At 40.1% G+C, this 63,458-nt stretch overlaps 1 protein-coding gene and 1 long non-coding RNA gene across 2 annotated transcripts; both read right to left on the bottom strand.

The window, feature by feature from the left end:
• Positions 1-8,328: 8,328 nt before the first annotated feature.
• On the bottom strand, positions 8,329-16,624 carry LOC104088597 (phospholipase SGR2-like). The gene is made up of 2 exons (XM_018768272.3): positions 9,580-16,624; positions 8,329-8,880 (listed from the first exon to the last, which is right to left on the bottom strand). The coding sequence occupies exons 1-2, from the start codon at positions 9,640-9,642 to the stop codon at positions 8,596-8,598; spliced, it is 348 nt and encodes a 115-aa protein (XP_018623788.3). The 5' UTR covers positions 9,643-16,624; the 3' UTR covers positions 8,329-8,595.
• Positions 16,625-23,127: 6,503 nt separating this feature from the next.
• Positions 23,128-32,265, bottom strand: LOC138893421 (uncharacterized). The gene is made up of 2 exons (XR_011408895.1): positions 32,112-32,265; positions 23,128-23,376 (listed from the first exon to the last, which is right to left on the bottom strand). It is a non-coding gene; the product is annotated as an uncharacterized lncRNA (long non-coding RNA).
• Between the last annotated feature and the right edge of the window lie 31,193 nt (positions 32,266-63,458).

Raw genomic sequence — 63,458 nt, 5'->3', positions numbered from 1 at the left:
CTGACATAACAATAATTCAATTAGGTATAACGCCCATATTTAAGGCACTATACCTCAAATAAGTTTACCCTCCGGACTGGTTTTTGCCTTATTTAAAGAGGTTAAGGATTTTGTAAAAATCCATCCATAAATATTCTCAAGTCTTCTAAAATATTTCTTCGTTAAGTTATTTTGCATTTGTCATAATGTCTGAAGAGCGAAAAATTAAGGTTTCATTATATTGGGAGGGTGAGGTTGTGGTGGCGAATAACTCAGTAAGCTATAGTTTATCTCCACAGTGTCATGTTAAGTTTTCACTTACAATGGAGTACGATACATTGGTATTGTTGTTATGTAAAAAAATGGGTGTGAGCAAACGTTCGGTGAATATTAAAGTAACCAGAAGATATCCGTATTCTGTCACTTCGCAAGGGGTTGCTTGTTATGTTGAGTTTAACATTGAAGACGATAAAACTCTGAGAGATTTTTTAAGGACTCCGGATGAATACCGGAAATTTCTTGTGATAAAAATGTTGGAAATGTACGTTAATGCTGAAGACGTTCGCAATAATGAGGTTGCGCAAAGTAGGGATATCCCTCAGTCATCGGGTGGTTATTTTGGAGCAGATTTAGTCGAACAGGTTCCGGGTGAAAGAGTTTGGCCTGATCTAAACTTATCTCCACGGGCGAATGAGGAGCGAGAAAATAATTTCTCCCTTAGTTTACATAATCCACAAGCCGAGTGGTAAACTTCAATTTTTCTTTGTGTTACGATGTTTATTTTTGATGTATTAAATTTGTATTAACACTCATATATTCCATAGGGGATACCGGTCAGATATGAATTTTACAAGTTATGAACCAACGACCAGCTGGAATATGCCTAGTTTTGATGTGTTGGATCATGGTGGTCATCCGGGAGTCATCACCAACAAGATAATGTCCATCATGGGATATCAACATATTATGATTTGTAAGTGAAGTGATAAAGCTATATGTAAAGTTTGGATCAATTTGAGTAACTCATTATTTTGTTGGTTGTGTAGTGAAAACGAGCAACTTGAAGGTCCTGTCCTTACTCAATTGCCCGAAGATGACATATTTAATCGGGATCTGGCAGATGCGTAGAGTTAGGAAGAGAATAGTGATTATGACAACAATGCCGATGAGTCTGGAGATGACACACCTTTTCCTGATGAGGAGGAGGAAGAGAATGCTGAACTTGATTTGACGAGGGAGCATACTCCACCTCCCGTTAGACCAAGAGTGTACAAGTCCCATGTGCCATTTCATTCAAGGGAGATTCCCTACCTTGATCATTTTCCAAGTATGTCGGATGTGGATGCCCTCACAATGGATATTTATGAAATTCGGACAGCAATGTGGGATGAATCTAGAACAACGGTGCTGTCAAAGGGCATGCTTTTTCCTGATAAAGCGCGCCTAAGCAGGGCGGTGCAAATGTACAACATAAAAGAGTGTCGTGAGATCACGGTAGCAGAGTCATCTTCGGATATATACAAGGTTATTTTCCGTAGATGGTTTACGGGTTGTAATTAGATGCTGCGTGCAAGGAAGAAGAAAATAAATATGTGGGTTATGGATAAATACATTGGCACCCACTATTGTGAAATGGACATATTTAGTGGGAATCATTTTAACTTGAATGTTGACTTGATTTCTCTTGTCTTGATTTTACACATTGAAACGTCCATAAGGTACAAGATCAAAAAGTGTATAACATCTGTCCACCAGGAATATGGGTATTCCATTACCAAAAGAAAGGCATTTCTCGGGCGCAAACGTGCGTTTGAAATTGTTTATGGTAGATGGGATAAGTCCTTTGCATCTCTACCCAGGTACATGGCCGCATTGCAACACTTTAACCCCGGGACTGTTGTTGAATGGAAGCTTGAGCGGAGTTCGGGAATACCAGAACATATATTTAGATATGTGTTCTGGGCATTTAAACCAGCAATTGATGGTTTTGCGCATTGCCAGCCGGTAATATCCATAAACGACACTCATGTCTATGGAAAGTATGATATTAAGTTGTTGATCGCCGTTGCAGTAGATGCTAATGGAAGTATATTTCCCCTAGCTTTTGCTATTTGTGCCAATAAAAGCCAAGAGATGTGGACACTATTTTTGAACCACTTAAAGGGGCATGTTTTCAGACAACGTTCAGGTATTTGTCTAATATCTGATCGGCATGGAGTATTTTAAGTTCTGTACAGAATTTGCCTGCACGACAGGAACCGTATGCCTACCACCGTTACTGTGTGAGGCACCTGAAGGCCAATTTTTAGAAGGCACATCCCAACAAAGATTTGCATGATTTAATGTGAATGGCTGCAACGGATCACTAAGAGTGTAAATTCAGGAGGCGCATAGAATCGATCAGTCAGGAAGACCAATGAGCCTATCATTGGTTGATGCGACATGAGCTTGACAAGTGGACTTTGCATGCGGATGGTGGCAGAAGATTGGGAATTCTGACTACACATGTGTCAGAGTCTTTTAACGAGTTATTGAAATCTGCACGTGGATTGCCTGTCACTGCCATGATGCGGATGTCATTCAAGCAGATGGCAGAGAGGTTTGTTGAAAGGGCTAGAGGTGCATCGTCATTGATGGAAAGGGGTGTTGAATTTATGCCAATACCAATGAAAAGATTTGAGAAATACAGGAGGCGAGCACATTGGCATTCATATTTACAGTATTGCAACGAACAGAATATTTTTGAAGTTCGCATCGCTATCCATCAAAATCGGGGGAATAATACACACACCGTAAATGAAGCCAGAAGGTTATGCTCTTGTGAAAAATGGTCCATCTACCACATGCCGTACTCACATGCCATGAAGTGCTTTTAACATACAGGTTTTGCGACAACCAGCTATGTTGATAAAGAATATAGTATTACTGCATACTTAAACACCTATAGTGGACAGTTGCAGCCAGTGGGTGCTGAGCATTATTGGCTGCCGGAACCATTTAAAATGGTGTGTAACAAGGAGCATTTGCGTCAACGATAAGTGCAAAAAAGAACGCGTATACGGAACCAAATGGATATTGGTGATACCGTTTATGCACATAAATGTGGCATATGCTCGCAAACAGGACACGACCGTCGTAAATGTCCTTTAGCTGGTTTGGGTAGCGGTAGTAATTCAGCTCCCGGTAGAAGTTCATGCAATGTGCCCAATTATCAAGGATACCCGTAGTGTTGTATTTCAATAATTTATTGTAATAAGTGTATGTACATGTTCATCTTGCAGAATGTATGAAATAAAATTATGTTTCCATTGGTGTTAAGTCTTATTGATATTTAGCATTAATACTTCAGTACAACAATTTAACATACACCCCAAGAAAAAAAATTATCATTCGTCATTATCGTCGCTGTCTGGCACTATTTTATTGTCACTGTCTTCGTCTTCTCCATCAATATCGTGTACGTACCCTTCGACACCGAGGGCATCGTAATCTAGATCCCAGTTGACACACATTTCTCGCATTTCATCGCTATCATCAAGAAGTCCACTTGCTTGATTTCTACAACAATATGGGACTCCTACGTCCAACGTCTGTGGTAGAAACTTAGGTAGTCCCTCCTACTCGACAACTGTTGGGAAAACAGGATAATCATTATCTCTATACATTTTATCATTTTCTAATGAATCCCAGTACTGAGCCTCCATTCCTCTCAGTAAGTTAAGATCATCCATTGCATGATGAACAACTAGTGCCTTTTCCATCTCTAGAATCTCTTTCATTAAATGTCGAATCACTTCTGGTTCATCTTTGTGTGTGTTTGTTTGGAAGGTTGCAGACAGTGCTTGTGGCACAACAAGCCCATGCCAGCGACATAGTACTTCGTAATCACACCGTTTTGAGTAAAGGAAAACCCATTGTAGTTTTTTGCCCCAAATTCGCATACCTTCAGGCTTTGTAGAATGCGCTTCGCCCTCAATAATGTGCCCTGCAACTTTGAGATCAATATGTATATTGATAGGCTTATTTTTCAAGGTACGTAGAACACCATACCACTTGTTATCAACCAAGTCAGTGTAGCAACCTAGCATATATTTTTCAAGGTAGGGATCGATAATGTTAAGACGTGTTCCATGGGGATCTGTTGAACTACCTTCATCCTTTTACCTCTTTTTGAACCACTTGTTAAAAGGTCTTTGAAATACAGATGACTTGGTTCAGTTTAAGAAGCTTTTTTATACCCGAAAGAATCATTATCACGCAAAATATAGCGCGGTAAAATACCACATTATGTGTATTATCTTGTCGACTTGAAAAAGCTGAAGGGGAAGGGACAATTATTTATGTAAGTATAGCGCCTTAGGTAAGGGCGTTATACTATAGCGCCTTAAGTGAGGACGCTATACCTTCTCGCCCGTTTGAGTAAAACATATAACGCCTTAAAAAAGGGCGCTCTACTTAATTGGGCAAATGGTCGTTAAGGTATAACGCCTTATAAAAGGGTGTTATATATGTTATGGTCACTAATTATTTTTTCACACATTTTAGTTTTTTGAATCCAAAAGAATCACATTTTGATTCTTTGAATCCAAAAAAATCACATCTTGGTTCCTCACTCTTGTTTAGTCTGCGTAGTACCTTTGACACATCAACCATTCAGCGCCATGTCACTATCCATTTAATTGCTCTTAAAAGGACACTTATATTACTTACTTTAGGTCTATAACACACCCACTCACTTACATCTGACCCTATTCTTTCTATTGAGCCAAGCAGCTCGTAATGTTTTATCAATGAGGACAAATAAGAACTGAATTCAGAACCTCTATTTTGTTGGTACCATATTGGATTATGTGACCAACTCATCTAAAAACTTAAGTTATTAGAGAGAATATCAACCATAAACAGAAAATGAAAATATTCTCACGTGCTTGACCGAATAAAAAGAATCACTCACCATACGATGGGGGTAGTATAGACATAAAATAAATCAATTAAAATTCTCTCTAATAGCTATAACTTTCAAATGCACGGATCACACAATTCAACAATGGCCACGCAACTATCCAATTAGTTGTCATATCATTGTCTAATCACAAGTGCCACATCTTCAAACAGTAGCTCCTCTTGTCATACTCGACTCCACTTTTTAGTTTTGATTCGCAAACTCAAGTTGTTTAATTATCTCAAATTTTAGAGGGAGTATTAGAAGTCAAGAAATCAAATCAATTACTCCCTCCGTTCCTGTTTATGTAACGCTATTTCCTCTTCAGTCTGTTACTCTCTTCCAAAAAGAATGACCACTCTAAATTTAAAAATAATTTAACTTACTCTTTCCCTTCTGCCCTTAATGACAAGTATTATAGCCAAACAAATGTAATGTTATATTTAAAATCACAAGGTTCAAAATGTTATGGCATGTTTAAGTTCTTTTCTTTCTTAAACTCAAAACCCAACCAAACAAGGATCACGGAAAACGAAATGGTGATGTATATGTTAAAATATTCTAAATTCGTTTCATGTGTTCAGGTTAATAATATCTAACATTCTTGTCAATCCTATCATAAGTAGAACTTTCAGTATTCAAATATTCTTTATTTAATTATCTTCTCTTTTACATAATTACAATATTATAATTTTCGTATTCCTATCATAAGTAGAAATCTCAAATTAAGTATGCCTTATTTAATTACTTACTCTATTACATAATTTGCCACATTATAAACTTTTCTTAGTCCTAAAGTGTTAACTCCTATGCAAGGAGCCCTTCTGTATGGCTTTCATAATTAATTCAATACAAGCTCTCTTTTATCATTTTCTCACAATCGACCGATAACAACAAGAAGACCCACAAAGGAGGATATTAGCATGACTTGCCTCCTCCTGCTAACTTAGCTTCTGCAATTTCCAAGCCAGTAGCTTTTTGCAATTTGAAAGCTGGTACAAGCTTCACGACACTTATTTGACTTTTCCAGCATAGTTGGAATATAACATTTTATGAACCAAGTGATCAAGTCTACATGCATGCAGTCCCAATCCAAATTTTCCCAAATACTAGCTATTTTTCTTGAACGTTTTTATTTTTTACTTTCTTACCATAGGATAAAGTGGGGAGCATTGACGGAAGCTAAAGCGTAGGAGTTGGGGGTCAAGCTGGTGACTATGGGGGCTTGGAGGAGTAGTGGGGACCCAAGCGCTATGTGAACCACGACTGCGCAGTGCATTAGGAAAGCCGCGAGAGATGTATTAGGGGTCTCAAAGGGTTACTCTAGCGGTTACAAGGGAGACTGGTGGTAGATTGGAGAGGTGCAAGAAAAAGTGAAAACCAAGAAAACAGCGTATTTGAAGCTAGTGGAAAGTGTATACGAGGAGGAGAAGATGGCGAATAGGGAGCATTATAAGTTGGCTAAGAAAGAGGCAAAGCTAGCAATTACGGCGGTCAAGACTACAACTTTTAGTCGTTTGTATGAGGAACTCAAGGGACGAGGTGAGGATAAGAGGTTGTTCAGGTTAACCAAGGCGCGAGAAAGGAAGGCGTGTGACTTGGACCAAGTGAAGTGCATCAAGGACGAAGAAGGTAGAGTTTTGTTTGATGAGGGGCTTATCCGTCGGAGATGACAGACCTACTTCCATAGTCTCTTGAACGAGGATGGGGACAAGAGCATTGTACTGGGTGATTTGAAACTCTCCAGGAGTCATTGTGACTTTGGGTATTGTAGGCAGATTAAAGTTGATGAAGTTGAGGGGGCTATGCGTAAGATGAGCAGGGGCAAAGCGACCAGGCCGGATGAAATTCCGGTAGAGTTTTGGAAGAGTGCGGGCAAGGCAGGCTTGGAGTGGCTCACTAGGCTATTCAATGTCATTTTTAGAACGAAAAAGATGCCCGAAGAGTGGAGGTGGAGCACGATGGTTCCTATATACAAGAACAAGGGTGATATCCAAAATTGCAATAACTATCGGGGTATCAAGCTGCTTAGCCATACTATGAAAGTCTGGGAGAGAGTGATAGAGTTGGGTGAAGAGGAGTGTGTCTATTTTCGATAACCAGTTTGGGTTTATGCCGTGGGCGTTCGACTACAGAAGCCATCAACCTCGTTAGGAGATTGATGGAGCAGTATAGGGAGAGAAAGAAGGACTTGCATATAGTGTTCATTGACTTAGAAAAGGCATACGATAAAGTTCCGAGGAAGATTTTGTGGAGATGTTTGGAGGCTAGAGGTACCTGTTGCCTACGTTAGGTAGATTAAGGACATGTATGATGGAGTAAAGACCCAAGTGAGGACGGTGGGTGGGGACTCAAAACCATTTTTCGGTTATGATGGGGTTGCATCAGGGGTCGACACTCAGCCATTTTTTGTTTGCTCTGGTGATGGACGTACTGATGCTCCACATCCAAGGGGAGGTGTATGGTGCATGCTATTTGCAGATGATAGTATTGATTGACGAGATGCGAGATGGTGTGAACGCGCAATTAGAGGTATGGAGGCAGACCCTGGAATCTAAAGGTTTCAAATTGAGCAGGACCAAGACAGAATACTTGGGGTGTAAATTCAGTGGCAAGACTCAAGGAGGGGAAGGGGAGGTGAGACTGGACTCGCAAGTCATCCCTATGAGAGGGAGTTTTAAGTACCTTGGGTCTATTATTCAGGGGGATGGGGAGATTGATGAAAATGTCACACATCATATTGGGGTGGGATAGATAAATAGAGACTCGCTTCCGGTATTTTGTGTGACAAGAAGGTGCCATCGAAACTTAAGGGTAAGTTTTACAGAGTGGTGGTCAGACCAACGATGTTGTATGAGGCTGAGTGTTGGCCAGTCAAGATCGCTCATGTACAGAAGATGAATGTAGCAGAGATGAGGATGTTGAGATGGATGTGCGAGCATACCAGGTTAGATAGGATCAGAAATGAGGTTATATGCGACAAGATGGGTGTGGCCCCTATTGAGGACAAGATGCGGGAAGCGCTGCTTAGGTGGTTTGGTCATGTGAGGAGGAGGAACACATATGCCCCGGTGAGGAGGTGTGAGAGGTTGACATTGGAGGGCATGCAGATAGGTAGAGTTAGGCCAAAGAAGAGGTGAGGAGAGGTGATTAGGCAAGACATGACGCAACTTCAGCTGACCGAGGACATGACCCTTGATAGGAAGGTATGAAGGTCGAGGATTAGAGTAGTAGAGTAGGTAGTCTAGAGTAGGTAGTCTAGAGTGTTCATAACAGTAGTATTGACACACAGTCTCGCTTTCTGTTGGTAGTAGGTTTTTATGACTAACCGTTGTTTTCTTTTATTGTTGATCACCTTACTGTCTTGTTATTTTTATTCTACTTTTATATGGCTTTTTGGTATTGTCCCTTCGTCTATATTTTCATTAATGTTGTGCTTATATTTTCTTGAGCCGAGAGTCTATTGGAAACAACCTCTCTATCCTCACAAGGTAAAGGTAAGGTATGCGTACACACTATCCTCCGCAGACCACATGGTATGGGATAAGACTGGGTATGTTGTTGTTGTTGTTGTAACGAGAGGGGGAAGCAAAGATATTTTCTCTCTTCCTTTTATAGCATTTGTATCAAACAATTTTAAGCCTTTCACGCTACTCCTCCCCCACCGTGGCCACTTAAAAAAGACAAGATGCAATGAGACTGAGCACTAGAAGATCATAAGTAACAAAGGAAACCAACATCGGTAAACTTGATATCAGAACAAAGAGAACCAACAGTAGTAAACTTGATAGTGTGTAAATGAGTGCCTGTGTTGGTTTTGATGATTGAGGAGGAGCATATCCACGCCTTAACTTAACGCCATTCACCCCAAATCCCATAGCACTAGAGAAACCAGACACATCAGCATTTAGCCAGGCTTCCCAAGTATCATCTTCTCCAGTGAAAATAGCATGCAGTCCCTGCATTGTGGTAAGCAAGTGCATCACTAACAGTACGACTCAAAAAACATACTCCCTTCGTTCTGGTTTATATGAACCTATTTCCTTTTTGGTCCGTTAAAAAAAGAATGACCTCTTTCTAAATTTGAAAGCAATTTTGTTTAAACTTTCAATTTTACCCTTAATGAGAAGCTTTTACAACCATACAAATACTCTGGACTCCTTTTTGACTTGTAGGACCACAAATTTCAAATTTTTTTATTTTTTCTTAAATTTCGTGCCCAGTCAAACATGTTCACAGAAATTAGAACGGAGGGAGTATACAAAAGCTCCATAAATTCAGCAAACTCATATTGGGGTGAAGCTCTGCATATCGATACGAGCTGCATAGAGCCCTGATTGCTGAAAGCTTTTTCTATGCCAAACCTGTGGCAGCCAGCTAAAACTCATCAACTTGTATTGAGGGAAAATTTTGGATAATCAACAAAAAATGAAAAGCAGCATTAAAGATTTAATAAAAAAGAAAATGAACATCTTGGATTAGTAAACGAACAGATAACAAGGTACAATTATCACATGCATTTTATTTTTGACAGTAAGTAGTAGAAGTGCAACATCTGCCATATGCTGCCAGATATTCTCTAATGGAACATGTAGAAACAACGCACGATTATTAGATAAGCATAAATCAGATGTGCCACTCTTAGTGATGCCGAATACCTTACTGCGATATGCAAACTCCAACTGTTCAGCAACATCTTCACGCAGCGGAAGCCAATCCATACCCCCTTTACGAGCAAACCAGTGACCTCTTAAGACACGACGATTTTCTCCGGTCCAGTAAACAGGAAAACAATGTCTCTTTACCAAATCTACCTGCAATGATAAGGATATCCATTATTCAGGAATTTATTGTCTTTTAAAGCACGAAGAGGATCTGGGAGAGGAGCAGCCTGCAAGACATCTTAGAGAACCATAAGAACAAGATTTTTATTTTGTTATTATTGATAAAGTAATAATTTTTTTTTGATGAAGTAAGTGTGGCGGAAGCCGAATGTACAGAGAGTGATTAAATCACAACTACTATATCTAAAGGTAGCTAATAAATAATAAATGAGACAATAATAAAAAGAACACCAGAAATTAACGAGGTTCGGCAAAATTTGATTTTTGCCTAGTCCTCAGACACAATCAACTCAAACTTTTATTTCACTCCAAAAAATACAAGTAAAATACTACAAGAGAGAAAGAAGATTCAAACGCCTTATGAGATAAGAAGGCAAGTGAAAGATGATTTCAAATGAACAAAACCCTTGCTATTTATAAAAGGGAAATGACCTTAATAATGTCATGCATGACATCATATTAAGTGTGAACATGCAATGTAAATGCATGAAAAATGCATCTACCAATTTCTTCCTAAAAGGAGGCTTCAAATGTTCACACTAGTTCGCATTAATCTTGTCAAAATTTAACAAATCTCCACCTTGGCAAGATTCCACTTTTGCAATTTTCTCTTACTGATAAATTTTGATTGTGTCTTCAACTTCAATCTTCAAAGTTCAACAATGTTGATCAAGTTCAAACAATGTTGAAACTCGATCGCAGTCACTACTTTTGTTAGCATATCGGCATGTTTGTCTGTAGTCCAAATTTTCTGCACCATGACTCCACCTTCTTCTATAATATCTCGTACAAAGTGATATCGAACATCAATGTGCTTCGTCCTTGCATGATAAACTTGGTTCTTTGCTAATTGGATAGCACTTTGACTATCACAAAATAGTGTGATGCTTTCTTGACCAATACCAAGCTCTCTAAGCAACCCTTGAAGCCAAATTGCCTCCTTGACAGCTAGCTTCCGTAATTGCCATGTACTCTGCCTCAGTAGTAGACAAAGAAACTGTTGACTGCAAAGTAGACTTCTAACTAACTGGTGCATTTGCAAAAGTGAAAACATAACCAGTAGTTGATCTACGCTTGTCCAAATCACCCGCATAATCCGAGTCACAATATCCAACCAGATACTGACTATTTTCCTACTCAAAAATCAATCCAACATCTACAGTATTACAAATATACCGTAGAATCCATTTCACAGCTTGCCAATGCTCCTTCCCTGGATCATGCATATACCTGCTTATAACTCCGATAGTATGTGAAATATCAGGTCTTGTATAAACCATTGCATACATCAAACTACCAACGGCATTCGCATATTGTAGTCTTGACATATACTCTCGTTCAACTTCATTCTTCGGCGACATAGCAACACTAAGCTTAAAGTGAGGATCAAGAGGAGTGCTAACCGACTTCGTGTTCTCATTCATGCCAAATCGATCTATTACTTTCTTCAAGTATTCTTTCTGAGATAGATAGAGTTTCTTTGAATGTCTATCTTTTTTATCTCCATGCCAAGAATTTTCTTCACCTCACCCAAATCCTTCATCTCAAACTCCTTTCTTAGTTGAATCTTCAACTTCTCAATTTTCTCTTGACTTTTGGAAGCTATCAACATATCATCAACGTATAGGAGAAGATATATGAAGGATCCATCTTCAAGCTTGCACAAATACACATAAGGGTCGTATTTGCTTCTTCTGTACTTCTGCCGCAACATAAACTTGTCAAATTGTTTGTACCATTGTCTAAAAGATTGTTTCAATCCGTACACAACAATTTTTCAAGTTTGCACACTATATTTTTCTTTTAGCAACTTTGAATCCTTCTGGCTGAGTCATATAGATTTCCTCTTCCTAATCTCCATGTAAAAATATAGTTTTTATATCTAACTGAACTAGTTTCAAATTCAACTGTGCTACCAAAGCCAACAAAACTCTAATGGAGGAGTGTTTCACGACCGGAGAAAACATCTCATTGTAATCAATTCCCTCATTTTGAGCGTACCTTTTGGCCACCAATCTTGCTTTGTAGTAAACATCTTCTTGGTTAGAAAATCCTTCTTTCTTTGCGAATACCCATTTGCACCCAATTGCTTTCTTGCCATTCGGGAGATTGGCCAATTTTCATGTGCAATTCTGATGAAGGGACTGCATTTCTTCATTCATGGCAATCCTTCACTTATCTTCTTCTGAACTTTGGGCTGCGTCTTTATAAGTGGTAGGAACACCATCAGCTACAATTGAGGCTGCACAAGCCACCGTCTCTATGAGATGAACAAGTTTCTTTATTGTTCTTTTTGGCTTGCTGGTTGCTATTGATTCAAGTTGTTGTTGGGGTTCCTGAGTTGGAATCTCCCCTTCCACTGACTCTTCTTCCAGGGAAAAATCTTCTATCGTTTTCTCGTTTTCTCCCTGTTTTGGGAAAATTAATTTTTCCTCAAATTTCACCTGCTTTGAAGCACCATCGGTTTGTTTGACATATTCAACTGTCACCTTATCTGTTATGGCAGATTCATCAAAGGTAACATCTCTGCTAAATATAATTTTTCTTGTCTTTGGACACCATAATCGGTATCCTTTGACTCTAGAAGTAATCCCCATAAATATAGCTTTCTTTGCTCTCGGATCCAATTTTGACTCTTTCACATGATAGTATGCAATTGAGCCAAATACATGTAAAAAAATTATAATCTTCAGGAGGTTTTCCATATCATTTTTCAAATGGTGTCTTGCCTCCAATAGCGGCAGATGGTAGACGATTAATGAGGTGGCATGCACATGTTATTGCCTCAGCCCAAAATTCTTTGCCCAAGCCAGCATTGGACAACATATACCGAACCTTCTCCAGCAAAGTCCGGTTCATGCGTTCTGCCACTCCATTCTGTTGTGGTGTATTTTTGACGGTGAAATGTCTCAAAATGCCATCATCTTCACAAATCTTATTGTAAAAATCATTTTTGTATTCTCCACCGTTATCTGTGCGGAGACACTTTATCTTTCTGCCTGTTTGAGTCTCTATCATCGCCTTCCATTTGAGAAAAATTTCCAGTACCTCATCTTTGATTTTCATAGTATACACCCACAATCTTCGGGAAAAGTCATCAATAAAGGTTACAAAATAGTGTTTCCCATATAATGAAGGTGTTTTGGAAGCACCCCAAATATCAGAGTGAACATAATCCAAAATACCTTTAGTATTATCGATTGTTGTTCCAAATTTAACCCTTGTCTATTTCACCTTGACACAATGCTTACAAAACTCCGAATTGCAAGTCTTTACTCCTTTTAACAATCCCTGATCTGATAAAATCTTCAAGGATTTTCCTCCAGCATGTCCCAAGCGCATGTGCCATAGCTTGGTTGCTTCTGCCTCCTTGTCATCACTGGATGTCACTGTTGCTGTCCCAATAACTGTACTACCGTGATAGTGGTACATGTTATTATTTCGCCGAATTCCCTTCATTACCACTAGTGCACCGGAGCATATTCTCATTATCCTATTTTCTGCAACGACTTTGAGCCCCTTTGACTCTAGGGCTCCTACAGAAATGAGATTTTTCTTCAATTCTGGTACGTATCAAACATCTGTTAATGTTCTGATCAATCCATCATGGTTCCTTAATCGGATTAAACCAATACCATATGCAGTAAGAGGATTGTTATTCACGATGTGAATAACTCCACATTCCCCTTCTTGAAAATCAATGAACCAGTCCATGTTGGGACACATATGATAGCTACAAGCTGAATCCATCAGCCATATGTTAGATGGTTTGAATGGCTGAGTTGTAACTAGTGAGAAATCAGATTCGTCACAATCAGCTACATTTGAATCCATGACAGCCTTCACATTGTTAGGTTTGGCCTTATTTTTCAACTTTGGACAGTCTTTCTTCCAGTGCCCTTTTTCTCGGCAAAAGATGCATTCATCTTTGCTAGGTCTGGATCTTGACTTGGATCTTCCTTTCTTCGTTCTTATATGATTTTAAGAACGACCTCTCACAACTAGTGCTTCTCCTTTTCCACTCTTTTGCTTTTCTCTCTTTCTTTGTTCATAGCTGTATAAGGCAGAACAAACTTCTTTGAGAGATACATCATCATTCCCATGAAGTAGAGTTGTTTCGAGGTGCTCGTACTCATCCGGAAGTGAACTTAATAATATTAAGGCCATATCTCCATCACTAAAGTTCACGTCCATATTCTGCAAATATGTCGCCAACTTATTAAAGCTGGTGATATGATCATTCATTGTAGTACCTACCAGGAACATATGTGAAGCGTAACAGTCTTTTTTCATGTAAAGTTTATTTTGACTGTTTTTCTTCAAGAATTTATCCTCCAACGCATTCCATAATTTACTTGCAGAAGTTTATTTTGTGTATGGATACTTCTGTTCTCTTGCGAGGTAAGATCGAATGGTACCACAAGCAACACGGTTGATAATCTTCCAATCTCCTTCTCCGATATTGTCTGGTTTATTTTCTTCTATGGAAATATCTAGCCCTTATTGAAAAAGGACATCAAGAACCTCAACTTGCCACCTTCTGAAATATCCTGACCCATCAAAAATTTCAACTGCAAATTTCACATTTGATATAATTCTTGTCATAAGCGAAGATGCTAACGACGTATTACTAACACCCAATGTGAATTCTTCATTTTTATTATCTCCAATTTTGCTACAGATACTATTTATTTGCTGACAGTACAGAACACCAAAGTAATTCTTTTCTGATGTGAAAGTTCAGACTATGCTGCAACCACAGAGCATACTAAGATAGAACCTTGGATATGATACCAATTGTGGCGGAAGCCGAATATATAGAGAGTGATTAAATCACAACTACTATATCTAAAGGTAGCTAATAAATAGTAAATGAGACAATAATAAAAAGAATACTAGAAATTAACGAGGTTCGGCAAAATTTGATTTTTGCCTAGTCCTCGAACACAATCAACTCAAACATTTATTTCACTCCAAAAAATACAAGTGAAATACTACAAGAGAGAAAGAAGATTTAAATGCCTTAGGAGATAAGAAGGCAAGTGAGAGATGATTTCAAATTAACAAAACTCTTGCTATTTATAGAAGAAAAATGGCCTTAATCATGTCATGCATGACATTATATTAAGTGTGAACATGCAATGTAAATGCATGAAAAATGCATCTACCAATTTATTCCTAAAAGGAGGCTTCAAATGTGCACACTAGTTCACATTAATCTTGTCAAAATTCAACAGTAAGTTGTTTCATTAACAAAAGGCATCTAGAAGATGCAACGTTACAAGGAAATTGAAAGGCATAAATACTACTAAATGTTAGTCCCTCTATATCTTGTCATTCTAAGACAAAGGATCTAACAAAATCCATTAATTGGTCAGTACTGATTACAGTAGCTAACTTAGTCCAGCAAAAAAGATTGAGTAAGTATTTAGCTTTGAGAGAGTGATTTGGAGTTGAGATTCCATCAAAACATTTGTTATTCCTCTCATTCCATAAACACCAAAAAATAGCACCAGGGATCATCAACCAGATCTTTTTGATGGTCTTATCAACTCTCCATAAACTCCAGCTCATGTGTGCATCTCTCAAATTCTGTGGCATAACCCACTTCAAACTAGAAAGACAGTAGAACATGTTCCAGAGGTCGGTGGACACTGGGCAGTGCAAAAATAGGTGGTTGACAGTTTCTTCATTCTCCATACAGAGGTAGCATCTGTTGACCAACTGAAAACCTCTTCTGTTTAGGTTGTTTTGTGTTAAACATGCCTCATTGAGCGCAAATCCAGTTATGACAAATGACTTTAATAGGTAGCTTAGTCTTCCATATTAACTTCTAGGCCATGCATCTAGCACTTGATTATGAGTACCAAACTGTCTATAACATTCTTTCACTGTGAAGGTGCCCATTCTCCCCCAACATTTGGTGTCGGGTTGGCTCACATCCATATTGAACCCCTCCACTTTTGCTAGCATATCCATGAGGCTATCCACTTCCCAGTCCTGCAATGGCCTACTGATATGAACATCCCAATTACTGCCATTTCTGTTCTATGCTATGGAGGAATTTTTGTCTAGAGCAATCTGGTATAAGATAAGATACTCATCCATGAGTGTTGTATAGTTTAGCCATTTGTCTTTCCAAAATCTGATGTGAGCCCCATTACCTGATTTGAAAGAGATATTTTGAAAAAATTCATCCCTCAATTTACTAATGTACTTCCAAGGACCTACTCCATATGGTGCATTAGAACTATTAAAACTCTAGTTGTCTCTTTTCCCATGCTTGGCATTGATCACCTGTTTCCGAAGGCTTGACTCTCCTGTCCCATACCTCCAAAGCTATTTCATTAGCAGACATTTGTTGTGGACATCTAGATCTCTGACTCCCAGACCTCCATTTAGTTTTGGCTATGTGACTTTGCCCCACTTTATTAGGTGGTACTTATGAGTGTTTCTATTGCCCTCCCAGAGAAAGTCTCTCCTGATTTTGTCCAATTGCTTTAGCACCTTCTTGGGAATAGAAAACAATGACATGTAGTATATTGGTATGCTATCTAGTACACTATTGATGAGAGTTAATGTGCCCCCCATAGAAAGATATTGAAGCTGCCATGAAATTAATTTCCTCTCGAATATTTCAATAACACCATTCCATACCTCACAATTTTTGAATTTGGCTCCCAATGGAAGACCCAAGTATGTGGTAGGTAGTGACCCAATACTACAGCCCATGATACCTAAGAGCTTCTCTATGTTGGGCACATGGTTGACAGGATAAATTGTACTCTTCAACACATTGACATGTAACCCTGATAGAGCTTCAAAGAGTAGAAGTGTTAGATTCAGGTGCATAACTTGAGATTTCTCGGCCACACAGAAGATCAAAGTGTCATCAGCATACAACAAGTGAGAGATAGTGATTGAGTTCCCAATATCTGAGCCTATTCTGAACCCCTGAATCCACTGTAATTCTCTGGCCTTCTCCAAAATCTTGCTTAGCCCCTCCATGGCTAGAATTAACAAGAATGGGGAGAGTGGATCTCCTTGCCTAATCCTTTTTTGGGGTGATAAGAATCCTGTTGGTTCTCTGTTGACAAGCACTGAGTACTTGACTGTTGAAATGTTGAATTTGATCTACCTTATCCATTTATCTCCAAATCCCATCTTTCACAGTATAGAGATTAGATAATCCCAGTTCAACTGGTCAAAAGCCTTCTCTATATCAAGCTTGTACATAATGCTCGGGTGTCTAGTTTTAATCCTCTAATCTATAGCCTCATTGGCTACGAGAGTTGCATTAGTTATTTGTCTGTGTTTGATAAAGGCATTCTGGTGACTAGAGACTAGCTTGCCAATGACCTTCTTCAACCTTTCTGCTAACAACTTGGCCAAAATCTTATAAACACTGCCAATAAGACTTATTAGCTTATAATCTTTAAGCTTTATTGCCCCTTTCTTTTTAGGGATCAAGGCAATGAAAGAAGCATTGCATGATCTCACCATGTAGCATTGCTGATTGAAGTGATTGAGTACCCCCATTAGCTCTGACTTGATGAACTCCCAAGTGTTTTGAAAAAAGCGATAGTGAAGCCATCTGAGCCTGGAGCTTTGTCTGATGCACAAGATAAAATGATAGTATGTACTTACTCTTCCTCAAAGGTTTTCTCCAGCATTTCCCTGTATACCCTTGAGAGCCTCGCCACTTCAACAAAATTGGCAGTTGGTCTCCACTCCTCCTTCTCTGTATATAAATTCTGATAAAAACTCAGAATCTCCTGTTTGATCTGATTTTTTTTTATATTTATTTCATTACCTACTTTGAGCTTATCGATATTATTGGATCTTTGTGATAGTTGGCTATTGTTTGGAAGTATTTTGTATTCCTTTCCCCATCTTTCAACCATTGGCATCTTGATTTTTGTGTCGAGGATGTTTCTTCAGCTTTGGCAAGTTCTTCCAGTTCCAATTTCAAACTCCCGATCTTTTCTTTCTCTGACTGTAATGTTATTCTACCTTCTGTAGCCTGCTCTAAAGCAGCAAGTTCCTGTAGGGCTCTGTTTCTCCTAACTTCTAGCTTACCATAGACTTCCTTATTCCAATTGGAGATGTCCTTTTTAAGATTCCTTAATTTCTAAATGAGTATAAAATCAGGAGTTCCATCTATCGTATAATTCTACCACCACCCTTTTACTATGTCAACAAAACCTTCTTGTTGCAGCCACATATTTTCAAACTTGAAGTAGGAATGTGTTGTTTCCCATTCACCGCATTCCAGCATTAAGGGTTTGTGATCTGAAATAGGTCTTGGGAGGGCCAGTTTCTTGATTGCTTTGAAGCTTTCATCCCATTCTACAGAAACGAGAAACCTGTCAATCTGAGATGCTTGTATAGTGTCTTCCCCCCGTGTCCATGTGTATTGTCCCCATGAAGGGGTAGATCAATCAGCTGGAGGTCCATGATAGTTTCTGAGAAGCTCCTCATAGCTCTAGACCTTCTAGTGCAATTGAGTCTCCCATTTTCATATCTACATACGTTGAAATCTCCTCCAATCATCCATTGATTATTCCGGATACCCCTTATTGTACCCAGCTCTAGCCATAAGTCTTCCCTCTCTGTGTTTGTATGTGGTCCATAGACTCCGGTGAAAGACCACCTGAAGTCTTCATGTAAGCTTTCAAATATACAAGTAATTGTATAGTTACCTTGATGTGAATCGATGCATTTCCACATTCTTTTATCCCACAGGATGATAATGCCACCTCTGGTACCACAAACCTTTAATTCTGCCCATTCAGCCCACCTGTTCCCCCAAATATGATGTTTCATGCTTGTCGGAATATTTTTCATTTTGGTTTCCTGGAGACATACTATGTCTGCCCTCCATTTTTGAGCTAGTGAGGTAAGAGCCCTCCGTTTATTCCGATCATTAAGTCCCTAAATGTTCCAACTTATGATTTTGACTTTCATCTGGATAAAATCTTGCAGTGCCTACCCCTGTCTCCTCTATTGCCCCCATCATAGTTAATGCCACAAATTAAGTTCTGTATCTCAACTTCCCTTTCTTCTTTCCCTTTTTCTTTGCTGACCCCTTCTTTCGCATCTGATCTTGTCGTTTCTGGTCCATCCTCAAGATTAATCCCAGAAGTTCATGCTCGAACCCCACTGCATTAATCCTAAAAGCTTTGCATGCTTTTTCCATAACCAATTTTGTCCATTTGGAAGTTTCGATAAAATTTGGATGTTGTATGCTTTGCGATTCCAGCCGCTCTTCTTCATGCCAGGGAAGGCAAAGTGTCTCACAACAAGAATCGGTGTCTGAACATACAAGTACAGTCGAAGCATTATCTGACCAATTCAGATGGTATGAGAGTCCCCTCAGATTATTGATTAAGGTTTCTGCTTCGTCATCTGCCTCTTCATTAGCTTCAGAGTGGGCATCGTTGGTACTTTCATGTCTAGATGACTGAGTAATGGTGCCTTCATTGTGGGTCTTCTGCAGATTACCTGTTGAAGATGACTCGTTGGTGTTTGTGAGAATTTGGGGACTAGAGTGAGGTAGTAATTGTATTGATCTCCATTCAGCTTGGGGCTTCTTATATTTACCCTTTGTTTGGGCCTTCTTCCTTGGGCCTTTACAATAATAGGGTACAGTTTCACTTGGGTCCAATTGAGTTGGCTTTTTGGATCCTGAACAACTTGCTGCTACATTGGGCCGGGTCACTGGTTGCTTTTCATAAGCCCTTTTGACTATGATAAAGTAATAGTTATATTGACATCACGGGAAAGTCCCCCTGTACAAGTTGTACACAAAAGAGCAGTGGACTACCAAAAAGATATGATTCACTTCAAATGATACTCAATCATCAAGACTAACAGGGGCCTCATTATTGAACCAAAAATTCACTGACTCCAATCTCAGCATCAAACAATCCAAGAATTCCTAATTCAAGTAATCATAGGCCTTTCCCAAGTTCCGACACAATGCAGTGCCAATCTTGATCACCGTCACAAAGAGTTTCAAGACTTCATTCTGGAAAGTAGTCTACTTAGCGGGAGCAAAGAAACAGAAGTGGATTTAACTCAATAGAAGCAATAAGCTATTCGTGCGTGCACCCACAAACTGTTTTCTTTCCTCTCCTTTTTCTAATAAGACACCCACAAAGTTTTGGAAGGATATTGCTTTTCGTGACAAGTTTTTAAAAATAAAAATAGAACTGTTGTCGAAATTTGTTGATTAACAATGTTAGATAATGTCAACTATTAATGTGTTAGAATGTTAAAGTTAGCATAGTGTTACTGTTAAGCTAACTTAAAAAGAAAGTGTTGCTGTTAAGCTAGTACTCGTAAGTAATATGAGATGTGGTTTGTATCCTTTACCTATAAATAGGTGTCTTGCACACTTCACTATCATCACATTTTCTATTTATTCTTTCGATTCTCCCAGTTTTATAATATGGTATGAAAGCTTCGTCAATGCCCTGTCCAGTCAAAGCTGCTCTGCACTTTTATGATATTATTATTCTCACCTTTTCTGGGTGACTGTTCTAGCTGAGCCACTCTTATTTCTACTAACCATTCCAACACCTTGCGCATCTTCTTGGTAATCAATTGGCGATATTGCCTCTTAAATCGCCGCTTTCGGCCACTATCCTATTCACTATTTATGGCAACTTCTTTAACAAAACTTTGATGGCTTAAAATTTCCTCAGAAAGATTTCCGCAACCAAAACTTTTATCAATAAGATTCCGACGATCGGAATTCAGAACTTTGCAAGCGATTATTACTTGTCTATGCTTCATTCTATGCTTCAAAATAAGCAAACCTAAACTGATTCTAACCTTAAGTTTGAGAGGGCGCGTAAGCGGTCACGTGCTAGTGTTAAGTAATATGTTAAGTTAGTCCCTTATAGGTTAAACATAATTTGTTGTAAGAATTTCAAACCAATAAATAAATCTTTTATATTCCATTAGCACCGAGTTTTATGTTCATTTTCATGTCTTTCCTTATTGTAGATTCATAAGTCTTTAAACCACGTAAAATAAGAAAAGTTTCAATGCTCTTGATTCCCATTTATATTGACATGAATATTCTACCTTGACATAATTATTCATATTATTCTACACATTTTAATGATTCTCTTAACTTTGAAACACTCTTTCAAAATCAAGATGCTGAAACAATTTGAGTTTGCAAATCAAAACTCAAAAATAAAATCAGGACAATGGTTTGTTGGTATCGTCAAAACAGCCTTACATGGAAATAAAACTAAATTGATAATGTCATGTAGCAAAAACTAACCACATCGTGGTATTACAAACAATCCATGAGACATGATCGAACTTGAGGAAAACATGCTACCAGCTTGACTATTTAGCTAAGAAAAAGAAGCATGCTCCTATATTGACCCGATCACTAGCAACCCATGGTGTCGACTAGGCAATAATTTGAAGATGAAATGACGCCAACTGGGCAAAGACTGGTATCGTATGTGTGTTATCATGATGTTGAATGGCAAAAAGTGCATTGTTGACTTGGAGCTCAACTAGATAGCCCGCTAATTCGACCCATGTGAAGTATTGTCTTGATAGGTTTGACAGCAGAGACCGATGACATCGGCCCTAGAGGAATAATGTTGGGTGAGGCATGTAAACATATGGAAACAAGCTGCAGTATCGCTGGAACGGTCACTAAGAAATTGACAAGAACAGTAAACTACAAAGGAGTAAAGCTTTGGCTAGCATGCATTACGTCATTCATTAGTAGGCAGAAACTACTTTTGTCACTACCAAAGTGCAGAGGTTTTGAAAGCATGTAAAAAAGAGAGAAAAATACAGAGTACTCTTAACAAAATTGGTTGATTAAAAACATCGAAGACCAATTCTTGTAGAAGAATTTCGACCTATATGAAATAAGAAAGTTCTGTAATTTTCAGGGTTCCTAATTATTGTAACATAATCATTAAGAACGTTACGCAATATTCTCAATGATACATCTGACATTCTATTTTTGATCAAGTAAATAAATTTTCATTAATGCAAAGGCCAAAAACAAAAGTGCCGTATACAAGGGGTATACAAAAAACAAAAGAAACCCTACAGAAATATATGGTTCTCTAGAAAAGTCGTCCTATCTTCTATACAACATGGTATTTCATGGGTACACCAAAAATAAATAAGAGAACAAATACTACATCTTAATTGGGCAAAACTCATCTCTACTCGTTCAAAAGCTCTTCTATTTCTTTCTTTCCAAATAACCCATATAATAGCAAGTGGAGTAACATTCCAAACCGTGCACTTTCTCCCTTCTCCCACTCCTCCAGCTAAACATCACTTCTTTCACAGTTCTCGGATTCACCCATGGAATCCCAAACCAACTACCTATGTCCTCCAGAGTCTTGTGGCTAAGTTGCATAGGAGAAGAAGATGATCTACATCTTAGTCCGCCTACTTGCACATGAAGCACCAAACATGTTCTGAAACTCGTCTTTGAATAAATAATCTCCCACAACTTGTGTTTCTCCAGCTTTTCGGTGACACTCGCTGGAGCTTGAAACAAAAACATGAAATATGTAGGAATGCTCCATAAAGTGCTCTTCATAAGAGCTTCCTTCCCACCTTTAGACAAGTATCCTTTCTACCATCCTGCAAGCCTCTTCTCCACCCCACTATGATTCTCATTCGAAGCACCTAAGGGTGGCCCAAGATAAGTGGTCGGGAGGGCCCATACCCTGCAATTCAACACCTGAGCGAGCATATCAATATTGTTCACCTACCAACGGGAATAATCTCGCACTCCTGAGATTTATTTTAAGTCCTGACACCACCTGAACCCAAGTAAGCACTTATCCCAAATAATCCAATTGGCTCTCGTTCGCATCACAGAAAACCAGTGTATTGTCCGCCAACCACCACTTTAAAGCCATGTACATATCCTTCCAAAACAACTCTATTCATCATCCTACTTAAAGCTTCCATCACCAAACTGAAGAGCATAAATGATAGAGGATCCCCTTGTCTCAACCCCCAAGTACTACCCAAAAAACCACATAGATTACTGGTCAACAAGACTAAAAATCTCACGATAGAAATGTAAAATCTAAATTGCCTCCATTTCTCCCCAAAGCCCATCTTCAACATAATGAAATCAAGAAACTTCTAATTCATATGGTCATAAGCCTTCTCAAGATCTAGCTTGCACAAATGTTACGACCCAATTTTACCTATAGGTCGTGATGATGCCCAACATCACCGCTAGGCAAGCCAACTGGTGAATTAAGCATATATTTTCTCTTTTAATAAATTTCCGAATAACTAAGCTTTCCTAAATTTGCAAGATTTAAGAAATAAGATGTTTAAACAAATAAAACCAAAATAGTAATTCAAACCATAATTCTACTAGGGTGTGTGCCAAGACCTGATGTCACAAGTGTATGAGTATCTAATAGATTATACAAAATCCAAAACACTATCTGAACATTAAATAGACAGAATACAAATACAAAGAGATACACTAGGGCTGCGGAACGACTTAGGAAGCAGCTCACCACTAGGCCTCGGGGTATCTGGGGTACGCGCCGGTAGGACCACATGATGTACCTGTCTCAGATCCTGCACAAAAAGTGCAGTAAGCGTAGCATGAGTATGCAAACAACGTGTACCCAGTAAATATCAAGTCTAATCTCGAAAAAAGTAGTGACGAGAGGTCGACTTTGACACTCACCATGGGTCAATAATATTAAGATAAAGATGTTTAAGTAAACATGGTTTATGTGAATAACAATAATTTCCTTAACAAGCAGAAATAAATAATTCTTTCATAATTTAGTAATTCCCAATAAATCATTTATGTCCACAAGCTGCAATAGAAATGTCAAGCACCATGTGATTTTTATTATTAAGCACGATTTACGCCAAGGTCGTACGGCCCGATCCAGAGTGACGTGTACACTGCCAAGGGACGTGCGATACGATCCATAGATGCATCTATCTACTACCGAGGCGTTCGGCCCGCTCCACGAGAAGAGAAGAATATTTTATAAGCATTTGACTTAAACATTCTTGAGGTTTTATACAAAAATAATACGAATTTCATTAGTGATCTTTCACAATTTCTCCAACAAATACTAATATATTTTAGGCATTTTAAATGAAAAAGTATGGTGCAAAAATTCCAATTAGTTCATGAATTGGGTCCTAAAACTACCCGGACAATAACATAATAGTAGTTTCATACGGACTCTCGTCACATCGTACGTATGTAGCCCCCACAATTAGAAACAAATATTTATTTACAACACCTATGATGTAAATTCCCTCTTACAATGTTAGACAAGAGAATTACCTCGTCTCAAAGCTCACTTCCCGATCACATTTTCGCGTTAAAGCCTCAATTTGGTGCCGAAAAAAAACTGAAACTAGACAAATGTTATATAATTTAATCAATACATGCTCAATAATTCAAAATTAGATTATTAGATTAATTACCCAACCCAAATTAATAAAATTCCTAAAATTCACTCCAGGCCCACGTGCCCGGATTTCAGAAATTTTCGGAGGAAATCGTTACCCATAATCTCGAGAACTCAAATATACAATTTTTATCTCATTCCACAACCATTTTCGTGGTTAAAATCTCATTTTGTCAAAATCTGGATATTTCATCTAACCCCTTGATTTCCACAATTTACATGTTATAATCTACCCATAATTTATGTATTTAACTCAAAATGGGTAGAATTAACTTATCTTCAAGTTGTTAGTTGAAGACCCCGTCCAAATACACCAACAAGTATGAAAACATAATACAGACCTGCTCGAACTCTCGAAACTCGTAAATCAACAACGAAACCAAGAATCACACCCCAAAACTGAATTGAATCAAAATATTAACTTCAAGTTTTCAATTTCTCCGAACGCGCCGAATCATACTTAGACTACTCGGAATGACACCAAATTTTGCGTGCAAGTCTTAAATCACCATACAGAACTATTCCCAGGCTCCGAATTCCAAACGGACCTCAATTACTTCAAAACCTACTCCAAGCCAATTTTTAAGAACTTTAAAACCTTCAAAGAGCCAACTTCCACTATTAGACGCCGAAACGCTCACGGGTCATCCAAAACCCGATACGAACATACGCCCAAGTCCAAAATCATCATACGAACCTATTGGAACCGTCAAATCCCGATTCTGAGGTCGTTTACTCAAAATGTTGACCGAAGTCAAACTTGGCCTTTTAAAGCCAAACTAAGGAACCAAGTCTTCCGATTTCAACCCGAACCTTTCCAAATCTCGAACTAACCATCCCCGCAAGTTATAAAACAGTAAAAGCACATATGGAAAGTCTTATTTAGGGGAACAGGATTCTAGAAGGCAAAATGACCGGTTGGGTCGTTACATTCTCCATCTCTTAAACAAGCGTTCGTCCTTGAACGGGTTTAGAATCATACCTGGAGTGCTGAATAAGTGTGGATATCTGCTCTGCATGTCCTTCTCGACCTCCCAAATCGCTTCCTCGACTGGTTGGCCCCTCCACTAAACTTTTACCGCAGAAATCTTCTTGGACTTCAACTGGTTCCGCTTCATAACCCAAGCTCTTATCTAGCTGAACTGTGTTGAAATCTAACACATGTGACATGTCGGCATGATACCTCCGGAGCATAGATACATGAAAAACCGGATGAAGTCTTGATAGACTGGGAAGCAAAGCAAGCTCGTAAGAAACCTCCCCATCTCGTCTCAACACCTCAAATGGGCCTATAAACCTTGGGCTCAACTTGCCCTTCTTCCCGAATCTCATGATTCCCTTCATCGGCGAAACCTTCGAGAAAACTTTCTCACCCACCATAAATGATAAATCACGCGCCTTCTGATCCGCGTAACTCATATGTCTGGACTGTTCTGTACGAAGTCGCTCCTGAATCAACTTTACCTTTTCCAAGGCATCTTTCACCACATCAGTACCATATAACTTAAAGCCTCGCCGGGCTCAAACCATCCGATGGGCGAACGATATCGCCGACCATATAAACCCTCAAATGGAGCCATCTCGATGCTGGATTGGTAACTGTTGTTATAAGAAAACTCGACCAAAGGCAAGAAACGATCCCACTGACCTCCGAAGTCAATCACGCATGCCCTGGGCATATCCTCCAAAATCTAAACTGTCCGCTCCGACTGCCCGTCGGTCTGCGGATGAAAGGCTGTGCTGGGCTCTACACGGGTCCCCAATTCACTCTGTACTGCTCTCAAGAAATGTGAAGTAAACTGAGAGCCCCTATCTGATATGATGGAAATTGGTACACCATGCAACCGAACTATCTCCTGAATATAAATCTTGGCAAACCTCTGAGAAGTATACGTAGTCACAACCGGAATGAAGTGTGCCGACTTGGTCAACCTGTCGACAATGACCCGAACTGCATCAAACTTCCGCAAGGTCAGTGGCAACCCAACTACAAAGTCCATAGTAATGTGTTCCCATTTCCACTCCGGTATAGTCATCTGCTGAAGTAGGCCACCTGACCTCTGGTGCTCATACTTAACTTGCTGGCAATTTAGGCACCTAGCTACATATTCAAATATGTCCTTCTTCATCCGCCACCACCAATAATGCTGCCTCAGGTCACGGTACATCTTTGTAGCACCTGGATGAATAGAATATTGAGAACTATGTGCCTTCTCTAGGATCTTTTCCCTCAACCCATCTACATTAGGAACACATAGACGACTCTGGAGTCGCAGAACACTATCTTCACCAAAAGTAACCTCCTTGGCACCACCTCGTAGTACCGTTTCCCGAAGAACCATCAAGTGTGGGTCATCAAACTGGCGGGCCTTGATCCGCTCAAATAGTGAAGACTGGGCAACAATACATGCAAGAACTCGGCTGGGCTCTGAAATATCCAGCCTCATAAGTCTGTTAGCCAATGACTGAATGTCCAAAGATAATGGCCTCTCCTCTGCTGAAATAAAGGCCAAACTACTCATACTCTCCGCCTTTCTACTCAAGACATCGACAACTACATTCGCTTTGTTCGGATGGTAAAGGATAGTAATGTCATAATCTTTCAGTAACTCAAGCCATCTGCGGTGCCTCAAATTTAGATCCCTCTACTTGAACAAATGCTGCAAGCTGCGATGATAAGTGTAAACCTCATAATAAACCCTATAAATATAATGCCTCCAGATTTTTAGAGCGTGAAAAATCGCGGCTAACTCCAAATCATGCACAAGATAATTCTTCTCATGAGGTTTCAGCTGACGTGAAGCATATGCAATAACTCGCCCCTCCTGCATCAATACACAACCCAGGCCAACGTATGAAGCGTCGCAATACACTGTATACATTCCCGAACCGGAAGGCAACACTAACACTGGTGCTGAAGTTAATGTTGTCTTGAGCTTCTGAAAGCTCACCTTACAATCATCGGACCATCGAAACGGAGCACTCTTCTGGGTCAATCTAGTCAAAGGTGCTGCAATAGATGAAAATCCTTACACAAACCGACGATAATAACCTGCTAGCCCCACAAAACTCCTGATCTCGGTCGCCGAAGTGAGACGATGCCAATTTTGAATTGCCTCAATCTTTTTGCGATCAACTTTAATACCTTCGCCCGATACAATATGCCCCAAAAATGCTACAGAGTTTAATCAAAACTCACACTTGGAGAACTTAGCATATAACTTTTGTTCTCGCAAGGTCTGAAGCACCACTCTCATATGCTGCTCGTGCTCCTCCTTACTGCGCGAGTAGATCAAAATGTCATCAATGAAGACAATAACGAACGAATCAATATATGGCATAAACACTCTGCTCATCAAATCCATAAACGCCGCCGGGGCGTTAGTCAAACCGAAGGACATCACCAAAAACTCATAATGACCATATCTAGTCCGGAAAGCAGTCTTCGAAATATCCGAATTCCGAATCTTCAACTGATGTTACCCCGATCTCAAGTCGATCTTAGAGAACGCCTTAGCACCCTACAATTGGTCAAATAGATCATCAATACGCGGCAACGGGTATTTGTTCTTAATGGTAACTTTGTTCAATTGGCGATAATCAATACACATCCGCATAGTTCCATCCTTCTTCTTCACAAATAATACCAGTGCACCCCAAGGCGACACACTCGGTATGACGAACCCTTTGGCTAGTAACTACTCAAGCTGCTCTTTTAACTCCTTAAACTCTTTCGGAGCCATGCGATACGGTGAGATAGATATAGGCTGGGTATCTGGAGCCAAGTCAATACAGAAATCAATATCACGATCTGGTGGCATGCCTGGAAGGTCAGAAGGAAACACATCGGAGAACTCTAGGACTACGGGCACAGAATTAATCGTCGGAGTCTCTGCAGTAGTGTCCCGTACATAGGCCAGATAAGCCAAACAACCCTTCTCGACCATGTGTCGAGCCTTCAGAAGGGAAATAGCCTAATTAGATGCGCTGACAGACGACCCCTTCCACTCCAACCTAGGCAACTCTGGAATCGCCAAGGTGACAGTCTTGGCATGGCAATCTAGGATAGCATGGTACGGAGATAACCAGTCCATGCCCAGGATAATCTCAAAGTCGATTATCTCAAGCAGTAGAAGATCTGCTCTAGTTTCATAACCACATAATGTAATAATACAGGACCGGTAGATCTGATTCACAATAACAGAATTGCCCACAAGAGTGGACACATAAACATGAGTATCCAAGGACTCATGAAAAACACCCAAGAAATGAGCAAATAGAGATGACACATAGGAATACGTAGACCCTGGATAAAATAATACTGAGGCATTTATGACGCAGAAAGAAATAATACCTATGATCATGGCATCTGAGACCTCTGCATCTGGTCTGAACAGAAAAGCATAGAACCTAGCTGGAGCGCCACCTGACTGACCTCCACCTGGCTGACCTCCACCTCTAGGACGGCCCCTACCCACCTGCCCTCCGCCTCTGGGCGGCCGGACGACTGGTGGAGAAACTGGTGTAGCAATCATAGGTTGTTGACCCTGCTACACTGGCCTACCCCGAAGCCTGGGGTAGAATCTCCGCATATGATTGAAATTCCCGCACTCGAAACAACTCCTCGGTACGATGGATTACTGACCTAAAGTCTGACCTTGATGACCTTAATACCCACTGGAAGAACCCTGAATAGCTGGTGGGCGGTAAGAACTGTCCGGCATAGCACTGAAATAAAGTCGCACTGGAGCACCCCGAGTAGACGGTGATGCTGGGTATGGGGGCCTGCTGGACTGACCTCTCACGAACTGACCTCTACCCCAGATTGGGCACCTTTGAACTCTCCAGAATATCTAAATCGCTTATCTCTCATAACCTGCTCTCGGCTACGCTGACGCACACCCTCAATCCTCCGGGCTATCTCCACAACCAGCTCATAAGAAGTCCCCATCTCAACCTCTCGGGCCATAGTGGCCTGAATACTAGTGTGCAAACCCGCAACAAACCTCCGTACTCCCTCCGCATCAGTAGGGAGTATCATAAGTGCATGGAGAGACAACTCAGAGAACCTTGTCTCATAGTCGGTCACTGACATCTGACCCTGCTGGAGCTCCTCGAACTGAAACCAAACCCTTTCCTGTGGGAGGGTGGAATATACCTATCCAGGAAGATACAGGTGAACCTGTCCCAAGTCATAGGAGGAGAATCTGCTGGTCTTCAAAGAAGATAGGACTGCAACCATCTACGGGCTCTGCCCTCCAGCTGAAAGATAGCAAAGTCTACCCCATAGGACTCCAATATCCTCATGTTGTGCAGTCTATCCCTGCACCGATCAACGAAGTCCTGGGGATCCTCATGTCGCTCACCCCCAAAGATAAGAGGATGTAGCCTGGTCCATCTGTCCAATAGCTTCTGCGGCTCGCCGGCCGCAGCTGGTCTGGGCTCAGGTGTAGCTGTTGTCACTGGTTGGGCTCCTCCCATGGGTAGTGCACCCTAGGTCTGATATACCGCAGTTTGCATGCCCATGAGCCTGCGCAGTAGGGGTCTGTGCTCCCCCTCCTGTCTGTGATGTGGCTGGGTCCGCCGGAAATAAACCGACCTGAATCATAGTATCAATGAACTGCAGCATACGGCCCATGACCTCCTGGAATCCCGGTGCGGACGTGAAATCCACCGGAGTTGACTCTGCAACAGGCACCTCACCCTGCTACTCAATAATAGGATCCTCTACTGGACCCACTGGTGACATAGCTGTAGTACCCCTGGGACGTCCTCGTCTCCTACCACGGGCTGGAGCCCTCTCTCGGCCTCTAACAACAGGGGAAGCAGCTCTTCCCTGGTCTGGAGCCTCTGTAGAGCGCATTCTCACCATCTGTGAGAGAATAAGAGAAAGATACTTAGTACTACACCAACCGCACGATATGAGATGAAGAAATGTAGTTTCCTAACACCATATAGCCTCTCGAAAATGAGTACAGACGTCTCCGTACCGATCCGCAAGACTCTATTAGGCCTGCTCATAACTTGTGAGACCTACGTGAACCTAGTGCTCTGATACTATATTGTCACGACCCAATTTCACCTATAGGTCGTGATGGCGCCAACATCACCGCTAGGCAAGCCAACTGGTGAATTAAGCATATATTTTCTCTTTTAATAAATTTTCGAATAATTAAGCTTTCCTAAATTTGCAAGATTTAAGAAATAAGAGGTTTAAACAAATAAAACCAAAATAGTAATTCAAACCATAATTCTACTAAGGTGTGTACCAAGACCTGGTGTCACAAGTGTATGAGCATCTAGTAGATTATACAAAATCCAAAATAATGTCTGCACATTAAATAGACAGAATACAACTACAAAGAGAGACACTAGGGCTGCGGAACGACTCAGGAAGCAGCTCACCACTAGGCCTCGGGGTATCTGGGGTACGCGCCGGTAGAACCACCTGATGTACCTGTCTCAGATCCGGCACAAAAAGTGCAGCAAGCGTAGCATAAGTACGTAAACAACGTGTACCTAGTAAGTATCAAGTCTAATCTCGAAGAAGTAGTGACGAGAGGTCGACTTTGACACTCACTATGAGTCAATAATATTAAGATAAAGATTATGTGAATAACAATAATTTTCAGGAATAAATAATAAATCATTTATTTCATAATTCCCAATAAATCATTTATTTCCACAAGCTGCAATAGAAATGTCAAGCACCGTGTGATTTTTATTATTAAGCATGATTTACGCCGAGATCGTACAGCCCGATCCAGAGTGACGTGTGCACTGCCGAGGGACGTGCGACACGATTCATAAATGCATCTATCTACTGCCGAGGCATTCGGCCCGCTCCACGAGAAGAGAAGGATATTTTATAAGCATTTGACTTAAACATTCTTAAGGTTTTATACAAAAATAATACGAATTTCATTAGCGATCTTTCACAATTTCTCCAACAAATACTAATATATTTTAGGCATTTTAAATTAAAAAGTATGGTGCAAAAATTCCAATTAGTTTCTAAATTGAGTCCTAAAACCATTCGGACAATAACATAATAGTAGCTTCACACGGACTTTCGTTATCTCGTTAGTACGTAGCCCCACAATAAGATATTTTAGCCTCCTGTTAGGGTGTATGGATTCTCTAAAGCTAAGGATTCTTTAAATTTCACATGATACAATGTCATACAAGTCTCCCACCAACAGATTCTCAACGTGGGTACGATTGAAATGGAAAATGAACACGAAACAGAACACCTAGGAGGAGTGTAACCAGATGTGAACACTCAACAAAACAACTACAAGATCAATGAAAGTTCTAAAACTGATAAAAAAAATCAAAAAAGAAAAGAAAAAAAGAAAAACTCAATTGGGTGTGATCAGAAATGGAAAATTACCAAACACAAGTTTCTGTATTGACAAAAAATCAGATATCAACTCCAAGAAATGTACTGACCTGAAACTGAAATTGGTCTAAAAGAATAAGACTGAAGTTTAAATAAGAAAATCTAATAGTGGCATGTAGAAAGTGATAATTAGAAGGAATGGATGATTAAATTACACTGATGCTATAACAAAATTATTACATATGCATATAACTTAACAGTATGCAACATCGGTTTTAGCAAAATACAATTCAGAAATCTCAGTCTATATCGACTCGAAAAATTATAGGTTTTGCCTAGCTGAAACCTTGAGTTTTTCTTTATGTCTTGAAATCCTTTTTGCAATTCATTAAATAAAAGGCTCAACTGATTCAAGGGCATGAATTAAACCATCCCCCTCAACAGAAAATTGTTTTTGGACATTGAAAATTGGTAAGTGGAAATGGGAATTTGTTGAATTGAAGATAGCATCTAGGCTTGGTAACGAAATTTACCTGAAAGGAACGACGAAAGGGTTTTCTGGATTCTCTTCTCAAAGAGGAATATTATAGTAAGTAACTCTTTTTTCTGTCAACTTTAGAATTTAAATGAGGAAATTGAGTCGTGTGGAAGAGGAAGAAAATGGAATTGTATTGGAAAGAAAAAGAGCGGTGGGTGGAAAGGCCAGAAATAACGAGAAGGGAATTAGTTAGAAGAATATTCTGTTAAGCCCCATTAGGAAATAAAAAAAGAATAATTATCTGAATTCGCAGCCTATATTAGTAATAAACTTAGAATAAGAGTGTGTTTCGCTAAGCTTATCAGAGGTTTGGTAAATATCCAAAGTGTTTATAAGTCAAGTGCTTGTAAATTAAAATTCAACTTATGACTTTTTAGCTTATAAATACTTTTAGTTTGACAATAGTTTTTACTAGTTTATCTTTAATACTCCATCCGTTTCAAATTAGATGAGATACTTTTTTTTTAGTCTGTTCCAAAATAAATGACATATTTCTAAATTTGAAAATAACTCAACTTTAAACTCTTCATTTTACCTATTTTACCCTTAATGAGAAGCTTTTATAACTACACAAATGTCATAGTCCCACAAAACTTTTACCCCTTAAACTTTTAATACTACAAGTTTCAAAAGTCTTCTTTTTTCTTAAACTCCGTACCGAGTCAAACTACATCATCTAAATTGAAACGGAGGGAGTAATATTTTCTAATTCACAAAATATTTTTCCCAATTTTTTTTTCTAATTTTCTTTTCATTCCATATTCGTTGTTCATCTTTTTCTTTACAAAAAAAACTTTTTAATTTATAATTTTTTGAAAATTTTTTAAGGATATTTAGTTATTTTAATAAAAAGAATTATTTATCAGTTTTTTTCTACCAAACACATTAAGTGATTATTATCAATTTCAGCACGTCTATCTAAACACGTAAATGCTTATTTAAAAAATCAATTTTAACACTTAAAAATATTTTTTAGCACTTCAACCTTATCAGCTACTTATAATCAGTTAATCCAAACAGACTCTAAATCCATTCTTATTTTATTACCCTTGATAGCCAGGTGGCTAATTTTACCTAGCTCTTCAAATTTGCAGAAGAAAATCTAAAGACCTAACAATTCATCTCTCCCTCTCTCTAAAAAATTAGCCGCCAAAAATGACCAAATCTCTTCATCTTTTATTCAAACTAAAAAGCATAGACTCTCTCACACAAACTTCTATCTTCCCTAAAATCTTCGGCATCTCTCATCTCCGCACCGGTACCCTCAACGACATTGCTTTTCAACTTTCAGATATAATACCGGAGGAGATAATTTATAAAGGATTTTTAGTTCAAGGGGGTGGAATGGTGTGCATGTGGTAGGAAGGAGTTTCTTGTTGATTTTAATGGAAGAAGGGGAGGAGATGGAGGTATTCACTGGTTGATGTTTCATGTACAATTGTTGTATAACCCAATGTATAATTTTAGTGATTTTGCAGAGAAATTAAAAAAACACCATTATTAATGACTTTTACAACTTGTTTGGATAGTTGTTACATATCGTTTCATAATATATACTATCGCATTGTATTGTATTGTATTGTACTGTGTCGTTTGATGAATACAATATTTGGATAGATTGTGTTGTTTGCCATCGTTTCATTATATCACAGACCAACAAAATGAAGAATAAAATTGTAATATTATAAAAAAAAAATTATGATACGGGATAAATTTATTATATAAAAAGGTAGGATAAATGATAAAATAAAATAATATAATAATAAAGTGTGAGATTGAGAGAAAAAGACAAGGTAAGGATGCGACCACATCAAATCGTTCGTTACATAAAGTCACATATTTTGTTGTTACATAATGACGAATTTAACGATATGATATAATAAAATTTAAATAACAATTAAAACAAATATCGTATTTAAAATAACAATATGATACAATAACAACCATCCAAACAAGCTCTTAGAATTGTAAAGAAGAGAAAGGAAGGAGAGTAAAGCAGAGAAAGGGAGAAGACAGACACAGAAAAAGGCAAGATCAGTGACCTTGTGGGGAAGCCCATTGACGCAGAGAATTTGGGATTTGGAGAATGGTTTCCAAAGGGAGGAACAAGGTCTGAATTGTAGGGCCACATTATGGCTGTCCAATGGGACGGGACGTCTTGTCCGGTCCCGTCCCGTATCTCGTCCCGGCCCGACCCACTTAATTCTAAACGGGATGGGCCCATGATTAACGGTACATGGGATGGGACGGGCCTACCGTTTCGTCCCGTCCCGCCTGTCCCGCTTGTTTTTTTTAATTTTTTTTTGAAATATAGCAGTTGGACAACGGCCACAATTGCAAATATAGCCATTCCCAATGGTCAAAAACGGCCATTAACAATGCACTCGTTCCATCTCCTAATTTTAATATATTATTTTTTCTTATCATTATAGTGCTTAATTTTTATATTTACTTTACGTGTTCTATTTTCGTATTTCATTTGTGTGTTTAATTTTTGTGTTAACTTTTTAAATTTAATTTCGTATTTAAATTATGGCACCTAAAAATGTATTTGGCGTATTTAAAAAAGTAGTAAAAAAATCTTGGAGTTTACAAATATTTCAAATCGGAGAGTGCTTTTAGCGCGGCAATATTTCAAATCGGAGATCATATACATTCATTAGCAGAGGACAACCTAGAGATTTTCGTATTATTCAGAGATTGGATTAATTCAGAAAGAAGAAATCTTGGTTTTGAAAAATTAACCACTAGGGAAGAAGAAGAAGAAGAAAAAGAAGAAGAATACAATGAGATACTTAGCACTGGGAGCGATGACGACATGGAACTCATGAAACATCAATCAACATTGCCAATTCCAGAACAATGCTCGAGAGAAATTATAGATAAGTTACAACTAAACTATATAGGAGCTCACATATATTAGTATGATAATTTGTAATTGGCTACTAAGAGGCCTAGTTCAAACAGAACCCTTTATAATATAAAGGTGGCTGCGTAGATTAGGTGCTCTTCAAAAGAATTATACTTGTATGTGAGATTTGAAAGTTCTATTAATAAAATAAAAGGCTCTAAACGTTGATTTTTTTTTTTTTTTATGAATTGTCTTACACTCATACTTAGTTACTTAATGGCTTGAAATTATATTAAATAAATTATAACTCTATTATAATTACTAGAATATTTCATTACAAGTCATTTATTTTAATATTTTATAATTCTTTACTTAGTTTCCTAATTTCCGTTTTAACTTTAAGATTTATTAAATAAGTCAAAAAACTAGCCGTTACAAACTTTAAAAACTTAGTCATTGTCAAAAAACTAGCCGTTGCCAAACTTAATGCTTAAATAATTTTTTTTTAAAAAAAAACGGCCCACTTAAGGCCCACAAACTGTTTCGTCCCGTCCCGTCCCGACGGGATGGGATGGGCCTATCGTTTCGTCCCGTTTATCCCGTCCCGCCACCGTCCCGGTAAAATGTCGTCCCGTCCCGTCCCATTAATTTTGTCCCGTCCCGCTCCCGTCCTGTCCCGTTGGACAACCATAGGCCACTTCGAGTAAATTGATAAATATAGCCAACGATAGTAAAGATGTTGAACCGGGCGGCAATAAAAAATGAAAAAAATAAATACCGCTAATCTCATTCTAAATTATTAAATAACACTATTGAAGGTTAATGTGCTGATGGATGATAATACGAAGACAAACAAATATATAATTGGATGAAAATATAGGGACCAAATATGAAACAAAAATGCCTTTGATTTCAAGAATATGTATTATTCTGTGTCAAATAGTATTTTGTGTTTACTAATATCAAATTACAATTGTATTAATTGTTAATTAAGTGAAAACATTGCCTTTAATCATATATTAAAATAAATTATGAATAAGAAAATATTGTTATATAATTTATTTCTAGTTCTTTATCCAATACTATAAGTCTAGCTAGAAAACAAATATGAGCCAAGATTTACTCGGACTTCTTATGTGCAAACTCGTGTATAACATATAGATAGGTAGTGAGTTGATACTCAAACATCCTAAAATTCCCGGGTACTTTACGCATTAAGTTGACTCATTTCAAAATTCCACCTTAAATATAAGTACTTGTAACGACTCGATCGGTCGTTTTACTTTCTAGAACCCTATTTCCCCTAATAAGACTCCCCTTATGTTCTTTAACTGTTTTATGACTTGCGGGATGGTTAGTTCGGGATTTGGAAGGGTTCGGGTTGAAATCAGAACACTTGGTTCCTTAAGGTTGGCAAAAAGGCTAAGTTTGACTTCGGTCAACGTTTTGAGCAAACGACCTCGGAACCGGAATTTGACGGTTCCAATAGGTTCGTATGATGATTTCGGACTTGGACGTATGTTCGGATCGGGTTTTGGATGACCCAGGAGTATTTCGGCGCCAAATAGTGAAAGTTGGCTCATTAAAGGTTTTAAAGTTCTTTAAATTTGGTTTGAAGTAGTATTTGGTGTTATCGAGGTCCAATCGGGATTCCGAGATGGGTAATAATTTCGTATGGTGATTTAATACTTGCACGCAAAATTTGATGTCATTCCGAATAGTCTAAGTGTAATTCGGCGCGTTCGGAGCGATTTGGAAACTTGAAGTTCATAATTTGATTCAATTTGATTTTGGGGTGTGATTCTTGGTTTTATTGTTGTTTTACGCATTTTGAGAGTTCGAGCAGGTCTGTATTATATTTATGGACTAGTTGGTGCATTTGGACAGGGTCCCGAGTGGCTCGGGTGTGTTTCGGACCGCCCGGAGCTAAGTTAGAAAAACCAAAAATTCCAGTTCTGGTTTCCTTCTTCGCGAACGCGGAAGGACCCACACGTTCGCGATGAAGGATTTGGGCAGTGAGGCAAATTGCACTTCGCGTTCGCGATCAGGAGGTCGCGTTCGCGGAGCTTTGAGATCCCAGGACTACGCGTTCGTGAAGGCCCTCTCGCGTTCTCCTAGAAGGAATGGCTTGGGGAGGGTTAGTGCCCATTACCCTTCGCGTTCGCGAAGGAGCCCCTGCGTTCACGTAGGGTAGGCCAGGTGAGCCTCCGCATTCGCGTAGGGCATTTTCCTCGGTCTGAGGAGCTTTGCCTTCACGAACGCGAGGCCCTTTCCGCGTTCGCGAAGAAGGGGCAGCTGGGCAGTGTTGTTTTAAATCGGGACTTAGGCCATTTTTGGGTTCATTTATTACACCCTTCGGCGATTTTGGAGCTTTAAAGTGGGGAATTTCAACCTAGCTATTGGAGGTAAGTAATTCCTATCCAATATAAGTTTAATACATAGATTATGGGTAGATTTTAACAATATCGGTATTTTATTGTTAGCCTATTATAAGTGTCGAAGTCGACCCCTCGTCACTAGTTCTTTGAGGTTAGACTAGATACTTACTGGGTACATGTTGTTTATGTACTCACGCTACAATTCTGCACTAATCGTGCAGGATCTGAGGCATATGCATCTGGTTATCATCTCGGCGCGCACTCCTAATACTACAAGACTTTGCGGTGAGCTGTCTTCCGTGCCCGTCCTGCAGCACCCGAAGTATTTCTTTTGCTTTTGCTTTTTGTCTACTTTATTTCAGACAATAGTTAGTATTTTTTTATATATTCTACTTGTAACGACCCGGCCGGTCATTTCGAGTATTACAACCCCGTCTCCCTATTTACTGCTCAAATTGTGCTTTGCGGTTGTTATTTTACTTGCCGAGGTAATTGGTTCGGGTCCGGTGAGATTTTGGAATGATTTGGAACATTTAGTTCCAAAGTTTAGAACTTAAGTTAAAAAGGGTAACTGGATGTTGACTTATGTGTAACGACCCCAGAAAATTTTTGCTAAGGAAATTAAGGTTTTGTGGTGCCAAACTAGGCTTACGTGGTGGAGAATTGTAGAACAATGAGCCGGGAAGTGAAGGAATATTTTTGCCGGAAAAAGTCATTTCTGCCGCCCACTATGCGGTCGCAGAATCACTCTGCGGACCGCATAATGGCCGCATAGTGAATTAGAAGTGGGGCAAGTTTGGAGGAAGGTCTGCGGCAAATTATGCGACCGCAGACCAGTTCTGCGGTGCATTATGTGACCCACAGAACAGGTCTGCAAACCGCATAACAGCCGTAGACTGAAACCGTGTTGCCTAGTTTTGGAGGGACTTTTTGCGACCCATTATACGGGCCGCATAACGATTCTTCGGTACGGTTTGCGATTCCAGACCCGGTTTCGGCAAGTTTAAGTTTTGGAAATTTTACTTGATCCCATTTTCATAAAAAGACATTGGGGGTCATTTTGAAGGGTTATATGATATTTTAGAGAGAGGTGAGAGCATCTTAGATAGAGAAAGTGAAGACCTAGTGATTTGTCCATCCATTCTTGTTCAAGGTTTGAAGATTTCACAAGGATCTTGCTAGGGCTTCAAAGAGGTAAGAATTTCTAACCCTATTCTTCAATTTCGAGTTTGGGTAAAGATGAGTAATTGAGAGCATGATTCTTGGGTGTAAGAGTATTATTTATACATACACGTACCAATAAGGTTTGTGGAAAGATTATTGAGTTCAAATGGGTAAAGATTGGGGTTGAAAATGGTAGAAACCTCCAAAGAATTTAATTGAAGATTTGAGAGTCGAGTTAATGTCGGAATTTGGTAAAATTTATATGGTTGGACTCGTGGTTAGATGAGCGTTCATAGTTTGTAATTTTTGTCGGGATCCAGGACGTGGGTCCCACAGGCAATTTTTGAGTGCAATTTTAGATTTTTGTTAGAAAATTTATATTTTCATATGGAATTAATTCCTAGAATTCGTATTGACTGAATCAAATTAATTGTGACTAGATTCAAGGCATTCGAAGGCCGATTCGCAAGGCAATGGCATAGCAGAATGAAGAATTTCACAGTTTGAGGTAAGTAATAGTTCTAAATTTGGTCCTGAGAGTATGAAACCCCGGATTATGTATTATGTGATCGGTTTTGAGGTGACACACATGCTAGGTGACTGGCGTGTGGGCGTGCACCATAGGAATTATGACGTAGTCAAACTCCATGGAACTACGTAGTTGAATAATCTGTTGTTATCTGTACATTCTCCATGTAGTAGAGAAATTGAACCACAAATCATGTTTAGATTATGTGTTGGCACCGTAGGGACCTACAGAGGTCGTGTACATGTTAAATTATCTGCTAAATTATTATTTTGTACTCAGTCACATTTTACTTGTTTATTTTATCTCAGTCTCTATTGTTCATTATTGATGCATCATATCATTGTTGTTTGGGCTGATTTTTATGATTATTGAGAGTCCGAGAGATTGGAGAGATTTATGACTAAGTGAGGCTGAGGGCCTGATTGTGAGATATTATACTATAGCACGTGAGTTGTCTGTGCAACATGTGAGCTATCCGTGCGGATCCAAATATTATACTATAGCACGTGAGTTGTCCGTGCGGATTCAGATATTATACTATAGCACGTGAGTTGTCCGTGCAGATCCAAATATTGATACTATAGCACGTGAGTTGTCCGTGCGGATTATAGCGCTTAGGATGAAGGAGCCCCTCCGCAGTCTGTACACACCCCAGTGAGCGCAGGTACCTACTGAGTGCGAGTGCTGAGTGCTGAGTGAATAAAATGGCTGAGTGACTGTGGTCTTGAGAGGATGCATTTGATTTCATTCTTATTGCACTACAGTTGTCATATATCACTATGTTAGAAATTTCTGAAAGATATTATCTTCTTTTTCAGTCGAACTTGATATGAAATTACTGTTGAGTTTTAAATGTTGAACATGAAAGCATTCCTATCTTCTTATGTTGGAAATTACTTTAATTGGACTTAGCCGTGAATCTCGTCACTATCTTCAGCTCTTTATTTAGTATTGTTACTTGATGAGTTGGTTGTACTCATACTACACCCTACACCTCGTGTGCAGATCCAGGTACCTCCGGATACGGCGATTGCTAGTTTTTTGGACTTTATCTGTGGAGACTATCGAGGTAGATGGTTGACGTCCGCAGATCTTGACTCTCTTCTTTTCAGTTGTTGTATCGTTCTACATTTTTCAGACAGTATTTTTATCAGTCAGACTTTGTTATCATTTAGATGCTCATGTACTCAGTGACATCGGATTTTGGGAGTGTATTTATATCAAGTATTTGTGGGATTTTCTCTTAAAATTAATTATTATATTTTCAGTATTTAAAATAAATTATGGTTTATTGAGGTTGTCGGCTTGCCTAATATTTAGATAGGCGCTATCACGACAGGTTAAGATTTTTGGGTCATGACACTACTAGTAGCTCATACACTTGTGACACCAGATTTTGGAAATTATGCTAGTATACACTTGTTGATTTTGATTATTGATTTCATCTCATTTACCCTTAAAGTGTCTATTACTCATGTTTATGAAAATTTTCACTTCTTATTTGTTCAATGATTAAAAATCAACTATTTCTAAATTATTAAAAGAAACAATCAGGCCAGCTATGCCAGATAAGAGTAGGTCTCACAAGTTATGAGCAAGCCTAATAGAGTCTTGCAGATCGGTGCAGAGACGTACGTACCTATCTTCGAGAGGCTATAGAGTGTTAGGAAATTACTATTTCTTCATCTCCTATCGTGTAGTTGATGTTAGACTAAGTATCTTTCTCTTATTCGCTCACAGATGGTGAGAATGTGCACATATGATGTTCTAGACCCGGGAGGAGCTGCTCCCCCTGTTGCTAGAGGCCGAGGGAGGGCTCCAGCCTGTGGTAGAGGACGAGGATGTCCCAGGGTTGCTCCAGCTATGCCACCAGCGGATCTAGTAAAGGATCCCATTAATGAGGAGTAGGGCGAGGCGACTGTAGCAGAGCCAGCCCCGGTAGATTTCATATCCGCACCGAGCTTTCAGGAGGTCATGGGCTGTATACTACGGTTCATGGACACTATGACGCAGGCTGGTTTATTTCCAGCAGACCCAACCACATATCAGGCGGGAGGGGGTGCACAGAACCCTACGGCTCAGGCTCATGGGCATGGAGCTATCGTGTATCAGACCTTGGGCGCACTACCCATGGGCGGAGCCCAGTAAGTGGCAGTAGCCATGCCTGAGCCCAGACCAACTGAGGTCATCGAGCCGCATAAGCTATTGGATAGATGGACCAGGCTACACCCTCTTGTCTTTGGAGGTGAGCTACATGAGGATCCCCAGGATTTTATTGATTGGTACAGGGATAGACTGCACAACATGAGGATATTGGAGTCCCATGGGGTGGACTTTACTACTTTCCAGTTAGAGGGCAGGGCCCATAGATGATGGCAGTCTTATCTTCTTGGCAGACCAACAGGTTCTCCTCCCATGACTTGGGACCAGTTCACACGTACCTTTCTGGATAAGAATATTCCACCCTCTCAGAGGGAAGAGTTACGGCTTCCGTTTGAGCAGCTCTAACAGGGTTAGATGTCAGTGACCGATTATGAGGCGAGATTCTTTGAGTTGTCTCACCATGCACTTATGATACTTCTTACTAATGCGGAAAGAGTACTGAGGTTTGTTGTGGGGTTGCACTCAGGTATTCAGGCCACTATGGCCCGAGAGGTTGAGATGGGGACTTCTTACCAGCTAGTTATGGAGATAGCTCGGAGGTTTGAGGGTTATCGTCAGCGGGGCCAAGAGCAGGTGCCGTAGGACAAGCGGTTCCGTTATTTCAGAGGGTTCAGTGGTGCTCTGTTTGGGCGTAAGGGTCAGTTTGGGAGAGGTCAGCCTAGCAGGCCCACATATTTAGCACTGCCGCCTCCCCGGGGTGCTCCCGTGCAACCCTATTTCAGCGCCATGCCAGAGAGTTCCTACCGCCCGCCAACTATTCAGGGTTCCTCTAGTAGGTATTCAGGCCATCAGGGTCAGACTTCAGGGCAGCAGTCCACCGCTTCGAGGGGTTGTTACGAGTGCGTGGATCCTGGCCACATGAAGAGGTTTTTTCCCAGACTTCGAGGCAAGGCAGTACAACAGGATCATCAGCCCATGATTATAGCACCAGCCGTCCGGCCGTCCAGAGGCTGAGGGTAGGCGGGTAGGGGCCGTATTAGAGGTGGAGGCCAGGCAGGTGGAGGGCAGCCAGTTACAGGTCAGTCAGGTGGAGGCCAGCCAGTCGGTGCTCCAGCTAGGTTCTATGCTTTTCCGACCAGACCAAATGCAGTGGCCTCAGATGCCGTGATCATATGTATTATTTCTGTCTGCAGTAGGGATGCTTCGGTATTATTTGATCTAGGGTCTACCTATTCATATGTATCATCTCTGTTTGCTCATTTCCTAGATGTTCCTCGTGAGGGTCCTTGGGCACTCCTGTTTTTGTGCCCACTCCTGTGGGCGATTCTGTTATTGTGGATCAGATTTATCAGTCCTGTGTTGTCAGATTCTGTGATTATGAGACTAGAGCGGATCTTGTGTTACTTGATATGACCGACTTTGAGTTCATCCTAGGCATGGATTGGTTATCTCTATATCACGCCATCCTTGATTGCCATACCAATATTGTTACCTTGGCGATACCAGAGTTGCCTAGATTGGAGTGAAAATGATTCGTCTGTCAGTGCATCTAGCAGGGTTATCTCTTTTCTGAAGGCTCGACACATGGTCGAGACGGGTTGTTGGGCTTATCTAGCTTATGTTCGGGATACTACTGCAGAGACTCCAGCGATTGATTTAGTGCCCGTAGTCCGGGATTTCTCCGATGTGTTTCCTTCTGATCTTCCAGGCATGCCACCAGATCGTGATATCGATTTCTACATTGATCTGGCCCTAGGTACCCAGCCTATCTCTATCCCACCATACCGCATTGCTCCGAAAGAGTTGAAAACATTGAAGGAACAACTTGAGGAGTTGCTAGCAAAGGGGTTTGTCAGACCAAGTGTATCGCCTTGGGGTAGGTACCTGCCCTCACTGGGGTGTGTATAGACTCCGGAGGGGCTCCTTCAGCCTAAGCGCTACAATCTTCATGGATAACTCACGTGCTATAGTATCAATATCTGGATCCGCACGGATAACTCACGTGTTGTACGGATAACTCACGTGCTATAGTATCAATATCTGGATCCGCACAGATAACTCACATGCTATAGTATCAATATCTGGATCCGCACGGACAACTCACGTGCTATAGTATCAATATTTGAATCCGCACGGATAACTCACGTGCTGCACGGATAACTCACGTGCTATAATAAGCCAATCTAGCCCGCTGCGGCATGCAGCCAGTACCGAGTGTCGAGTGCCGAGTGCCGAGCGATTGGGAGGATTGAGTGACTAAGGACAGAGTGACTGTGAGGACTGAGTGAATTGATACTCTAGGAGTATGCATATGGTTTTATTACTGAGCTGCATCACATTGACATGCTTGACATATATGCATAGAGATGCATTTTTCCTCATGTTGTACGATATTGCGTCATTCATGACTTCACATACTCATTGACATGTATGCATAGAGATGTATTTTCCTCACGCCATTTGAAAATGAAACATCCTATCTATTGTTGAAAAGTTTTTGGGAAAAATCACAGTTTTACAAAACGCACTCATATTTTGGTGATTTCGGTAAAAGATTTAGGTTTTCACTAATATACTTGAAAAGTAGGCCTATTTTTCTGGAACTGTGAACGAGCTGAGCATTTTATCTCTGAGCTACTTCTTTTATTACTTCTATTATGTTGTTATGAACTGTTGTTGTCTATTGGTGTTGGACCCTGACCTTTGTTCAAGCTCGTCACTACTTTCAACCTAAGGTTAGGTTTTGTTACTTATTGAGTACATGTGAGCGGTTGTACTCATACTACATTTCTGCACCTTGCATGTAGATATTAGATGCTGATGTTGTTGTGATTGATGGGAGCTGGATTTGAAGATGTACCTGTGTTTCGGTCATAGCTGCCTCTTATTCATGGTAGCCTTAGATTTATAAAGTTCTATTTATGTACATTTCGAACAGATGATGTATTTATTTCATACCAGCTTGTAAATTCTAATCTTAGAAGCTCATGATTTATAATACCAGTCCTTGGGGAGTGTATTAGAGTCAGTTAAATATTAATTAAATCGAATTATTATTATTTGGCTTACCTAGCGGGTGAGGTTAGGTGCCATCACGGGTAGTTGGATTTTAGGTTGTGACAAGTTGGTATCAGAGCCCTAGGTTCATAGGTTCTACAAGTCATGAGCAAGTGTCTAGTGGAGTCTTGCGGATCGGTATGATGACGTCCATACTTATCTTCGAGAGGCTACAGGGCATTTAGGATAATTTTTCATCTTTCTTTCCTTATCGTTTGAAATTGATTTAGCTTAAAGCATAACTCCTTGCATTCCTTCTACGCATTCTTGTACGCATGTGAGCGCTCGGTATCAGCTGTTCATCGTCGGCTTGTGATTTTAGGGATGACGTGCGAGATGTGTATTATGTGTTTTGGTGATAGATTTGGTGATAGGCCAGTCTGGAGGACTTGAGGACAGGTTTAGACCGCAGCTTAGACTCGGCAGTTTCGGTTGTGAGAAATTGTACATTTGGACCCACATGTCTGGTAATATCCCCACAAGTGGAATTTGTGGCTCGATGAGCGATTGAATAGCTATATGATAAGTATGATGTGACTGCGGGATGTGTTCAGATGGGTTGAATGTGATGAATAAAGTTTACTTGTGAGTCAAGAGTTTTCTATTGGGTACTTGATTTTTGTCTTGATTTGATGTATAGTCTCGAGTTGTGAGTATATTGAAGGATCTTTCACGTTGTTAAATTGTGGGACAAATTAAATTCTCATGTCTTGTTAATGAGTTTGGACTCAATAAGGTTAAGTGATTACGTAGTAGTTGTTGCTGTAAAAGGGTATAGAAAGATTCCATTTTGAGGCCAAGCAAGCGGGTTATCACCTGCAGGGTAATTTACAAATGTGTGATCCTTATAATGTTGAGTGGAGAGTTTCTTTTCTACCAGCGGAGTAAATGTGTTGAGATTTGAATTTGAATCTGGGTGAGAAAGTTGACTTGAGTGTCAAGAGAATAAATGCGATCTTAGCTGATGATTGAGGAATTTTATGGTTGGTGTTGCCTGAGCTTGAGAAGAATTTTCGTTGAACTGGCTGCAGTATTATGGCAGTAATAAAGTATGAGTATTATGAGCCATCGAGTGTTTTAATCCATGGTTTGAGCCAAGTGGGGGAGCCTGCTATTGATAATTCAATTTCATCGTTATATGTTAAATTTTAGTTTTGGTCTGAGACATACTTGTGGGTTAGTAATGACTTGTAGAGTTTAAGATCGAGGATGACTCGAGTAAGGAAAATTTTGGAATACGGGTTACACGACACTTTATGAAAATATAAAAATCATGGAATGATTAAGTTGTTATTTTGATGAATGTAGTGCGCACAAAGTATGAATTTGATTAATGGTGTTAAGGAAGGATTACTTCTTTGGGTGTTGTTGTGATAATGTGGCACGTGTCATTCGGCCTGTTTGGGCGGTGCAATTTGGATTTGAACAAAGTGGGTGACTCTCGAGAAAGTTCCAATGGGTTCGAGGTTTATATATAGCAATTAAGAATTTCTCCGGACTTGTGTATGTATAAAATCTGAGATTTGCATTTGATAGTGCCTGGACTTGTGGTAATTCTGTATGACTATGGATTCTACATTCCAATATAAGAAAGGTAAAAGAATAATTTTAAATTCACATAAGATACTTTCAGAGTGGGCGTTTTTGTTGTGGTACTTATGGGGTTCTTAAGAAGAATACAATGGCTTATGGGCCTTAGAGCGGTGTTATTTTATGTTATGAGGTCTTGTAGTGAGCTTTGAGTAAGGATCGTAGTGTTTTGACAAGGAGAAGTGTCAACTTGAGGGTAATTTAGAAGAAACTCGGAGAAAGTAGGACGACTGGATAGTTGGCTGGACTAGTATGGTAATGGTATGATCGGTTCTTTGGGTACCTATGATGTGGTGAGACTTTACAGATGTTTTTGTGGCAATAATCTTGGGTTTGGCGACTTGCGTGACTTGGTTGAGTTAGAGAGATTCAATTCTGATGGCCTGGTTATGTGAAAATTGGTTTCAAAGAGTTCTCGGTGATTTCTATCACGATTTGAGGTCAATTGTTTCTTACTAGCGTGAGGAACATGTTGCATATCGGGATTTTCTCCTGGATGAGATCAAATGGAAGGTTCCTGGCTAATTGAGTATGTAGTTTGCTAGTAATCAGAGTTGATTTTGAGATTCTCGTACCTTTTCATATGATGGGATGATAGATGTGGTGTGTTGTGTAGGATTGAGATTTGCATGTGCAAGGTCACGGTTCAGTTTTGAAGGGAAGGTCATGAATTCTTAGACAACATGGACTGTTTCAGATGTCTAGATGAATGCTATTACTACTTGGTATTGCCTGAGAAGACTGAGCATTTTAGAAGGCGCATTGCATTTTGACTTACGGATGCATCATTGCTATTGCGATCCTCGCCTGGTTGATCGACTACCGATATTCAGATTTTTCTATGTGGCACGGAAGAATTATAGAAGTATTCCTCGTGGGATGATCGTGTATGAGAGATGTGTTAGACATTCGGGTGGTGGAGTTGGGATCAGATATGGTGATTCATGTGTTCTATGGATTTGGAGACTGGGAGTTCTCGGGAGCAGATTGTTTCGTAGTTGTGGACTGTGAAGTTGTGGCCAAAGCTAGCTAGATGATAGTATCTGTTATGATTCAGTCATTGTTGACTTTTGGAGGGTTATTTATCTATTTGTGGGTGACCAGAGTTGATTTGGGGTCCATTGGTAGGCCCAATGAGGATGTGTATTCTACACCGGGGAGGATTTGTTGACTCCGAATTGCTATTGTTGAGGGATGTGCTATTCGGTTAGAATTGATTTTATTCATATCTGATATGTTCTATGTGTTACTCTTCCATGCTACGAGGTGTTGTGATTCGTTGGTTTTATGAACACATGATGCGGTTATGTTTGGGCCTTATAGCGCCTTATAGCGAAATTCGAGCGAGATGGTGATTGGGATGTGGAATGGTTGATTGCGCCTTGGTTATGGTCTTTCCGGGCTGTGGTATATTATGTTATTGGCTTCTCCATGGTTATGGTCATGCACTTCGGGTACTTGATGTCAAATTGCGTGTAGTTGTTGATTTTGAGCATTGTGGCTTGAGGTATTTCATATGGACCGGTATTTGAATGGTCACGCATTGCAGATGGGCTATGTTGGGATATGATCCTTTGTGTTAGATTCTTGTGTCTTGGTCCTACTATGTGTGATGGGTTCATAGCATTGTGTTGTGGTAGTATTTGTTGAGCTTGCAGGACGGTTCTCTCATTTGAGTCATTTTCCCCGATTGAGTACATTTGAATTGTTGCTTGTTGGTGCATAAATTGCACGGTTGTGACTTTAGGTTGTATTGGCATGGCATGTCAATAAAATAGTTGTGTTTGATGAGATAAGGTCATTGGACCTAGAATGGATACTATCGGATTTGATTACGGTATGTTTGGAAGAATAACATCGGAAGTCGGCTTAGGACTTGGCTTTGGTTCTCGTTGGATGAGATAGAGCTTCATGACTTGTTGATCTGATGAGTGGAGTTTCAACGTGTTTCTTTCATCATCGGTAGTGTACAAAGGTTCAGAACAAGATTTTAGTTGACATGAGGTTTGTTACCGATGCCGAGTTGGTTATCGAGCAGCTATTGCGGTCGGAAGTTATTGCTATGTGTATTTGACTTATGTGGTATATCATGTTATTGTATCTCGGGTTATGGTTATGGCTTTGTGCAACTTATTCACACTTAGACAGTGTGTAGATGCGAGATTCGAGTCTTATAGGAAATTTCGAATGTTGCAAATTGGATTCTGGGGTTTACGGGCTAAGGTTGAAGTAATGATCTTCAGTATGTTGTGTTGTCGGGCCTATATGGAATAGGGTGACATGGGATCACCCCCGGGTATGTGCATGGTAAGGTTACACGGTGATATGACGGCTTAAGAACAACTCTAAGCATTTTCGAGGACGAACGTATGTTTAAGTGGGGGAGGATGTAACGACCCGACCGGTCATTTTGAGCATTTGTACTTCGCTCGGTAGTTTGAGGGCATGAGTAGCTCCGTATGATGTATTATGACTTGTGTGAATCGTCAGTTTTGGTTTTCAGGTTATTCGGAAATTGATTTGGAAGAAGGATTCTCAACTAGGAAGCTTTAAGTTGGAAGAGTTGACCAAGTTTGACTTTTTTGCATTTGACCTAGGAACGGAGTTTTGATGATTCTAATAGCTCCGTATGGTGATTTTGGACTTAGGAGCGTGTTCGAAAAATTATTTGGAAGTCCATAGTTAAATTAGGCTTGTAATGGCTAAAATAGAAATTTAAGTTTGGAAGTTTGACCGGGGAGTTGACCTTTTGATATCGGAGTCGGAATCTAGTTATGAAAATTTTCATAGGTCCGTTATGTCATTTATGACTTGTGTGCAAAATTTGAGGTCAACCGTACTTGATTTGATAGGTTTCGGCATCGAATGTAAAAAAAAGTTAGAATTTCTTAGTTTCGTTAAGCTTGAATTGTTGTATGATTCTTGATTTTAGCGTTGTTTGATGTGATTTGAGATTTAGACTAAGTTCGTATCGTGTTTTAAGACTTGTTGGTATGATTGAATGGAGTACTCGAGGAGCTCGGGGTGTGTTTTGGATCACTGGTTGAGAAACTAGTTAAGTTAAGGATTTGGAGTTTGATCATGGTCAATATCGGGTCAAGATGACCTCTTTTCGGTGTTTTGAGTGCGCGAGCAAGTTTGTAGCGTGCTTTATGATAGAAACGCAGATATGGTTTGTGTCCGGAAGGTGCCGAATGAGTTTTGGGTGCTAAAACGAAAATTCTTCCGTTGCTGATTTTCTGTTGTAAAATAATTACGAAAATATCATTTTTTCTCCCTTAAATTTCCAGACTTCATTTAAATCTTCAAAACATCATATCTCCTTCATTTTAAGGCCAAATTGGGTGATTCAAAAGCCTAACTTGACTGATATTTCACAAGGAATCTATTGGAGGCATCAAAAGAGATTTTCAAGATTTTTTGGCACAAAAAACGATTTGGAACAACTGGGCAAAATAAATATTTAATATCGAGGGTTTGTTCGTTTTTTTCATTTTTGATGAATTGGAGCTTGGGAAGAGGCGATTTTCAGGAGATTTTCAAGAAAAACATCGGGGTAAGTGTTCTTAACTCAATATTGGCTAAATTATCCAAATCCACGGTTGTTTTTAACGTTTAATTGGTGAATTAAGTTCGAAAATGTAGAAAACCCTCTTAGTTTAATTTGAGGATTTGAGGGTCGAGTTGATGTCAGAATTTGATAAAATCGGTATGGTTGGACTTGTGATTGAATGAGCATTCATATTTTATAACTTTTGTAGGGTTTCGAGATGTAGGCCCCACAAGCGATTTTTGAGTGTAATTTCGGATTTTTGGAAAAATTTGTAGTTTGATATGGAATTAATTCCTATAATTTGTGTTGACTGAATCAAATTAATTGTGACTAGATTCGAGCCGTTCGAAAGTTGATACGCGCGAAATGAAATTTCTGGAGCATTGTTTAGCTTGCTCGATATTGGATTCGGCTTGTTCGATGTAAATGACATCTCTAATCTTGGAGCTGAGGGTATGAACCCTGATTATATGTGTTATGTAAATTGTTTGGAGATAACTCACATGCTAGTTGATGGGTGTGTGGGTGTGTACCATAGAAATTATGACTTAGTTGATTCCGTAGAGCTGTTTAGTCAATTAACTTGTATTCTTCTATGTATTTTTATGTGTTAGAGAAATTGAGTTGTGACTCATGTTAGAAATCATGCTTAGGAAAATGTTGGTATTATTGGGACCCACTGAGGTTATTTCTACTGTCGAATTATATGTTTAAATTGTAATTTTATACTCAGTCATATTCATTCATTGCATATCGTATCTCAGTCTCTCCTGTTATTTACTGATACATCATATCAATATTTTGGGCTAGTTTCATGACATTGTAAGCCCGAAAGACTGGACACATTGATGACTGAGTGAGGCCGATGGCCTGATTGTGAGGATAATTATGGGATCGGACTGGACGCCGCAGCATGCCAGATTGACTTATTATAGCACGTGAGTTGTCCGTTCAACACGTGAGTTGTCCGTGCGTGTGATGACCCAAAAGGTCATCTTATATTTTAGAACTCGATTCTGCGCTCTTAAGCCTTAAAAATCTCATTTTTAAACTCCTCAATTTGTGTGCGCAGTCCGGGCGTGTTTCCGGAAAACTTTTATGTTGAAAATCGATGGAAATAATATTTTTGCCTTAAAAAGTTGATTTTAGTTGATTTTGGTCAATAATTTTGGGAAATGGGCTCGGATCCATATTTTGACAGTCCCGGTGGGTCCATATTGAATTATGGGACCCGTGCGTATTCCCGGAATCGAATTCGGAGGTCCCTAGCTCGAGTTATGATATTTTGATGAAAATTAAAAGTCTGAAAATTAATTATTTTTAAGAATTGGTTGATGTTTGGCCTTATTGATACAAGGTCCGTATATTGGTTTCGGAGCCTGGTATAGGTCCAATATAATATTTATGACTTATCTGTGAAATTTGGAGAGAAACGGAGTTGGTTTGACGTGATTCGGGTGCCCGGTTGTAAAGATAGAAATTTTAAAGTGTTCTTGAGAATCTCATTTGATTTGGTGCTAAGTTCGTAGTTCTAGGTGTTATTTTAGCATTTTGATCGCACGAGCAAGTTCGTATGATATTTTTAGACTTGTGTACATGTTTAGTTTGGAGCCTCGAGGGCTCGGGTGAGTTCCGAATAGGCCATGGGATGTTTGGACTTTGGAAAATTTGATTTTCTGCAGATTCTGGTGCCTTCTGTCTTCCCCAAAGTATTGGTAAGTGATTCTAAACCATTTTCTTTTAATTACCCATTACATTTTATGAATTATCAACCTAAAATCTAGAGTTTTCATGGTATAATTAGGGGTTTGGGTAGAAACTAGGGATTTCAGAAATTTGGGGATTTAGACCTCAGTTTGAGGTCGGATTCCAAAACCAATTATATATCCGGGCTCGGGGGTGAATGGGTAAATAGATTTTTGTTCCAAACCTCGAGTTTTGACCAAGCGGGCCCGGGGTCAATTTTCGACTTTTTGGAGGAAAATTTGGGAAATTTAAATTTATGAAATGTAATTGATTCCTTTAGTAATATTTGATATTATTGAGTTGGTTTTGAATAGATACAAGTGGTTTGGAGGTGAATTCTAGAGGAAAAGCTGTGATTGAGTATTAAGTGGCCTTCGGAGCGAGGTAAGTGTTGTGTCTAACCCTGACTTGAGGGAATTAGGAACTTCAGTTTATTTGCTATGTGAAATTCATGTGAGCGGCGTATATGTGAGGTGACGAGTACTTATGCGCTGCCAATTTACCTGTTTTCCCTGTTTTCTTCCATTTTTCTTATATTGTCTCTTTCTTATGCCTAATTGTTACGTGTTTAGACTAGTGTTGTTAAATTGATCGTTCTTATCATATTTACGGATTCTCTGGTGATAATTGAGTATTTATTTCAAAGTTGAGATTGATATTGTGGAACCAAATGTTGAAGAAAGGCTTGTACTTGTTATTCTATCTCCCTGTTGTTATTTAATCATTGCATTATGGTAAGGGAGAGTGTTAATGCACGGAGGGTGATGCCGTGCCATATTGTGAGTGTAAAAGTACGAAGGGTGATGCCGTGCCATATTGTGAGTGTTAATGCACGAAGGGTGATGCTGTGCCATATTGTGAGTGTTAATGCACGAAGGGTGATGCCGTGCCATATTGTGAGTGTTAATGCACGAAGGGTGATGCCGTGCCATGATATGAGAGTTAATGCATGAAGGGTGATGCCGTGCCGTTTCTATTGATTTTATGGTGAGATTGAGAGTAAAATTATGAAGGGTGATGCCGTGCATTTTTCCTTTACTGTATTCGCCATTCTTGTTGATTCACAGTATATTGGTTGTTCGAGCTATCATTCTGTTGTAGTTCTTTATCTCGTGTTTCCCCCAGCATGTTTCCCCGTCCCGATATTTCCTGTCTAGCTCTTCATTATTATTATTATTTTTATATACACTGTTAAATTGTACAGATTGATTTGTAGGTGCCTTGCCTTGGCCTTGTTACTACTTCGTCGAGGTTAGGCTCGACACATACCAGTACATGGGGTCGGTTGTACTGATACTACACTCTGCACTTTCTATGCAGATTTTGGTACCGGCTCGGGTTGATCGAGAATTTTGCTGTTGGACCCGCTATTCGGAGACTCAAGGTAGATCTGTCGGCGTTCACAGACATTGTAGTCCCCGTCTATCTTTTCTGTTTTACTATTTCTTTCATTCAAACAATTGTGTTTCTCTCAGACTATTACTTGTGATAAATTCTAGAAAGCTCGTGAATTGTGACTCCGGATCCAAGTGGTAGTAATTAATATAGTTTTTATATTATTCCGCACTTATTATATTTCATCTTAGCTAATTCTTGTTATTTACTGAATGGAAATAAGGATTTGATTTAATGATTCTCTAACATTGGCAAGTGAAATGTTAGGCGCGATCTCGGTCCCGACGGTGGGAATTTCGGGTCGTGACAAGTTGGTATCAGAGCACTAGGTTGACTAGGTCTCACGATTTACGAGCGACCTTAGTAGAGTCTAGAGGATCGATACAGAGACGTCTGTGCTTATCTTCCAGAGGCTATGAAGTTTAGGGACATATTTCACTTTTATTCTCTTCTGTCCTGCGATGTTGTTTTCTCAATACTGATTGAACTCTTCTACTCTTATTCTCTCGCATATGGCAAGAATATGTATCGCTTCCTCAACTGAGCAGCAGCTAGAGCCTCCAGTGGCAGCTCCTACGCGGGGCAGAGGTCAGGGCCGAGGCCGTGCCAGAGGTCGAGGTAGGGGCAAGGCTCAGTCCAAAGCCCGAGCAGCAGCCCCAACAGTGGAGCCTCAGATAGAACTTGATGAGGAGGTTCCAGCCCAGACTGTTCCTGCCGGACCAGCTCAGGTTCCGGAGTGGTTCATTGCCACCCCAGTACTTCAGGATGCTTTAGTCCGTTTGGTGGGCCTTATGAGAGTGTGGCCCAGACTGACGCATTTCCCATGGCACCAGCCGTCTCTCAGGCTGGAGGAGGAGCCCAGACTCCCACTACTCCCGCTCCGGAGCAGATAACTCCCCAGTATCAGGCTCCAGTAGCTCATCCAGTTGGAGTAGTTCAGCCGGTTGTTGCACCACAGACCAGTGAGGGGCCGATTATGTCTTTTGAGGCTTTATGGAGATTGGACAAGTTTACCAAGCTCTTCCCAGTTCACTTCAGTGGTGCTCTTTCAGAGGATCCCCAGGAGTATCTCGACAACTGTCATGAGGTGCTATGGAACATAGGTATATTAGAGACCAGTGTTGCTACATTTCAGATGACTGGTTCTGCCAAGAAATGGTGGAGAGACTATTTGTTGACCAGATCAGCTGGGTCGCCTGCTCTTACTTGGGACCAATTCTCTCAGCTCTTCCTAGAGAAGTTTCTGCCTATCACATTGAGAGAGGAGCGTCGCCGTCAATTTAAGCGTCTCCACTAGGGCAGTATGACTGTTACTTAGTATGATACCCGTTTTGTGGATTTGGCCCGTCATGCTATTCTTCTGCTTCCCACCGAGAGAGAGAGAGAGGGTGAGGAGGTTTATTGATGGACTTGCTCAGCTTATCAGATTGCAGATGGCTAAGGAGATTGGGAGTGAGATTTCTTTTCAGGCGGCTGCTAATATCGCCAAACAAGTCGAGATGGTTCTTGCTCAAGGAGGTCAGGGGTTTGACAAGAGACCTCGTTATTCTGGTGAGTTCAGAGGTGCCTCATCTAGAAGCAGGGGTACTTTTGGTAAAGGCCATCCTCCCAGGCCGTTTCATACAGCACTCCAGGCATCCCACGGTGCCTTAGGTGGTCGTGACCCTCAGATGCATTATTCCGACCAGCTAGCCTACAGTGCACCACCAGCTCCTATTAATGCACCTCCACTCCAGAGTTATCAGGGTGGTTACTCAGGTCGACAGGGTCAGTTTCAGGGTCAGCAATCACAGCAGCCGAGGTTATGTTATACTTGTGGTGATCCGAGGCACATTGCTAGATTTTGCCCTCAGGCAACGGGCAGCTTATAGCATCAGAGTTCTCGTGCCATGGTACCGGCACCAGCTGCTGCACCACCTACTCAGCCAGCCAGAGGCAGGGGTCAGACAACTAGAGGTAGAGGCCAGACTGTTAGAGGTGGAGGTCAGGCCGTTAGAGGTGGAGACCAGCCAGTTAGAGGCCGTCCCAGGGACGCAGTTGAGGGTGGTGGGGCCCAGCCCCGGTGTTATGCTTTCCCAGCCAGGCCTGAGGCTAAATCATCTTACGCTGTTATCACAGGTACTGTTTCAGTTTTCAGTAGAGATGCTTCAGTTCTATTTGATCTGGGATCTACTTACTCCTATGTGTCATCCTATTTTGCTTCATATTTGGTTGTGCCCTGTGATTCTTTGAGTGCTCCTGTGCATGTGTCCACTCCAGTGGGGGATGCTATTGTTGTAGATCGTGTTTATCGTTCGTGTGTGGTCACCATTGGGAGTCTTGAGACTCGTGTAGATCTGCTACTTCTCGATATGGTTGATTTTTATGTCATACTGGGTATGGATTGGCTCACCCTATCATGCTATATTAGATTATCACGCCAAGACGGTGACCTTAGCCTTGTATGGGTTGCCTCGATTAGAGTGGAAAGGGACTCTTGGCCATTCTACCAGCAGGGTTATCTCTTATGTGAAGGCTCGGCACATGGTCGAGCCTTCACATGGTCGAGAAGGGGTGTCTAGCTTATTTGGCTTATGTCCGCGATTCTAGTGCGAAGGTTCCTTCCATGGATTTAGTGCCAGTGGTTCGTGAGTTTCCAGAAGTGTTTCCGGCAGACCTGCCGGGGATGCCACCCGACGATATTGATATCTGCATTGATTTGGCTCCGGGCACTCAGCCCATTTCCATTCTGCCATACCGCATGGCCCCACCATAGTTGAAAGAATTGAAGGAACAGTTGCAAGATTTACTTGATAAGGGCTTCATTAGACCTAGTGTCTCTCCCTGGGGTGCACCTGTATTGTTTGTGAAGAATAAAGATGGATCGATGAGGATGTATATAGATTACCGGCAGTTGAACAAAGTCACCATCAAGAACAAATACCCATTGCCGAGGATTGATGATTTATTTGATCAGCTTCAGGGTGCCCAGGTGTTTTCGAAGATTGATATGAGATCTGGCTACCATCAGTTGAGGATTAGGGAATCTAATGTCCCTAAGACAACTTTTCGGACTCGGTATGGGCATTATGAGTTTTTAGTGATGTCATTTGGGCTGACAAATGCCCCAACAACATTCATGGATTTGATGAACCGAGTGTTCAAGACCTACTTGTATTCCTTTGTGATTGTGTTTATTGATGATATCTTGATCTACTCCCACAGCCGAGAGGAGCATGTGCAGCACCTTCGGATCGTTCTTCAGACTCTGAGAGACAGCCAGTTATATGCTAAGTTCTCAAAATGCGAGTTTTGGTTGAGTTCAGTTGATTTCTTAGGTCACGTTGTATCAGCAGATAGTATTCAGGTGGATCCTAAGAAGATTGAGGCAGTTCAGAACTGGCCTAGACCCACATCAGCTATAGAGATCCGTAGTTTCTTGGGATTGGCAGGTTATTACTGTCGATTCGTGGAGGGGTTTTCATCTATAGCAGCCCCGCTAACCAGGTTGACCTAGAAGGGTGCCCCGTTCAGGTGGTCAAACGAGTGTGAGGTGAGCTTCCAGAAGCTCAAGACAACTTTGACTACGGCACCGGTGTTGGTGTTACCCACAGGTTCAGGATCTTATACAGTATATTGTGGTGCATCTCGTATTGGTCTGGGTGTGGTATTGATGTAGGGTGGCAAGGTTGTTGCATATGCTTCGCGGCAGCTGAAGGTTCACGAGAAGAATTACCCTGTTCATGATCTAGAGATGGCAGCCATTGTTCACACGCTGAAGATTTGGAGGCACTATCTTTACGGCGTGCCATGTGAGGTATTCACGGATCATCAGAGCTTGCAGTATTTGTGCAAGCAGAAGGAACTCAATTTGAGGCAGAGGAGGTGGTTGGGGCTATTGAAATACTATGATATATCACCATATTGTATTATCCCGGGAAGGCCAATGTGGTGGCCTATGCTTTGAGTAGAAAGTCAGCTAGTATGGGTATCCTTGCTTATATTCCAGTTGGTGAGAGACCGCTTGCATTGGATGTTCAGGCCCTGGCCAACCAGTTCGTGAGGTTGGATGTTTCTTAGCCCAGCCGTATTCTAGCTTGTACATTTGCTCGGTCTTCTTTGTTTGAGCGTATCAGAGATCGGCATGATGACGATCCTCATTTACTTGTCCTTAGAGACACAGTAAGGCACGGTGGTGACAAGCAGGTTACTGTTGGAGATGACAGAGTTTTGAGGATGCAGGGTCGTATTTGTGTGCCTAATGTGGATGGACTTCATGAGTTGATTCTTGAGGAGGCCCACAGTTCCCGGTATTCTATTCATCCGGGCACCGCCAAGATGTATCAGGACTTGCGATAGCATTATTGGTGGAGGAGGATAAAGAAAGACATAGTTGTATATGTAGCTCGGTGCCTAAATTGCCAGCAGGTAAAGTGTGAGCATCAGAGACCTGGTGGTTTACTTCAGGGGTTAGAGATTCCTGAGTGGAAGTGGGAGCGTATCACTATGGATTTTGTTGTTGGACTCCCACAGATTCAGAGGAAGTTCGATGCAGTTTGGTTCATTGTGAACAGGCTGACCAAGTCAGCGCACTTCATTCCTGTGGCAGTTACCTATTCTTTGGAGCGGTTGGCAGAGATTTACATTCGTGAGATCGTCCGTCTTCACGGTGTGCCCGTTTCTATAATTTCTGATCGAGGTACGCAGTTCACCTCGCACTTCTGGAGGGCAGTACGGCGTGAGTTGGGTACGCGGGTTGCGTTGAGCACATCATTTCATCCTCAGACGGATGGGCAGTCCGAGCGCACTATTCAGATCTTGAAGGATATGCTCCGCGCATATGTTATAGACTTCAAAGGATCGTGGGATCAGTTCTTTCCCCCGGCAGAGTTTGCCTATAACAACAACTACCAGTCGAGCATTCAGATGGCTCCCTAAGAGACATTATATGGTAGGTGGTGCCGGTCGCTAATTGGGTGGTTCGAGCCGGGAGAGGCTCGGCTGTTGGGCACAGACTTAGTACATGAGGCTTTGGATAAGGTCAAGGTTATTCAGGATCGACTTCGCACAGCTCAGTCCAGGCAGAAGAGTTATGCCAACCGCAGAGTTCGTGATGTTGTATTCATGGTCGGAGAGAGAGTGCTGCTTCGGGTATCACCCATGAAGAGTGTAATGAGGTTCGGAAAGAAGGGCAAGTTGAGCCCTAGGTATATCAGACCTTTTGAGATTCTAGAGAGGGTAGGAGATATGGCTTATAGGCTTGCGTTGCCACCTAGTTTAGCAGTTGTTCATCCGGTATTCCATGTGTCCATGCTTCGAAAGTATCACGGAGATTTGTCCCATGTGTTAGATTTCAGCTCTGTCCAGTTGGACAAGGATTTGACTTACGAGGAGGAGTTGGTGGCTATTCTAGCCCGGCAAGTTTGCCAGTTGAGATCAAAGAGTTACCCTTCAGTTTGAGTGCAGTGGATAGGTCAGCCTGTTGAGGCAGCCACTTGGGAGTCCAAGTCCGATATGTAGAGTAGATATCCCTACCTTTTCACCAGCCCAGGTACTTTTCTATGTCCATTCGAGGACGAACGGTTATTTTAGAGGTGGAGAATGTGATGATCCAAAAGGTCATCTTATGTTTTACAACTCGATTCTGCGCTCTTAAGCTTTAAAAATCTCATTTTTACCCTTCTCGATTTGCGTGCGCAGTCCGACGTGTTTTCGGAAAACGTTTATGTTGAAAATTGATGGAAATAAAATTTTTGCCTTAAAAGTTAATTTTAGTTAACTTCGATCAATATTTTTGATAAAATGGGTCCGGATCCGTGTTTTAACGGTCTCGGTGGGTCCGTATCGAATTATGGGACCTGGGCGTTTGCACGGAATCGAATTCGGAGGTCCCTAGCTCGAGTTATGAATTTTTGATGAAAATTAAAAGTCTAAAAATTAATTATTTTTAAGAATTGGTTGATATATGTCCTTGTTGATACCGGGTCCGTGTTTTGGTTCTGGAGCCCTGTATAGGTCCAATATAATATTTATGACTTATCTGTGGAATTTGGAGAGAAACAGAATTGGTTTGACGTGATTCAGACGTCCGGTTGTGAAGATAGAAATTGTAAAGTGTTCTTGAGAATTTCATTTGATTTGGTGCTAAATTCGTAGTTCTAGGTGTTATTTTGGCAATTTGATCATGCGAACAAGTTTGTATGATATTTTTAGACTTGTGTACATGTTTGGTTTGGAGCCCCGAGGGCTCGGGTGAGTTTCGGATAGGCCACGGGATGTTTGGACTTTGGAAAATCTTATTTTCTGCAGATTCTGGTGCCTTCTGTCTTCCTTCTTCGCATTCGCGAAGGCACTCTCGCGAACGCGAAGTAGAAACTGGGATGGCTGATTTTTATTCTTCGCGAATGCGAAGGCCTGGTCAAGAACGCGAAGCGATGAGGGATTTACCCTTCGCGAACGCGACCGGCTCATCGTGAACGCGAAGCATTTGGGACCTGGGGGAGAGTCGGTCTTTCCTTCATCGCGAACGCGAGTAATGTCTCGCGAATGCGAAGGCCAGGGGGGAGCAACCATCGCGAACATGAGCAGGGTCTCGCGAACGCGAAGGCTTGGCAACCTATACTCTTCGCAAACGCGACAGTGTTCTCTCGAACGCGATGAACACTGTCGCCCAGCACTTAAAAAAGAATCAAACATGGGATTAAGCCATTTTTCCAACTTTTCATAAAAAACCGGGTTAAAGGCGATTTTCAAGAGATAATTTCTTCCCCAAAGTGTTGGTAAGTGATTCTAAATTATTTTCTTTCAATTACCCATTACATTTTATGAATTATCAACCTAAAATCTAGAGATTTCATGGTAGAATTAGGGGCTTGGGGAGAAACTAGAGATTTCGAAAATTTGGGGATTTAGACCTCAATTTGCGGTCGGATTCCAGCTTGGGGTTGAATGGATAAATGGAATTTTGGTCCGAACCTCGGGTTTTGACCAAGTGGGCCCGGGGTCGATTTTTGACTTTTTGGAGGAAAATTTGGGAAATCTAAATTTATGCAATGTAATTGATTGCTTTACCAATATTTGATATTATTGAGTCATTTTTGAATAGATACGAGTGGTTTGGAGGTGAATTCTAGAGGAAAAGCTGTGATTGAGTATTAAGTGGCCTTCGAAGCGAGGTAAGTGTTGTGTGTCTAACCCTGACTTGAGGGAATTACGAACCTCAGATTATTTGCTATGTGAAATTCATGTGAGCGGCGTATATGTGAGGTGACGAGTACTTATACACTGCCAATTTACCTGTTTTTCCTGTTTTCTCCCGTTTTTCTTATATTGTCTCTTTCCTATGCCTAATTGTTACGTTTTTAGACTAGTGTTGTTAAATTGATCGTTCTTATCATGTTTACGGATTCTCTGGTAATAATTGAGTATTTATTTCAAAGTTGAGATTGATATTGTGGAACCAAATGTTGAAGTAAGGCTTGTACTTATTATTCTATCTCCCTATTGTTATTTAATCATTACATTATGGTAAGGGAGAGTGTTAATGCACGAAGGATGATGTCGTGCCATATTGTGAGTGTAAAAGCACGAAGGGTGATGCCGTACCATATTGTGAGTGTTAATGCACGAAGGGTGATACCGTGTCATATTGTGAGTGTTAATGCACGAAGGATGATGCCGTGTCATATTGTGAGTGTTAATGCACGAAGGGTGATGCCATGCCATGATATAAGAGTTAATGCATGAAGGGTGATGCCGTGCCGTTTCTTTTGATTTTATGGTGAGATTGAGAGTAAAAGCACGAAGGGTGATGCCGTGCATTTTTCCTTTACAGTATTCGTCGTTCTTGTTGATTCACAGTTTATTGGGTTTTCCGGCTATCATTCTGCTGTAGTTCTTTATCTCGTATTTCCCCCACCATGTTTCCCCCTCCAGATAATTCCTGTCTAGTTCTTCATTATTGTTATTTGTATATATATTAATAAATTGTACAGGTTGATTTTTAGGTGCCTTGACTTAGCCTCGTTACTACTTCATCGAGGTTAGGGTCGACACTTACCAGTACATGAGGTCGGTTGTACTGATACTGCACTCTGCACTTTCTGTATAGAGTTTGGTACCGGCTCGGATTGATCGAGATTTTTGCTGTTGGACCCGATATCCGGAGACTCAAGGTAGATATGTCGGCGTTCACAGACATTGTAGTCCCCGTCTATCTTTTCTGTTTTACTGTTTTTATAAGATTATTATTTTTTTATAATTTTACTTTATCTTAATATAAATTATGGTAGTTATACAAAATTAAAAAAATTAAAAAAAAATCAATAAACCCGGCCCGGCCTGACCCCTTTGGCCCGTAACCGTTCCGGTTCATTAAATGACTGAATGGGTCCGCACCCGATAAACCCGGTTGGGAAAAACCGGTACCGGACCGGCCCCTGTCACCTTTAGTTCTACTTACACTTGCTGAAATAGTTGAGATACTCCATACTTCCACCGTTAATTATAAGTTTTCGATTGGAAGTCTGAGAGTGGAAAATTACTTGGTTAGAGGATATCTTAACCTCTTAGTCGGGCTTGTAAGTTTTAAATACCAAATTCCTCTAAAAAAAATAGAAAAAAAAAAGAAGCTCTTAATCCACACACAAAGCTAAATCCAAATTACCCCTGTAGGTATTGATTAAAATAGATCCAGGAAACTATTGACTTCAAGCTGACTTGTGATTTCTATTCATAGAGGTAAGCAGAGTGGAAAGAGATAGGGATGCAATAACAATCGAGTATAATCTCACTAGTGGGGTCAGGGGAGGGTAGTGTGTACGCAGACCTTACCCCTACTCTGAGGTAGAGAGGCTGTTTCCAATAGAAACTCGGCATCCTTCCCTCCAAGAACTCCTCACCTTGCTCTTGGGGTGACTCGAACTCACAACCTCTTGGTTGAAAGTGAATGGTGCTTACCATTAGAGCAACCCATCTTGTCGAAAAAGATTGGGATGCAAAATGAACAAAGTAATGTGCAGCATTCTCTAAATATTGAAATTATAAGTCACTTGTAATATTTTGATAATTGTTACCTTATTGAAGTCTAAATTAGAAAAGAACATTTAGTTGGTGAAAACGTTAAAGTGGTAGCAACTAACCACTAAACAATTATGGAGGGTGGTGAATTTAAGATTTAAACTCTATGAGTTCAAGATATAAGATTTTTAGAATTGAACCCGTTATATTTTTAAAGTTACGAGTTCATATTTATTATTTTTGTAATTTTAATGAATATTTATACATAAATTTTTGTTCCGCGTCAAAAGTTATGAGTTCAATTGAACCGATAACTAGTACACTAAATCCGCCATCGGTCTTTAGATGACAATATTCAAATATTCTTGTATTTCTTTTGATATCCTCATTCTACAATACTTTTGCTGGTTACGAAAAACAATTGTGGATCAGGGGCAACTACGCTTCATGATATTCAAGGAGGAATTCTTATTTTATGAACTAATTTTAATTAGCAGACAATGTTAGTTAATACCTAAAATTAGGGGTGTACATAAGTCGGGTTGGTTTGAATTTTTCAATTACCAAATCAAACCAATGGTGTCGGATTTCACTACTAGAAATTCGGCAAAAACGGACAACGGTCGACCGATCAATTTTGGTCAGTCAAAAAAAGGGCCAAAAAATCGACCAAAGTTGGTCGGTTTTTCAAAATATTTTATTTTTTAATTTTTTTTATGAAACCGACCAACTTTGATCGGTTTTCTTTGGCGCAAAAATACGGGAAACTATTTTTGAGTCCCGCAAAATTTAATTTTCAAGAAACCGACCAACTTTGGTCGGTTTTTCATTTAATATAAATTAAAATTAATATTAAAAAATCGACCAAAATCGGTCGGTTAATTCGGCCGGTGAGTTTTAAAAAATCGACCGAATTCGGTTGGTAATTTTATTTTTTAATAAAATCGACCAATTTTGGTCGGTTATTTTCGTGCGAAAATACAATTAAAGAGTATAAATGAAATAAAAGACAGTCTTAAAATAAAATGCACTAATGGTCTAGTGGTAGAATAGTATCCTGCCACAGTACAGACCTCGGTTCGATTCTCAGATGGTGCATTTTTTAATTATATAATTAAAATACAGACCAACTTTGGTCGGTTTTTTCGGCAATTTTTTTTTTTGAATTTAGTTGACCGACCAAAGTTGGTCGGTAATTTCCAACCAACTTTGGTCGGTATACCCTTCCGACCTTCAAAATACCGACCACACGTTATTGGTCGCGTTTTGGACTGTTATTAGCCATTACCGACCAACTTTGGTCAATTTTTTTGGATGGTTTTTTCCGAATTTCTAGTAATATTTTTAAATTTATAAACCAAACCAAACCAATAAAGTCGGGATTTTCCATCTCGGTCTTTCACGGATTTTTTGTTTTTGGTTTTTTTCGGATTTTCAGAATTTTTTCCGATAAAGTCTTCATAGTACAAGATATGTAACTTGTGCTCCAAATATTTCTTTAGTCCTAACAAGATACTACTATATAATATATTTTTCAAAAAAATAACATAATAATATATATAAGATAAATCATAGCATTATACTAAAATTAGTTAATTTACTCGCGCTTCGCGCGATCATAAAATGCTAAAACATATCTAAATCAGTAATGGCGTATAACAGAAAATCAATCTCTACTAATAAAAAATTTCTTTCACGATTTTACTATAAACTATTAAAATGGATAATGACATATGAGAATTGGTAAAATTACATTAATAGTGAAAAATCTTTTACACAATTAAAAGTTAAATTTTAATCTTTACTCACTTAAAAACAAAAGATCTAACTTCAGATAAAATACCTCGCCCTTCATCTAATTGAAGTGAATCCTTCATAGTACTATAATACTCTACTATTTAAGACACGAAAAGAATGCTTTAAATAACAACTTAAAAATTTAAGAATAATGAATCCAATGTTCCCTAGCTAAACTGATT

This window comes from Nicotiana tomentosiformis, chromosome 6 (genome assembly GCF_000390325.3).
Source record: "Nicotiana tomentosiformis chromosome 6, ASM39032v3, whole genome shotgun sequence".
NCBI lineage: Eukaryota > Viridiplantae > Streptophyta > Magnoliopsida > Solanales > Solanaceae > Nicotiana > Nicotiana tomentosiformis.
This window is presented reverse-complemented; position numbering and strand designations above follow the sequence as displayed.

Bases quoted from the DNA above. Each gene is read 5' to 3' on its own strand.
- LOC104088597 (XM_018768272.3), bottom strand. From the start codon at position 9,642: ATGGATTGGCTTCCGCTGCGTGAAGATGTTGCTGAACAGTTGGAGTTT. The intron at 8,881-9,579 runs GTATTCGGCATC...ACCACAATGCAG, and splicing joins AGTTTGCATATCGCAGTAAG to GGACTGCATGCTATTTTCAC.